The sequence below is a fragment of the Emys orbicularis genome, chromosome 24 (assembly GCF_028017835.1).
Source record: "Emys orbicularis isolate rEmyOrb1 chromosome 24, rEmyOrb1.hap1, whole genome shotgun sequence".
Taxonomy (NCBI): domain Eukaryota; kingdom Metazoa; phylum Chordata; order Testudines; family Emydidae; genus Emys; species Emys orbicularis.
This window is the reverse complement of record NC_088706.1, coordinates 10,637,737-10,706,705: the sequence shown is the minus strand read 5'-3', so window position 1 is coordinate 10,706,705 and position 68,969 is coordinate 10,637,737. Positions and strand designations below refer to the sequence as shown.

The following is a 68,969-nucleotide window of genomic DNA, read 5'->3' as shown; positions in this document are numbered from 1 at the left end:
CCTGCTGTAACTATTAGGGGACAGGATGAGATCCAATGAGGGGGGCAGATTATCCCAGATCTGCTACTGTGGGGTTCTTACACATTCCTCTACAGCAGCGGCTCGCAATCTTTCCAGACGGCTGTGCCCCCTTCAGGAGTCTTTGTCTTGCGTACCCCAAGTTTCACCTCACTTCAAAACGACTTGCTGACAAAATCAGACATCAAAGTACAAAAGTGTCACAGCGCACCAGTACTGAAAACTTGCTGACTTTCTCATTTTTACCATATAATTATACAATAAGTCAATTGGAATATAAATACTGTACTTATATTTCAGCGTATAGTGTACAGAGCTGTATAAACAAGTGATTGTCTGAAAGTTTAGTGTGTACTGACTTGGCTAGTGCTTTTTATGTAGCCTGTTGTAAAACTAGGCAAATATCTAGAGTTGCTGTACCCCCTGGAAGACCTCTGCATATCGCCTGGGGAATGTGTACTCCTGTTGAGAACCATTATCTGTAGCATCTGGGGCTGGCCACTGTCAGAGACGGGATACGGAACCAGATGGACCTTGGGTCTGATCCAGCCTGGAAATGCCTGTGTGCACACTCCCTCTGTCTGTCTGTCTCTCTGTCCCCTTCGGATCTCCAGGATTTGGTCTGCTGGGAATTCCTCAGCCAGTAAACCCATGCCGAGCTTAGCGATTATTTCCAGAGATAATTCACACCTGATCATTTTCATGCACTTGCTAAACGCTGGAGCCGTTTTTCTCAGCCTTCCATATTTTATGCAGCCAGCCACCTGACTGATTAGGCTTTAGCTGTGAAGTACGACTCTCAGCTCCCCTTGTTACCTAGCAGTTCAATGGCACCAGCTGTGCTATTCACCCTGGCTTTATAGGGATGTTCAAAGTCTTCTCTGCATCCCATGCAGCCCCCCTACTGACGTTTGGCTGGCCAAGGTCACTAGCCATGGGTGGTTGGAAATTAGTAGAGCATCAACTTCCGGGCATGGCAGTTTGTGTGGCTGCCTCTGTCCCATGCCAGCCTTTCTTCTGATGTAAGTTCTAGGTAAAACCGGGCAGCAATACACAACAGTTTCCCAAAGCTCACGTTGGGAGAGCAGCTGTCTGGACAGAACCACGGGCCACTGTTAAGGCTCAGGAAACTTGCAGGACTTGACCAAAGTCAAGTCTAGCTGAGCCGTTCCCTTTTGTGGCCCGAGTGCCTACAAAATGCTGGGATCTGTCCATAGATTCTACGTCAGGTGGGAAATGCTTAAGAATCTCTTCTTACCTGTCTGTTTTCTCCGCTCTGCCTTTAGAGCCCATACAGATCTGGTCCCACCCCTCTCGGGATCCAGTCAGAAGAGGTAGATGTGGGACGGGGATTGTTTCTGCAGTGGGTATCTTCATCCCTGCGTAATACAGTGGAGTCCGAGGGAATTAGCTGTTGTTGAGTTGCCGGTGTGATGGAAGGAGGGGACACTGGATCGTGGAGGACAGCCTCTATAAAGAATCCTTTGTCACAGGGCTGGTCCTTTAAGAGGAGATGGGGCTCAACCCCCACCTGTGACACACTACATCTGCCTCTCTGGGTCATGTGACTCAATCAGCCCTCTGGGATAGACAAGGGAGTGGAATAGAGACTTTAGCAGAGAGCAGGCAGGCTCCTGCTGCAAGAGACCCTTTGGGTACGTTTACACTGCAGTAAACCTGGATCTGTGGGAGCTGGGTTTGTAGAGCTGGTATTTCCACGCCTGTGCTTGAGCATTCACACTGCATTGTAAACCTGGGCTTACCGCTGCTGGACCCGTCTCTCGCAGCCACGCTAAGGCATCCACTCTGCACTGCGTGGCCCGTCTGACTCAGGGCTGTGGCTTGAGCTGCGTCCACACTGCAAAATGACAGGGCTTGGAGCTGAGTCGCAGCGAGACCCGGGCTCTGACCCATGCCCCCAAGCAGGGTCCTGGGACCCAGGTCCTGAGTGCTGGCTGACCCAAGTCAGACTGATTCGTGTGTGGATGGAAGAGGGGGGCTTGGGCTCAAATCTGAGTCGAGCCCGGGCTTAGTGTGCCGTGTAGACACACCTTTTGGCAGCAGGGAGAAAAGGCTCCAGCCAGGCAGACGGGACTCGCTGAATAGCAGGGAAGGACGAATGGCTGAATGCCAAGGGCTTTGTTTTGAAGGGCCTGTGATAACCCCAGGGCGTTATTGGCCAAGCGGGTGGCATTTATGGAGGAGCTCTGAGGAGAGGGAACTGCAGGTGGGGTGCCAGCTGGACTGCCCCATGCCAGGAGGGAGGTGCTCTGGAAGTGGCTTGGTTACCCCCTGTATAATCACTACAGCTGAGACCCGGTCACCAGGTGCGCTCTGTGGACAGACGGGGCAAAGGCCATGAGGGTGGAACCAGCTTTGCACACTGCACTGGGACCACTTCCCCCACCTCGGAGGTGGGGGAGCTTCTGTTTAATGCCCTGAACTGAACCCTAGGGGTCGACCGGTCATCCCCCAAACTCTGGGCAAGGTCAGGTCCAAATACAACCTTTGCAGCTGAGCCCTCGTCGTCCCAGAATGGGCTGCCCCAAAGCCTGGGAGAAAGACAGCGCTGATCTGCACAGGGGTGTGCATGTGGAGCCCAATGCCGTGTTCGTCCCGAACGGCTTAGGCCAGGAAGGGAAGGAAACGCCCGTGTCCAGCTCAGCCCACCGGGCTCAGGAGAGGCCAGGGGTAACGAGGCAGTTGGGAATCTGGCCAGGATGCAGCCCTGGCTCCCTGGGGAAGGAGCGGAGGGGTGGGATCAGGGCCTGTAAGAGGGAGCTAACTACCTGCCCTTCTGTGGTGTCCGCAGGACAGATGAGAGGAAAAACCACCTGGCAGCTGCAGAGCACAACTTCGGAGCGTGGGCGGCTCTCCCCACACCTGTGCTGTGCCCGGGTAGCGCAAACCCAGGCAGCCTCTGGAAGCTGCTCAGCAAAAGAAATTGCTCAGCTCTGGTAGTCTCCTCCTCTTGATATTGATTGGTCAGGGCCAAGATTTCCCCCCACCCTCACACCCAGCCCTGCTGCTTTAAACCTATAGGCTGAGAAGCCCCCTCCTCACTCTCCCCTGTGGGCTGCATGCGGGGGTATTTATAGAGGCAGCCCGGCAGCCCCAGCTCAGGGGTTGCAATCTCCTCTGTGGGGGGGGACACCGGCAACTCTTCCCCAGAGAGCAGCAAAGGTAAGTGCTGCCTTTCAACGGTCACTGTCCAGAGAAGAAAGTATTGGCAGATCCAGGGTGTGAGGGATGCAGAGATCAGAGGCAGGAGCTCTGGACTGCACCTGCCAGGAGAGTGAGCAATGTCTCAGTGGCTGCTAGAAAACTGAATGAATGTAGCAAAGTGTGTGCATGGGTGAGGAGGAGAAGCCAGGGAGAGAGAGAGTGTGTGTGTGTGTGTCTGTCTGTCTGTCTGTCTATCTGTCTGAGAGGAGGGTGAGTGTGTATGTGTGTTAGGCACAGACGTCCATTTCTCCTATTAGAAGTGAGGGTCACACTTTAGGTTAAGGCTCCATTCTTAAAAGGGTTGTTAAGTGATTCATCGCTCTTATGCATGTGTAGCAGACACAAGTCGCATGTGTTCTAGCTGCTCATTCCCACGTCAATAGAAAGTGTTATAGACGGTTATAAGCCACGGTTATAAACAACCGGCTGGACTCCAGAACAGTTGAATACCCATTTATTAACCCTTCGTGAACTATTTGTAAATGGCACGTCAATATCAGGTGTGACTGGGGGTGTGTGTGTGTATTTTGGGAGTTGTACCTGTGTATTAGGTGGAGTGTGTCTCTCTAGTAGGAGAGGTAGGGGGGTGTGGGGGGGGTGTTAGAAGAGCAGGAAAGGATCTGAAACTTAGTGGTTTGAAGTTAGAAAAAAAGAAAGAAAGAAAGAAAGAAACCCACCCTTGAATCTGGCCACCTCCCTGCCCCTCCCAAGTGCCCATGGCCCTTCAATCTCTGACGTTTGCTAAAATGTGACTTTTGCTGGTTTGTTTCTCTGTTTTCCCTCTGGCTGCGATCAGGGCTGCAGGGAGGTTTTCCTAGTACCACATCCCATCCAGGCAAAGAGCACCAGAATCCCCCGAGGAATCTGTGCCCATCAGCCCCCCTCTCTTCCCCAAAGAGCTCCGCCTCGCTTAGAGACGCATCCGAATCAACCCCCTCTGAATCTGCCCAATTCACCCACCCCTGTATACGCCCCACTCCAAGCTAGGTCTTCCCTGGATTGCCATGCCCCCAGGACCCCCATCCTCTGGAGCCCCAAAGCTGATGGCCAGGGTCATTCTGCCATTAAGAATTACATTGGGTGCAGTTTATTGAGTATGCACAGTAAGTCCCACTCTCTGGGGTAGTTATCTGACTCCCACTGCCATAGTACCTGGGCATCTCATAATATTTATCCTCCCAACGTCCCTGTGAGGTAGGGCAGTGATCTCCCCATCATGGGACAGATGGGGAAACTGAGGCACGGAAAGGCTAAGTGACTTGCTCAAGGTCACACAGGGGGAGTCTGTGCTGTTGAAGGACAGGGTTGTGGATGGCTGCTACCCATCGACGGCTAGGTTGGGTCTAGCGCAGATTTCTCAGTGGCTGATCGTTGCTGTGAAGCGCGTGATGGTGTATAAGGCTGCACCCCAAGGTTGAACTGCAGCCCCTCCCAGCACAATGGGGTTACCCAGGTATAACTGCGGACAGAATTTGGCCCTGGCAATTCATCGAACTTGGGGTCTTACTCTGGCGCCCATCACTGTGGTATCTGAGCGCCTTTCATGTAAAATCAATAGGGGGGGTCGGCATAGTGCAGCAGTTCCCTGCCACCTCTGAATTCCAGGGGGGTGCCTGAAGCTTCTGTTCATCTCAATGGGAATCCCAGGGGCTCAGCTCCTGTACAGATCAGTCCTCGGCTGACACCAACTTCCACACGAGGAATAGCATTAGGACGGAAACATCTCTCCATCCTCCTGCATAATCTCCCTGTAATGTGCCTTCCCGGGCTCCGTAACCCCAGTCCCCGCCACCAGCACACCACATCTGCTCCCAACCCACAGAAGTTTTAAACAAGGAGCATCATTGCCCGCCACAATTATCCGTTTGTCACAAAGCCTCCAATCCCAGCAGAGTAACCGAGCCGCCTCGTGCTTCTCATCAAGTGGCTGTTTTTGTAGCTTTATGGCTTCCGCTGCAGACTTAATCTTTGATTGGGGACTGGGTAATATCCTCCCCCGATTCTCGGGGGATGTTTAAAATCCGCTCCTAGTGCCGCCTCGTTTTAATTGACGGGGCTTTGTTGTGGCCTGTCGTTCTAATTGTGAGTGATTTGTCTCCCCCCTCCCGCGGGACAGAAATATCAGGGTAGTTATAGTTTCCCGGGGTTTGTATTGTTCTTTGTTGTTTGATTTTCTTTCCCCCTCAAAGAGGGAGGTTTGCTTATAAAAATGTAAGAAGCGAAATAAAGGGCAGAAAAGTAGCTTAAATAGCAGCAGCAGTGGAACGGCTTCCATTGGAAGCTGTGTCACTGGGCCACATTCAGAGGGGATGTGAAGTAGCCCTTGCTGTGCTAAAAGGCTGGTCCTATGCTACTGACTATGTGCCAGACCTTGGCCAAGTCATTTGATCTCCTCTTATCTGCAAAATGGGGACACCAAGCTGTACCTTCTGTTTTGATCATAAACTCTTCAGGGCAGGGGCTATGTGTCTATACGGGTGTCTAGCGCAATGGGGTTTGGCACTTGGCCTGGAACCTTGGGGTGCTAGTATAATTCAAATAATGATCCGCTATGAGTTATCCTTTGCCCTAGGACTAGCTGGGCCATATTGACACCTGTCTGCGCATCCCCTCTGAATTTGTCCCTTTGTGACTCCAATAACACCCGCTTCCATCCAGCGTAAGGCTCATCTGTGCAGCACCTTTCTTTCCGAAGGATCCCAAAGCACTTTACCGAGCTGGTTCTGAGCAGCCTTTGATTGAGGGCTGGTCTGTTTGCACAGGGGCAAGGGCACACCCCGAGCTGGTAACGTCTGGCGGGTGAGGCCACTCATTTGACATTTAACTTGTCTATGTCTAACGCTGGGGCCCGGCCAAGATGATATGTGCGTGGATTAGCCAGTTCTCGTGTTACATGGTGTGTGCATCTCATTTCTTTTAATTTCCAGCAGCAAACCAGAGGGGGAAAGTACATTTGGTGCCTGATGCTGTAGGATAATGATGGGAAAGCACCGGCTTTAGGAAGAACCTCTCCTCTCACTGATCCCGACAGTTCCTAGCAGGTAACCCCATTGGAATGGGCTGTGGGAGAGATCCCACTCTCAAAAATCAACCTTCCCCCAGCGGGAGGTGGTGCAGGGAAAGGTGCAAGAGCATTGGCTGGGTGGAGGGGGGGAGGCAGATATTCTGGTGCCATAAGGAGGGGGCAGTAAGGAATGGCCTGGGAGTGCTAGCTATGGGTGAGCAACCAGCTGCTCCCACCCCAGCATTTCCCACCAGGTGGTGGTGTAGGAGGTGGGGCAGGATGCTGGCTGTGGGAGTGGTTAGAGCTTTTCCAGTCCCAATCCTAGCGAGACTCGCTGGCGGGGAGGGAGCAGGAGCAGCGCTGTGGGGGGGAGGTAACAGCGCTGGCTGCATCAGAAGATGGGAGAGCACAGGAAGATGGTGCGCCTGTCCCACCAGCGGTCGAGGAAAAGAAAGATCAGCTGCGTCGCTGCTCCTCTCGGGAGCGGTGAGTGAGCCTGTGGCGGAGCTGAGCTGCTGATGCAGAGGGGACGACAGAGAAAGGACCTGGTGACCTGCAGCCATCTGGACAAACAGAATGAACCCAGGGCTTTCCCCTCCCTGGGGCTTTGAGCTGGTGGTTGCTCACTTGGGGCCTGATTCCAAACCCACTGAAGCCAGCTGGGGTCTCTCCTGCACTGGAATTTTCCTCATTGAGCCCCAGACAATGGCAGAAACGTTCCGATTTGGGTCCCCCAAGGAAAGCGCCTCGCTCTGCGTTTAAGTCGTCTCCGTTTCCCCTGGGTTCCTAAATCGCATGTAGGAGCCTGACGTGAGGCCGACAAGTCTGAAAAGGCTGGCTAATGTTCTTAAGCATCCTGGAAGGGACACAAGGTGGTCGGGGGCTCTGGAGAAGCTGGGGCTGGGCTCCAGGGGCTCTGGGGTTTTATTCCCAGCTCTGCCACTGACTCAACAAGCATCCTTGGGCAAGTCACTTCCCCTGCTCTGGGCCTCCGCTTCCTTGTCTAAGAATGGAGTAATAATAGTCCCCTAGTTCACAGGGTGTGCGGGGGTGGGCAGTGAGTCTGTAATTAGTGTCTGAAGTGCTCTCCTTGGCAGAAAGGAGCCGTGCGAGTGCAAACTATTGTCATGACTAAAGCTCCAATAGACATCTGGGCTTGGTTGCTCATAAAACTCTCCTCTGTAACCACTATTAAAATCATTAAAGAGCTAGTAACTCGCTTTGCTAACTGGAGTTTGCCATTCAGTCAAATCTCCCGTCTTGACAGAGCTGCTTTCTAATTAGAATTTAATTCCCGCAAGGAGCAGGAGAGCTCTTGTTTTTCGACTTGGATTTTAATTGTCTTTTTTCCCCCCAAAAAAAGCTTTAACACCCAAGGGCCTGTGCATTTCCTCTGCTTCCTGCTGGAGGCTGAAACTGATTTTTATTAGTGGCAGAGGGAAAAGAATAGACACCAAATACATCTCTGGGAAGAGACACGTGAGCAAATCTTGTAGTGCAAAGAGACCAGAAGCCCAACACCAAGGCTTTCATCCCGAGTGTAGATCTGTTTTTCTGATGTCCCAGCTCTTGGTGGGATCTAGTCTCAGTGCAAGCTGCTGGAAGACCAAAGGAACCACCCAGGGGCTTGCTAAGCTAAGGATGGCTTCAGTCCAGCCTTTGGTCTGTCAGTGCCAGAAGGAGAGAAGAAGCAGCAGCATTTCATCTCTTGGCGCAGTGCTTGGAAGAGGCTAATGTGGTTTCCAGCACTCCAGCCACGTTCGGCAGCTGGCTGCTGTTCAGTGAAGGGAGGTTTAAACCCATTGCTGCCTAAGCTGGGGATGTTAGTGACTCATTTAATTACAACAGGGATGCTGAAGGCATGCACATCTCCAAGGGCAGTGTGCAGGGTGTCAGGAGACTGGCCCAGGCTTTGTTAGCCTGAGGGGAGCCATTCTAGCACCATGGAAATGCCTCCTTGGCTGGCATCCAAAACGGGCCCCCAATTCCACGTGGCTGGTGGATCCAGGCAGATGTGAAATCACTGTCCCTGCTTCCCCAACCCCCAAGCCCACCCTGCGAGACAGTGAGCAAGGAGCATCGTATGGGGCTGCGCTCCCCACTGCTGAGGAGTCCTGTATACTCTGTATGTACCACCCGGAGGCCCTAGTCCAGATCAGGGCCCCTTTGTACGAACACACAGCGAGAGACAGTCCCTGCCCCTAAGCACTTACAATCGAAAGAGCCCAGAGAGACACAGGGTGTGAGAGAGGGAGGATTAGCCCCATTTTACAGGGGAAGAACTGAGGCACACAGAAAGTGGCCCTTGGATTTTTTTAGGCTCTTATACCATGCCCATCACCATGGTATCTGGGCACTCCCTACAGGTTTGTGGCATTAAAGCTGCTTCTGTGTGTAACTTTCTAGCCCGGCTTATCCAGAGCTGGGAGGAATTGGGAGGCAATTCTTGCTGAAACCGGTTGTCTTGCTGATGCGCCTGCAGCTTTCTGAGGGCCAAGGTCTCCTCTTACGCTGGTGTGAAAGGGGGATAAGTTAACTGGCTTCAGTGGGGTTACTCCTGATTCACACTGGGGTAAGGAGATCAGGATCAGACCCCCCAGGTCTCCTTTATCCTCTTTCTCTCCCCTACCCCCATTTATTTTTTTAAAGGTTTTCCACCAAAGCTGTAATTGACGAGAATGTGGCTGAATCTGATGTTGTCCTGGATCTTCTCACTTGGCATCTCCAGGTCAGGTAAGAAAAAGAGAAGGGAGGAGGCAATAGTGTGTGTGTGGGGGGGGGGGAGAACATGGGAAGTAGAGTGTAAATTAAAGCAGACCAGAGGTTGCTCTAACTCACACCAGCGGCCAAACAACAAGCCCAAGGATATAGTAAGTGCAAAGGTGGCTTACAGCAGTGGTTCTTGTACCCAGGAGCGGCGCCAGGGTTTTTGCCACCCTAGGCGGCAGCGCTCCTCCGCTGAGCATTCAGGAGGCTTGGGGTCTTCGGCGGCGGGGGTCCTTCTGCTCCGCGTCTTCGGGGCACTTCGGCGGCGGGTCCCGGAGCGAGTGAAGGACCCGCCGCCGAATTTCCACCAAAGATCTGGAGCGGAAGGACCCCCCGCTGCCGAATTTCCGCTGAGGGTGGCAAAATACCGCCCCCCAAATCCTGCCGCCCTAGATTTGCCTGGTTTTACAACAGCCTATATAAAAAGCACTAGCGAAGTCAGCACAAACTAAAATTTCATACAGACAATGACTTGTTTATACAGCTCTTATGTGCTATACACTGAAATGTAAGTACCGTATTTATATTCCAGCTGATTTATTTTACAATTATATGGTAAAAATGAGAAAGGCAGCAATCTTTCAATAGCCGCGTCCTGGAACACTTTTGTATTTCTGTGTCTGATTTTTGTAAGCACGTAGCTTTTAAGTGAGGTGAAACTTGGGGTACGCCAGACAAATCAGACTCCTGAAAGGGGGACAGTCGTCTGGAAAGGTTGAGAGCCACTGGCTTAAGGCTGCCTTATCTTCTGCATCCAGGGCCGGCTCCAGGCACCAGCTTAACAAGCAGGTGCTTGGGGCGGCCAAGGGAGAGGGGCGGCACCTGCGGCAATTCGGGGGCGGCAGGTCCCTCACTCCCTCTAGGAGCGAAGGACCTGCCGCTGAACTGCCACCGCCGATCGCGGCTTTTTTTTTTTTTTTGTTGCTTGGGGCGGCAGAAATGCTGGAGCCGGCCCTGTCTGCACCCCCATCCCTTTCCCAAGCGCAGGAGTGGAGTCACTGAGACTTAAATAAATGGAGATATTCTATCTCCTAGAGTTGGAAGGGACCTTGAAAGGTCATCGAGTCCAGCCCCCTGCCTTCACTAGCAGGACCAAGTACTGATTTTGCCCCAGACCCCCTAAGTGGCCCCCTCAAGGATTGAACTCACAACCCTGGGTTTAAGCAGGCCAATGCTCAAACCACTGAGCTATCCCTTGCACCCAAAGCATGGCTCTGGGAGACTGAGAAATACTCCGAGGAGCACAAATGATCTTGAACAAGAGAGGAGGCTGAACCGGATGGACCAGGTCACCTCCAGCCCCAACACCTACTGACAGCCCCGCGGAGCTTGTTTATCCCAGCTCAAGATACTTTAGTAATGTGCTGGCTATTCTCCCACGAAGCCCTGCTATTTCCAGGCCCTCCCTTTGCTGCCGATGTGTTGTTCCTCTTGGGCAATTCTGCTGTTTTGTTACATATTTGAAGTCCCCCCTGGTCTTTCTGAACCAGAAGGTACATTGTGTACGTTACTGGCCCAGGGCCAGCCCCGCTCTGCGGCTCTGCAGGGATTTGCGTTTGATTAGCGCTGAAAGGTTTCTTCTTTTGTGGAAAAAAATAGCATGCGGACCAGCGGTTGCATCCCAAGTGCACCAGATTGGCCCTGACGGTGGGCAAATAAAGTCCGTCTCCCCACAGAACTCAGTTCTTCCCCATTAGGCCATATTGGTCTGTTTCCCGGGGGAAGGAATGCCATTCCCACCTACCCAGCAATTCATGGGATTTATTTAAGCAATGACAATATTTCAGGAGATTTAAAGACATGGTTCTGTGCTCCATTGGAAGGAGGGGGGCAAATCCTCAGAGGCTGGAAATTGGCCGAGTTTGAATGTACCCGGGCTGAGGATCCATGGGTCACTTGCAGAAGGTGGCCTACACCCTGTGCAGATGGCCATCACCAAGCTTCTACCCCTCGTAAGTCCCACAGGAGGGGTGTAGGTGATGCATGGAGCTTATGCCGGCCCTCTGCATGGGATGAATATCGCCCCATAGTGCTATACCTCTTCCAAGGCCAAGCTCACAATGTCCTTGTGAGTTAGACAAGTGGCCCTTGTCCTCACTTGTATAAAGAAAAATGTGCCTCATTCCAAATCCCAGGAGTGCTGAAGTGTCTGATGCTATCCGTTTTATGTCTTCTTCATAATGTTAGGGCAGGGGATGCTGTTACAGAGTCTTCCGAGTTCTTAGTGTGCGAGCAAGGTTTTAGTCTTGGAAGAAATGTTTGTGCTGTTTGCCAGCAGATCGAGGGACGTGATCATTCCCCTCTATTCGACATTGGTGAGGCCTCATCTGGAGTACTGTGTCCAGTTTTGGGCCCCACACTACAAGAAGGATGTGGAAAAATTGGAAAGAGTCCAGCGGAGGGCAACAAAAATGATTAGGGGGCTGGAGCACATGACTTATGAGGAGAGGCTGAAGGAACTGGGATTGTTTAGTCTGCAGAAGAGAAGAATGAGGGGGGATTTGATAGCTGCTTTCAACTACCTGAAAGGGGGTCCAAAGAGGATGGATCTAGGCTGTTCTCAGTGGTACCAGATGACAGAACAAGGAGTAATGGTCTCAAGTTGCAGTGGGGGAGGTTTAGGTTGGATATTAGGAAAAACTTTTTCATTAGGACGGTGAAGAAGTACTGGAATGGGTTATCGAGGGAGGCGGTGGAATCTCCTTCCTTAGAGGTTTTTAAGGTCAGGCTTGACAAAGCCCTGGCTGGGATGATTTAGTTGGGGATTGGTCCTGCTTTGAGCAGGGGGTGGGACTAGATGACCTCCTGAGGTCCCTTCCAACCCTGAGATTCTATGATTCTATGATTACACACAGTCCTGAGTGGAAGGAGTTGTGTGGGAGTTTGCTTTCAGCCTTGGTCTCTGGTTAACAGTCAATCCTTGAGGCAGAGTTACTCCTCGGGAACCTGGCCCTGCGGTTGGGCTGAGATGCCTGGAAGAATCTAAGCAGGGCTGGAGATCTCCATGGAAAACATCGGTGGTGCTCTTCTTTGGAGTTGGTCCTGAATCCTGGGAGGATGCCATAGGAGGCGCTGTGCAGCTGGAGAGCTCTCTCAGACGAGAGGTAAAAATAAGGCCTGGACCACTTGTGCTCATTACAGATCCTGCAGGTCTTTTTGCAGCAAAGGGAGAATCTTCCCTTGTCTTGTATCTTGTCCCTGCAGCCTCTTGATGTCAAAGGCAAAGCGCATGTCAGAACCTCCTCCTTCCTTGTTCCCGCTCAGTGCTTGGGAAGTTCCCACCTGCACTAGAAGTCACTGGCTTCCTCCACCTCTGCAAGAGGCTGTGGTGTGTCCCTGATCCCGCTCTGGAGTCGTGTGGCGCTGTGGGGAACGGGCTCCTGCCCCCATCGCTACCCATCCCTGGCAGCAGGTTGTCTCCAATCTGCTGCCGTTACCCCTGCTGATGGCTGTTTCCCGTTCCAATCCTGCCCCTGTAGAGCTCACAGGGAACATCCTGCACAGCTGTGAAATTCTCTCATCCAGGTGAGACGATGAGCCTCAAATCCAGCCGGCTGTCTGCTCCCAGGGATGTGCGCGATAGGACCTGGCATCCTCTCTCCATGCTGAGATCAGCCCCCCTCCCATATGGCTTTCTCCTAGCCACTTGAGAGGCCGGGCAATCGCTGGGAGCCCCGGGCAGCTGCAGCGAAGATGGACGGCAGCCTGGCTGTCATGGACACTGATGCCTGCTCTTGTTGGAGACAGGGGAGGGGAGCTGGCTAGCTCTGCCCCTTTGTGCCAGCAAGTGCAGAGCAGTCCCTTTGCTTTCTCTCCACATGACGGCGTCGGAGCGGCTACTTTTCTCGATTCCCTAATGAAGGCTGGAGCGGACAGTGCGGAGAGAGGAAAGAACGCCATTGCTGTATCAGGGCCAGGGAACGCATCCAAACCACTCGGGCACTGGGGATGTGTCTGGCTGAGTGTTACATTGCTCTGGCAGGCTGGAGTAAATGTTTATTCATAGGCTCTGAAGGCCAGAAGGGACCATTATGACCATCTAATCTGAGCTCCTCTTCGAGCTAGATTCTTACACTGTCCCCATCACTGCAGTATCTGAGCGCCTTCCAGTCGTGTATTAAGCGATGTCTATAATGGGGTTTGTTGTCTCTCTCATCCGCTCCCCAGGGGTGAATTGTGTGTGCGGGGCAGGGAAGATGTTACACACGATCGATCTCCCTTTGTATTATGACACACTCAAAAACTACAGTCAAGGAGCATTATGAAGGTTGCAAAGCCAAGCACTCGGAAATTCGGAAACCCCAGAATTCAGGCCACCTTAATCCAGCCCCCCTGTGCGTGTGCTTCATTGGCCACACTTGGAAGGCCCGGCCCCGCAACTGGATGACGTTGCTCTGTCGGTTTGGACGTGACCCAATCGCTTTTCCACGATGCATCTGATCAATTCCAAAGCTTCAGAGAATGGGCAGAATTCTGTTTATTTGGGGGGAAATGAGAAAAACCAAGAGCGGGAAGCAGGGGACACTCGGAGCCACAGCGTCAAACACCTCTGTAATTCTCTGTAGGCCAAAGAACGGGGTGGTGGCGGAAATGAACGCATTCCAGAATAACAATAGCTCTGACCAGGCCACAGTTGAGCCGTTCTCTGGCCTCTCCCTCACTGCTGCCCACCTTCCAACTTCCTCAACAAATTGGGCGGGCTCCTACAGACAACCGCCTCTTTCACTGCACAGCCCTTAGACCTGCCCAGAGCAGGTCCATCCTGTGCACTGCGTGAGGCAGGGAGCTTGGGGGGGAGGGAAATATGATTGTTTAATTAAAGACTGTATCATATTACACGCCAACTAAGGCTGCATAGGGTTAATGCTCTATTCTTGTATGACATGCATGGGATCTTTAATAAGGGCATGTGGTCACCCCCTTGGTTCTCCATCTCATCCAAACACTGTTTGCCTGTGAAATAGATGACTGTGTGGGTGCCTATCGGCTGGGGTGAACAGACCATCTCCATGGACTTCAATGGAGCTGTGCCATCTACAGCAGCTAGGGATCTGGCCTCGCTGACTTGAGCGGAGCCAGCCTATTGACAACCACTTTGCCCCCGGAAACTTTTTTCACGTGGTACGCACGTGTACCACATGAGTCGGGGAGATCCCGGGCTTCGCCGCCAACCCCTGTGATCCCATCCCAGCACCTCGCCCTCCAAGTCCGCACCTCACTCAGCCCTGGCTGGGTTGGAAAATGAGCCCACCCCACGCTCAACACGCTGTGGCACCTCCTGTCCTGTGGGGCTGAGCCTGGCTTCCCGCTCTGGGCACTGCGACTTGGTGCACTGGGTCACAGAGGTCAGGTTCGGCTCCTCTGGACGGGCCAAAGCTGAGTGGCGCTGCGACCCCCATGCGCCAGCTCGCAATGCCACTCGCTTTGGGGGCCCTCTCAAATGGGAAAAAACTGCCCCTCCCCTGCCCCAGGCAGCCCAGCTGCCCAAACTACACAGTGCGCGTATTATACATATGGCTGCAAGTGCCACTGGCTAGGGATCTGGCCCCCCATCTTGTTTCGTTTTCCTCAATTCAGTTCACCCCCCTCCTGCCTGTCCCTCTCCCCCGACAGCCTGTGGAACAATCCAGTGTCTTGGTTGGAAAGATGGCACGCGTTAGCGGTTTGATATTGGACTTTGCTGAGCACCCTTTTGTGACATGTTCCGAGATAGCCGTGGCAGCGCCGTTATTAAAGGTTTGACCGTGTGTCCTTGGTCCAGCCTTCTGCTCTCTGCCTTCCCCAGGCCAGGCACATGCAAAGCGGGATGCAAATTTGCCTGACTCTTTGCTGTTGCAAATGGGTGGCTGATGCTTTGTGCAGGGGGACTGGAATAATGTGTGTAGCGGGGGTGCTGGGAGCCATTGAACCAAACTGTTAGGGTGACCAGATGTCCCGATTTTATAGGGACAGTCCCGATTTTGGGGTCTTTTTCTTATATAGGCTCCTATTATCCCCCACCCCCTGTCCCGATTTTTCACATTTGCTGTCTGGTCACCCTACAAACTGTAAACCCTGCATATGATGGAAACCGCTTCAAGACGGGGGGGGGGGGGGGCTGCAGCACCCCTAGTTCCAGCACCTATGGAATGATCAAAGCAAAACAAGATGTAGCATTTTTGAGCAAGGGTGTGGACGTGATTTCACCAGCTTTTAGGTCAGTGGTTCTCAAGCAGGGGTCCGGGGCCCGCTGGGGGGCCGTGAGCAGGTTTCAGGGGGGCTGCCAAACAGGACCAACGTTAGACTCTCTCGGGCCCAGGGCAGAAAGTCAAAGCCCCACAGCATGGGGTTGAAGCCCGGAGCCCGGAGCCCTGCCACGTGGGGCTAAAGCAGAAGCCTGAGAAACATAGCTTCTCGGTGCCCGCTGTGGTTTGGGGCCCTGGGCAATTACCCTGCTTGCTACCCCCTTAACACCGGGTCTGGCTTTTATATGCAGAAAACAAGCTGTTGTGGCACAGGTGGGCCGTGGAGTTTTTATAGCGTGTCGGGAGGGCCTCAGAAAGAGAAAGGTTGAGAACCCCTGTTATAGGCCATAAGCTGCCTCCACTTGGACAAATGCCATCTTGAAAGTGGTGGGTTCTCAAAGCAGGTCCTTGTACTTTGGTTGGAGTAAGCAGCTGCTCGGATTTAACGAGAGCCTTAATGAAGCACATTCACAAAAACAGCTCATTGAGGGCCTCTCTGGATTCTTTCCCCTGGCTCTACCTAGTGCCCACAAGCGGGTACTGCATCTACTAACTTCTGCTCTGTCCCCACTGTTTAATAAAAACTTTTCAGTGAAGCGGTTTTCACTCGGAAATGCCATTTTATCGAAATGTTTTGCAAAAATGGGATTTCAAGGAAGTTTTCCAAGAGCAAGGTAAAAAAAAACACGGATTGGAAACAAGCTTTTGACACTTGCAGACCGTCCGCTTCTGAGTGGTGAACAGACTGTTTCAGATCAGCGGGGAGGAAGGTTTCAGTGGGCAGTCCTAGAGATGAGTATTTTATAATGTGGACTTTACAGAGGGGGAAAACTGTGGCACAGACTGTTCCCCTATCCTGGAAACCTGTTGCAGGGAGCAGAATATACCCCGTCAGTTTCACCTCCTGTCCCAGTACAGTTGTGGTCCTAGCTTAAATCAACAATGGTAATCGGGAAACCTACCGGCTTATCTGGTTTTAGGTTTAATAAGGGTTGGTGATTGCATTGGTCAGGGCAAGCACTGAGCGTATCCTCACTGTTTTGGGGCTCCAGGCAGCCTGTCACTGCAGGTTCAGCATCCTAGAAACAGGGATGGAGGCTAAACTTAGCCAAGAACAAAGCCCAAGACGGGCACATTCTGTCTCCTCGGGGTCAGAGGACCCACAGACAAAGTGCGTCTGCTTGAGAGAGACCCCAGCTCCCCCCTTTTGAGCTGTCCTGCATCTCTCCCCAGGAGCGAACAGCCCGAGGCCTGGCCCTGGCAGCAGAGTCCCTACTCCGCAGCCCAGCTGTGGCATGCTAAGCCTGCACCCCGCAGTGGCCTGCCTCGGCACCCCATTGACGGCCTCCTGCACCCTCAACCCCAGCTGCCTGCAGATCGGCCATGCCCGCCCGGGCGATATTGTCTGGAGATTGAATGGAGAGACTAGGCAGCTGCCACTGAAGCAGAGCATTGCGGGAAACGGCACAGTCACCGTGGTCACCATTCTCCAGGCAGAGCGGCCCCGTGGGGAGCTGAGCTGTTACCTGCCTCACCGGAGCAGTCTGCACCTGCTGGGTCTGGCCGAGTACCAGGCTGGAGGTGGGTGCAGTTCCCCTAGCTCCCTGGCTAGGGGAGGAGGTGCTCTAGGCTTGACCTTCACGAGGGCTGGATAAGGGCCCATCCTGGAAAGCCCAGAGGGTGCTTGGCTCTCATTGGGGGCAGTGGGGGGGGGGAGGGCACTGAGCCCCTGCCAAGCCCATTGGCTTGTGCTGCAGTCATGGGCGGGGCTGGTTGGAATTTTCCCCCCTGAACGTTTTTTTCCACCGTAAAAAGATGAGTCATCAAAAGCGAACCGTTCTGGGGAAATGGCGATGGAATTTGGGGGGCGGGGGAGATCAGTGCTCTGTTCCAGTGCCTTTTCGGGATGCGACGTTTCAATTTACCATCTCCAAACCATGCTGAGTTTCAAGTTTTCAGTGTTATATTTGTTGTTCTAACACGCGCAAGTTGAAATCAGAGTGAAATGTTTTGATCGACCCCAAACTCGCGTTTTCTGGGATTTCATTAGAGGTGTCAGGTTTTGCTTTGTTTTCGTTCCGTTTTGGAATGGGGGAGGGGGGGGAATGGAAGCCGCGGAGCTTCCCATGAAACGGAAAATCCAGTTCGCGCCCAGCTCTGAGGGTGCTCTGGGATCAGCACCCTGCAGTCAGCGCCGTCCCCTCCAGCACTGGACTCTGAATCTGTTTCTCTTCTCGTTCTGAAGTGCCGCCAGGAGATCTGCAGGTGGAACATTGCGTCAGCTTCTGGGGGGGGAACATCACCTGCTACTGGGACCCTGGGCCGGAGACCTACCTTCCAACCACATACACCCTCCACGTCACTGAGTGAGTTCTCCACCTGGCCGGGGCAGGGGAGGGAGTGGTGGAGGACTGACATCCCAACACCTGACGATTAAAAGGGACTGTCCCTGTAAACCAGTGGTTCTCAAACTGGGGGTCGGGACCCTTCAGGGGGTCGCAAGGTTATTACATGGGGGGTCACGAGCTGTCAGCCTCCACCCCAAACCCCACTTTGCCTCCAGCATTTATAATGGTGTTAAATATATTAAAACGTGTTTTTAATTTATAAGGGGGGGTCGCACTCAGAGGCTTGCTATGTGAAAGGGGTCACCAGTACAGAAGTTTGAGAACCACTGCTGTAAACTGTAGATATAGCTATTGATTTTCTCCCTCCTCCCCCTGACGTCCATTCTTAGAGCTGTCCGATGCTAGCAGGGGCAAGGGTGGGGTTTGGCCTCCGCCACTCGTGTTCCTGGACCCGGCAGGTGCTAACCTGGGCTCTCTCCCTCTAAGAGAAGCAGGGCGCTGCCTCTGGAAGTTCAGAGACGCCGGGACGTGCATCTCCAGCCGAGAGAGCCGTTCCTGCACCATCCCTGTGGAGAACCTCTTTGCCTCTTTCCAAGTGAGGCTAACTGCCGTGAATCTGCTGGGCCGGGCCAGCGCCGCAGACAAGTGCGTGCATGGAATGAGCATTGGTAAGACCCGCTCGCTGGGGGAGGGGAACAATGGCACTGACACAAACCGAGCCAGGGCAGGTGTGTCTGCCGGACTAGAATCACAGGTGGGGGTTCTCGATTTGGTTCCGAACTCGTTGGGCCAGCCAAACTGAGCGAGCAAAGCTTAGCACAGGTGGATTTCTGGGCTGAGCTGGAGGTGTCATGAGACTGACCTTTCCTGTGACGTGGCCGGGTGGATCGCACTGGGCTCTTCTTCAGAAGATCCGGGAGCTGGTCCTTGCTCTGCCACTGACTCTCCATGTGCCCTTGGGCCTGTTGCCTCCCCCTCTGTGCTTCTGAGAGGGGGCTGAGTGTGGCTGCTTGTCTCTGGGCGTTGGGGGGGGGGGCATGCAGAAATGCTGCCCACACTTGTGGCTTTCTTTTCCCAGTGAAGCTGAGCCCGCCCGAGGTCAGCGCCATGGCGGACAGGAGCGACTGCTTCCGCGTGGCGTGGCGGCAGCCCAACGAGGAGCTGCTGCGTGTGACGGACGCGCGGTATGAGATCCGGTACCGCGACGTGGATGGGGCATCCTGGACGAAGGTAGGTGGCTGTTGATGGGAGGAGTTAGTAACAGGACTGACACCTTTTTCATAGATGTATCCCCCCTTCTGGGGATGGGGGCAGTGTTAGGGATGCTGGTTGGCTTCACCATCTCTCTCTCCCTCCTAACCATGCAGTTACCCAGCTATGTGTTCGTCCATCTAATCCATGCCCCTGGCCCAGAGCTCTTGGGCACGCGTGTGACACTTCCGGAGAACAAATCCATACGCTTGAAACAGTTGGCCCAACGGCCAAAATGTGACATCTTTAGTTTCACCCCCGACCCCAAATGAAGGCTTCCCACCCCCCGCACCTTCTGCTCAGCTCTCCCCACCCAGAAGAAACCCGGCACGTCCTCAGCTCTCAATCAGCAGCTCCACCGCTCTTGGCGGAGCGAGGCTAACGTACACCAGCTAAGGGGCTGGCCCAGAAGTCTCACAGGCTCAGTATGTCTGGGCTCGGCGAGATCGAGAGAGGGGAGGCGAGTTCCAAAGGCAAGGAGACCCTCGCTGAAATACCCCTGCATTTAGCCACCTCCTGTTTAAACTGGGGGGTGCTTGTGTAACTCACTGGTGCTTGTTTCACAAATCCACCCCCCAGTGGCTGACCCACAGAGGAATGAGCCTGTTACAGGCCTGCTTAGGGAGGCTTGACTCTTTCGCAGCTCCTCCATTTCGCTCTGGAGGCCCCTGGTTCAGTCCCCGGTGTGTCAGACAAGATGGCGGCTGTCACATTGGCTCAAGTCCCTCTGCTTCTCTCAAGTGTCCTGTGAGGACAGAGCTGGTTTCTGCTGAACCCGGTTCCTGTGTCACGGGGAAGCTGGTCCCCCGTCATGCCCCTGGGCTGGCTGGGGTTACTGGGGAGGAGAGAGCCCAGCATGAAGAGTCGCTAGCTGGTTTGATCTTAGGTGGAGAGCCCCTCAGCTGCCCGCTCTGCACAGCAGATCGGTGCTTTAGGGCACAATTGGGGCGAGCTGCAAAGAGAAATGCTAAAAGGGACCCTGTCCCGCCCCCCGTGAAGGTGGATGTCACAGCCGCAGAGGACGCGCCCGCATCAAAGGACGTCTGTGGCGTCTCGCCGTTCACCAGCTACTCTATCCAGGTGCGAGCGCTGTACCGGAGCGACGCCTTCCCCTGGAGCGACGGGGGTCCCTCCTGGAGCGCCTGGAGCCACGAGCGATTTGTGAGGACTCTGCCCGCGGGTAGGGAGACATGCTCACCTCTCCACCTCCCTCCTGCCTTCACCCCAAGGCTGCTGCCCACCCTGCCATGGCAGGTCCTGTCCTCCTCCTCCCTCCTGTCTCCAGTAAACAGGCCATGAGCTGGGGCAGCATGGACAGGGAGGGGGATAGAAAAGGCTGGCCGGACCATCCACCCCCACCCACCTCAGACCCAAATTTCAGGAGCACCAGCCCCCCTCTGCCCTGAGGCCTCTCCCATGGGTCATCTCCTCGTGCCCTGTGGGTAACCCTGATTGTGCCAGCACTTAGCTAGCATGCCCAAGCCACCTGCCTGCTATCACCCCGATCTCTCTCGGCTTGTATGTTGCACCCCTTCCCGCCACCCTGTGGGTGCCATCTTCGACCATCCACTCCTCAAGGCAGGGAGTGTGTGTCTCTGTGGGGCTGTGCAGATCCTAGCTGAGTGCTCCTATAATACAAATTATATTCACCACGAAGGGTTAAACAAACTCCCCTGTCACTGATGGTTACGAGGGTTGGGGGGGTGGGTCTGGTACGGTCTCCCCCAGGTAGCAGCACAGAGCAATCTATACCCTCTGCTCTCAGCTCCCTCCCTGCAGAACCCTCTCTCAATGACTTCATTTCTCTCCTTTGCATCTCCCGCATTGCCCTCGCCTGCCCACGGCCACCGCCTAGCCCCGTCCAGAGGGCCGGCTCTTTGGAGGAGAATAGCCACGCCCGACTCTGATGGGAGGAGTGAGATCATTCTGATGTGGAAGGTAGGGGGCCAAGCAAGGATGCAGGCCAGACACACCACCTGGGAAGGGGCTGGGATAAAGAATTGGATTAGTCCTGCATTGCACGTGTCATGGGTGACTCCAGGCCTGACTCCATGTGCTTGCCCCTGCAGCAGTTAGGGATCAAAGAAAAGAACATGAAGTACAATTATAAAACAGGAACCATCTGTCCCAGGGCCCCTGACTGAGAATCCCCAGCTTTTAGGGCTGGGTCTAAGGTTTCATTCTGCTGGCAAAGCCATATTGACATCAATGGGCCTGACTTCTCCTCTCGCTCGTTTCACTCTGATTTTAAGCAGAGCTGCTCCTGATTCATGCCGGCATGAGCGGAGAACTATACTCAAAGGGAGATCCCTTCCCAGACATGAGTAGCCATCAGAACCAGGAACAAGCCCCAAGGGATAGAACTCGGAGACCAAGCTCTGCAAATGCAACCAGGCCAGCCCCAAGAGAGAGAGGACCATCCAGATCACATTTAGCCTTTACATTCCCAAACCGTTACTTGTTTGCCCCGGGGAAGGGTTGGGAAAGGATTTAGGAGCTGGGCTGTATGTGGGCTGGTGTCCCAGCTAGGGCTGGGTGGAAAACAAGAATTCCGGGTTTTGTTTAAAAAAAAAAAAAAATGAGGTTTTGAAATTTGGTTTCATTCCACATCAGAACTAAGCCACGACCTTTTGAAACTTTTCATGAGAGACCCCCACCCACGATAGCCCCTGCTCTGCCTGATTTGGGTCACACCTCCCAGGTGAGGGCCCTAACCAATTAGCTATTCTGGAGTGGGCACCCAACAACCCCACAGGTGAGGGGGACCAGGCACTTGTTACTTAGAGATGACTCATAGGGCAACTCTCCTGGCCCTAATCATAGAATATTGGGGTTGGAAGGGACCTCAGGAGGTCATCTAGTCCAACCCCCTGCTCAAAGCAGAACCAATCCCCAGACAGATTTTTGCCCCGAATCCCTAAATGGCCCCCTCAAGGATTGAGCTCATAACCCTGGGTTTAGCAGGCCAATGCTCAAACCACTGAGCTATCCCTCCCCCTGAGGAAAGCAGCCAGTCCATTGGCTAGTCACTTGCATTCTCTCTCTTTCTCTGGTTTTGACTGAAGGGTTCGTTGAACCTTCCTACTGAAAAGTTTCGGTTTCAACAAATTGACATTTTCCGACCGGAGGAAAAACGTTCAGCCGATATTTCTCCACCAGCTGCAGTCCCAGCCTGGACGTGTGGCTATCTCCTGTCTCTTCAAGCATTAGGCAAACAGGCGCATTGGTGACACAGTACTGACGCAGCATGGTATGGCTACACTGCAGACTAAGCCTGCGTCTCTGTGTCACCCAAGCTTGTGGACGTCAGTGTCCGCGCAGCGTTGTAAACCTGGCTTTACGGTTGCTGGACCCAGGTCTCACAGCCGTGCTTAACCTGTCCACACTCCACTATGCAGCCCTTCTGACTCAGGTCGGTGGGTTGAGCTGTGTCCACACTGCAAAATGACAGGGCTTGAACCTGAGTCACAGCAGGACTTGTGCTCTCACCCAACCCGTCCCCAGCAGGGTTCTAGGACCCAGATCCTGAGTTGCTTGCGGACTCGAGTCAGACTGATTTTGTGTGTGGACAAAAGAGGAGCTTGGGCTCAAACCTGAGTCAGACTCTGGGCTTAGTGTGCAGTGTAGACGTACTGTGAGGGGCCATTGCCCTGATGCAGACTGCTCCATAGGAACAAGGCCATCAGCATAGCTGATTCTCTCTCTGAGTCCCTCGGACTTTCCATCTCCTCCTCAATCACACTTTCTATTGGTCTGTCTTGGTCCCTTGTTCTCTCCTGAACTTGCTCACGTTCTCTCACTCACACTCTCTGGTTCTCTCTAACACTCACCTGTTCTTTCTCTCCTATGTTTTCTGTGTATTCGATTCTTAGATTCCAAGGTCAGCAGGGACTGTTGTGATCATCTAGTCTGACCTCCTTCATGGCCCAGGCCAGAGAAATGAAATTAATAGACAGCAGGTTTAAAACAAACAAAAGGAAGTATTTTTTTCACACAACGCACAGTCGACCTGTGGAACTCCTTGCCAGAGGATGTTGTGAACGCCAAGACTATAACAGGGTTCAAAAAAGTATTAGATAAATTCTTGGCGTATAGGTCCATTAATGGCTATTAGCCAGGACGGGCAGGGATGGTGTCCCTAGCCTCTGTTTGCCAGAAGCTGGGAATGGACGACAGGGGATGGATCACTTGATGATTACCTGTTCTGTTCATTCCCTCTGGGGCATTGGCCACTGTCGGAAGACAGGATACTGGGCTAGATGGACCTTTGGTCTGACCCAGTATGGCCGCTCTTATGTTCTTATGAGAACTGCCCCAAAATAATTCCTGTTTGAACTAGACCCCATCTTAAAAAAAAAAAATCCTCCCTTGATTTAAAAATTGTCACTGATGGAGAATGCCCCATGACCCTTGGTAATTGTTCCAGTGGTTAATTAACCTCACCGTTAAACATTTACACCTTATGTTCAGTCTGAATCTGTCTAGCTTCAACTTGGAGCCATTGGATCTGATTATACTTGTGTCTGCTAGATTGATAATGGGCTCGTCAAATATCTGTTCCCTGTGTAGCTATTTATAGCCTGTGATCAAGTCACCCCTTCTTTGTTAAGCTAACTAGATAGACTCAAGGAGCTCAGTTACTATCAGGCAGGTTTTCTAATTCTTTAATCATTCTTGTGGTTCTTCGCTGAACCCGCTCGGATTTATCCTTATCCTTCTTCAATTGTGGAATCCAGAATTGGACACACTGTTCCCGCAGCGGTCGCACCAGTGCCAATACAGAGGTAAAACCGTCTCTCCGCTCCTATTCGAGATTCCCCTGTTTATGCATCCAAGGGTCTCATTAGCTCAGTTCAGCCAGTTATCGTCCATGACCTCAGTCTCTTTCAGAGTCCCTGCTCCCCAGGAGAGAGCCCCCGTGTGGTAAATAGGGCCGACATCCTTTGTTCCTAGGTGTCCACGTTTACATGCAGCCGTATTAAAACACATATTGTTTGCTTGTGCCCTGCTTACCAACCGATCTAGATTGTTCAGTGTCAGTGATCTGCCCTCTTCATTACTGAATACTCCCCCAGTCCTAGAGTCAGCTGCAAACTTCATCAGTGATGATTTTATGTTCTCGTCCAGGTCATCGACAAACATGTTTCGTGGTGGGGGAAAGTCCATTCTCAGTCAGTTCTCCTGTGTCCTTCTTTCAGTCCAGTCCTAGCAGGAGAGCTCAGCCATCCCTGTCTCCCCGTCTAAGTCCTGCACTGCCGTGAGGCTCGGCGTGACGTTGCTTTCTCCCTCACAGCCCCTGCAGCCAAAGGAAGCCAACGGCAGGATCCTGACCTACAGTCTCCGCTGGCAGCGAAGGGGGCAGCCGGCTGTCCTGCTGGCATGCCTCACCCGCTCCCTGCAGTGTGCTCTGGAGCTGCCGGCCTCCGAGGAACACACCTTCTTCCTCACCGCCAGCAATTCCGTGGGCGAGTCCCCCGCTAGCAAGCTGTTGATCCCGGCGGTGCAGGCCCAAGCAGGTTAGGCCCAGCCTGATCTCTGCGCCCCAAGCACAGGTCTCACTCCCAAGGCAGAGCTCAGCAGGGTGGAGTGGTGGCCTGGCCGGCCCTTGGTTGTGCAGTTGAGTTAGACCTGTAGGTGGATGCGGGAGGAGTTCTGTGCCAGGCGGGGTGAGGGGGATCAGGCACGTATCACTATGTGAGGGCGGCTCCCAACCAGACGGGAGCACTGCGGCATTGGGTTCCCACGGGGGGGCGAAGCCCATAATGGGACCCCAGCTGGGGAAGTCTGAGCTGCACCCCCGGCAATGGGGTGATACAATGGGGAGCCCCACTAGTGCACTGCCCTCTTGGAGCATGTGTGCACAGCACGGCCCCACAGAGCAACGGATGCTTGGGAGCCCCCCGGGACCCTGTTGGCTCCATCTCTCCCCGCCCAGGCAGAGGGACCACAAGGGAGGCATTGCGCCACCTGACCCGAGTTCCCCTTCAGCACAGGGTCTGGGGGGAGAGAGGCAAACTGTCCTTCCCCCACGGCAACGTGGGCACCCGAAGCCCAGCCCTGGGCGTGCCTCCCTCTCCACTATCCCCGGGCTCCTTTCAATGCCGCCGCTGCTGCCACTCCTGGTCTCTCCGGCGAGCGACCGCAGCCTCCTCCTGCAGTGGGATCCCCCTGGCTTCGCTGCAGCAGCCTATGTCTTCGAGTGGGGCCGGGCATCTGAGAACCGGGGGCAGAACAGCAGCTGGCGCTACGAGCCGGGGAACATCAGCAGGGCGGTCCTGGCAGGTGAGTGATTACAGAAGTGACAGAGCGGGGGGAGGGGAAGGGGGAAACTGAGGCAGGACCCCCTCCACGTTCCTAGTTAGGACTTCACATCAGACCTAGTGTCGTGAACAAGCCCCTGCAGGGCGCTCTCAGTGCACACGGCACTGAGCCAACGAGAGGTGGGTCTTTGTCCTCCTCTAGTAACTGAGGAGGATAAGAACCTACTACTGCTCCTAGCTTGCAGAGTTACTCCTCTAGCTCCGGGGTTATGGGCTCAGGTTTTTAGTACTGCAGGTCACCACGTTCAAACCCTGTCATCAGCCCACGTCCCCCAGGCTGGGTGTGAGGTTGGATAGCCAGGCAAGGCGGGAGTATAGGAATTACCAGCTGGGAACAGGCAAGTCCAACAATAGGTGATGCTGAGGGCTTCATAGGCATGGAGCGGGGGGTTGATTCCTTCCTGATCCTGTATGGTGATCAGTGGATACCCTGAAGCATGTGGGTTGAGTCGTCTTGTCAGATGTGCTCCCGCTTAGAGAAATGTCCGTTCATTTGTTTGGACCCACCTTGCCCCAACGCTCTCCTGCAGCCTCCCACCCCATAGGGGACTGCAGCGGGAAGCAGGGAGGGTATGCTTTTGGGTGCACGTCCCCTGGGGCTGTGATGCGGAAGAGACGGGAGGTTTCACCATCGCTTGTCCCTGTCATGTCCCCGCAGAGGCAATTGAGCCGGGGTATCTCTACAGCCTGACACTCTTTGCCCTGAGCGACGGAGCCGCCCGGGCTGCAGGCTCTACAAGCGCTTACTCCAAGCAGATCGGTAGGTGCCGAGTGTTTGGGGCAGACGCAGCCAGATCCCTTCCACCCCTAGGAGAAACCCGGCAGCGCTCCAGCCAGCGATGTGGGAAAGGGCGCAGGAGCCACTGAAGAGTGCCAGTGGCTTTGCTGGGGAAGCATTAGTCTGGTATGAAGATTAGCATAGACCGTTGTGTCTCCTGCTGAGCTCATATCTTCCCCTCTCTCCCTGAAACCAGAGGGTGGTTTGGGGAGCTCCTAGGAGACTTGGAGTTGAGGACTTCTGGTTTCTGTCGGTGTGGAAGCCTTCATTCCTGAAAGGAGGAGGGAGTGGGGTCTAGTGGTTAGGGCAGGACTCCTGGGTTCTATTCCCAGCTCTGCTACTGACCTGCTGCATGGCCTTGGACAGGTCACATTGCTGCTCTATGCCTCCATTTCCCCACCTGTAAAATGGGCATTAATGGAGTTGTGGGGAGGGATGGAAAGGGTTAATATTTGTGGCAGGCTTTGAAATCCTTCTGATGAAAAGCCTAAAATACACAGCTGTGAATGAAGGGAGAGGGGACCTCCGCTTTGGGTGCCTGGGATGGGGCTGGTTAACCCTTTCCTCGCCACCCCCTCTGTGGTTGCAGCTCCATTCCGTGCCCCAACTCTGCATCCCACCCGGGTCTGGCCATCCCAGGTGGAGGTGCAGTGGGAGGAGATCCCATTGGAGGAGCAAGGCGGCTTCATCCGGAACTACACCATCTCCTACGAGGAGCAGGGAAAAGCCGCCCAGGGTAAGGCACCAACTGGCTTTGTGCTCCATGCTGGCCGGGCCTGGGCTCCCCCGCTGGGTGTGAGCAGCGGCATCTCCTGTCTTACAGCCGTGGTGGTGAACGGCTCCGTCCGTCGCTATCTCATCGCGGGCCTGGCTCCTGACTCCGTGGTGAGGGTGGGCATCTCCATCAGCAACGATGGGGGAAGCACGCAGGGCTCTGTCCTCTCCATCAGAACCAGAAGCCTTGGTGAGGAAAGTAGAGAACTGGGCGCTATGCCCTGGCCTGGGGGTGCTGGGGGTTCAGCGGGCACTGAAATGAGATGGCAGAGACCCGCTTGGGCACATCTAGCCTGTCTCTTGGCCAAAGTAGGATGGATTCCTACCAGCACCTGCTCCAACCAAGCTATGGGGCTTCCACCACTTCCTTGGGGCAGGCGATTCCTCTGCTGGATCGCTCTCGATTCTGCACGTCAGCTACATTTCCCCCTTTGCCCAGCTCCATCCCATTGCTCCTGTTTACATCCCCATACTGGTCCTCTCCCCCTTGGGGTGAGCATCTCCCCATAAGCCAGAGTTTCCAGGCTTCCTAAGGCTTGAGATCGGTCTCTCTATTTTGCGTCAGATACATTCACAAGACCTGTCTCCGCTGCCTTGCACAGCCCTGTACGCCAGGGCCAAGGGCTCCCCTGCCAGAATGGTCCCATCTTACACCCGCCTTGCATGGGCGCAAAGGATCATGCGGGGCAGCGGCGAATGGGAGACAGTCCCTTTGGGCTGCTGTAGATCTTAGGCTGTCCCTGGGCAAACTCCTAGCGCCAGCTGGGGGGCTGCAGCGCAGGCTCCCAAGGGCTCTTGCTCGTGGGTCCCCAGTGGCTTTGCACCTAAAGCCTTTCCCTGCTTTCTTTCCAGACGATGGGAAGGTCGAACTGTTGCTGTCCTCCCTGTGCGTGGGGCTAGTCGTCCTGCTCATCACGGCCGCTCTGGCCTGCGTCCTCAAGCACCCCCTGTACGTATGTTTGTGAGTCCCATCCCGGCCACCCTTCTGAGTGTCAGTGGGTGAGGGTGATGTTCCCCCCCCCGGTTGGATCCTGTAAGCTAAGGAGGGTCGGGTCTGGTTAGTACTTGGATGGGGGACCACCAAGGAACACCTAGGTTCTATACTGCAAGGAAGTGGCGTTTGAGAAGAGAGTGCCCCCTACCACATTGCTGAGTCAGCGTGGGGCTGGGGAGGGTGGTAGGTAACTCAGCGAAGGATGCTCGTCATGCTGAGACGGCCCTAAGCCCTGTCCCCCAGCATGGCGCTAGGGAGTGCAACGCAGGATCTGTCCTGTTGATGAGAATTTACACTCAACCCCTGGAGGGCTTTCGGCCGCGAATGATCTCCTGGCACTTCCTGCCAAGGAGATTTTAGCCCTGGTGTCCTACGTCCCCTTCCGCCTCCCGATTGTTCCTGCAGCTATAGCTGGACACAACATTCCTCTCCGCTCCTTGTCCCGAGCGGCAGGATAGGGGCGCCAGGTGCTGTTCAAAACCTGCCTCGTTCCCCTAGAGGGGCCTGGCAGCATCCTAGACGTCAGAGCTGGAAGAGACCGACGAGGTCGCACCCCGTCCATCTCCCAGCCAGGGCGGGATTCGTCCCCTCACGGCAGGTTGCCATGCCCAGAGATCTGCATCTCAGTGGTAGGTGCAGGAATTCCTGGGCAGAGTTTGCCGAGCCCTCTGGGATGGGAAGTGCTCCGATAGAAATGTGGACTCCCAGTTCTTTTCCTACCTACAAAGGGCTTTCATCTTTCCCTTTAAAACACGTAGCGTCCCTGTGAGCTTAGCATTCCCTTCAGGACTCCTACGAGAGCTTTGGGGCAACCAAAGAGAGTCCGCTCCCAGAATCCTGAGCCCGGGGCATCCTGGGACAGGACTTTGGGAGGTTAGTCAATGCCGTAGGCATCCCTAGGCAATGCAGACATGATCAGCAAAGCTCAGACTGTCATTGATTTCAGTGAGCGCTGGACCAGCCCCCTAGTCTGGTACCTCCAGATCCAGTGTCAGGGCCTTAGTTAAGGAGCCACCAGTCCCTGGGGAGACCATGCTAGTCGCAAGAACGTAGAGAGAGGCATTTCCCTCCTCGACGTGGTCATCTCAGTACCAATGCTGGGTCTCGTCCTCTACAGAATACAGGGCTGCCTGTGGCCGCAAGTCCCTGACCCTGCTAAAAGCCACCTGGCCAGCTGGCTGCCACAGAAAATGTGGCTGGTGAGTACACGTTTTTCTGCAGAGATATGGTGGGTGCTGTGTGTTAGCTGCTTCTCTGCTCCCAGCAGGAAGTTGCTAATTAACCGAAAGTTACCAATAAGACAGAGGAAGGCCCCTGGCGTGGGGCAGTCCTGGGGAAGTCCACAAGGAGCTGGGTGCTGGGGGCCTGCAGGGCTGCACACTAACAAAAAATAGTGTTAGTAAGTGGCCAGGCAGGTGCTAATATCCAGATCCCTTGAACGTGAAAGCCGGGGGGGGTCAGGCTCTGTCCCCAGCCAAATGTTGCTAATAACTGAAAATTGCCAATATGAGGATTGCTAATAGCAGGCTACACCTGTCCGCTACCCCCGTCCCTGCCCAAGGGTTTCCTGCTCCGTACGCTGGGAATTGGTCGCTGTCTCCAGCAAATATACTGGGAGCAGACTGTAAGCGTCTCCCTCCACCCGCCCCACCCAGTGCCGTAAGAGCTGGAGGTCATGTCTCCAAGGAGCACAGAGAGAAGGTGGGAGTGGAATGGAGAGAGACAACCCAGGCTGGGAGATCTCCGGGCCTCTGCCAGGTCCCCAGTCACACCGAGCCACTCTCCCCACCCTTTGTGTGCCATTGGCTGGCACCATCATGTTACTGGGGGGTGGGAGGGGCACATGTAATTTACCCGCTGGCTGCCGCAGTCATAAGGCACCAGCTGCTGTGCGCATTACTAGCGCTGGGGGGCATGTTTATGGCAGATAGTAAATTCACGGAAAAAATGTATTTGGGAGACAGCGAAATGACGTGTGAATTTCGGTTGAATTCAGCAGATAGTTTCGGCTGGAAAAACAAAATGAAGGGGGAGGAATTAAAACAGTTTGGCCATTTTGCTTTTTGTTTCCAAACGGCATTTTTCTTTTGAAATTTTGCTAACTTTTTTTTTTAAAAGGCGGGTGAAAAATACCCCAAAATGACCTGCCCCAAAAAACTGGGGGGGAACGAAATTGTTCAGAGTCAAACAGAACATTTTAGTTCGACCCAAAATGAATTTGTTTGTTTCAGTGAGAAAACCCCCAAATAATTCAGTTTCGAATCAGACCAAACCATTTCCTTTCTGTGAAGGGGGGGCATCTGCCCCAAACCAAAAAAATCAATGATTCATTCAGCTCTCCATGTAACCTCCTCTCCCTTGCAGGACTTGGGGAACTTCCCAGTGGAGCAGAGCAAGGAGCAGAGAGCGGGGTATCCCGACTTCCTGTTCCGGGGGGTCTCGGGAATCATCTGTGGCCAGCAGGAGGAGATGATGATGTGCAAGTCCTTCCTGGAAAGCACCTGGGCAGCAGAGGCCTTTGGCGCTGGAGATAAATACAGGCAGCCTCTCCAGACCATCTTCCTCCGGGGAGATGTGACCACCCCAGACCATTCCCAGGCAAGACGCCAAAGCAAGGTGGAATATTCCACAGTGATCGTCTGGGCATATCCCGGTGATGCGCCACCAAGCTCTACTGCTCCCTGGCCCCAACCTACCCCTCAGAGCCCAGAGAGCTCTGGTCCCAGCCGGGAGCCTGGCTGGAGGATCTGCTTCCAAAGCCCATCCTGTGAGCCCCTGGATGGGTCATGCTGGCGATGCAGCCAACAGCTGGATGGAGGGCCCGCTTCCTTGGGGGCATTTCCGCTCCTGAGAACCCTGGTTGTGGAGGGATCTGGAGACCTTCAGCCTAACAGAGATCACCCTGCGGGCGCGCTCAGCTCAGTGACGCCCTAACGGCCTCTGGAGAGAGACCTCCTCTCCCGGAGCATACATACAAATGAGGGGGGGCAATAAGGCCGTCTCGGTGGAGTCTCACCCCACCAGGCAGAGGGGTGGGACGTCAAGCAGAGCCCAGTTCCCCTGGGGGTGGGAGTGAGAACCCTGCTGGTAAAAACACGGCCTTAATGATACCGGGGAAGGAGCCATGTCGGCCTGGATCTCCATGCAATAGTCACGGGCGCAGGGAGGCGTTTCTCTTCCCCTGCCTCTGCCGGCTTTTCTCCATGCTTACTGCTTAGCCAGCCCGGGCCCATCCTTTCCCGCTAGTGCAGCCTGCTGATCCGTGTGTGTCGTGTCGCTCTCTGTGCCTGAGCCTCGGACGAGCTGAGCGTCTCCCATAGGGTGACCAGATGTCCCGATTTTATAGGGACAGTCCCGATTTTTGGATCTTTTTCTTATATAGGCTTCTATTACCAGGGCCGGCTCCAGCATTTCTGCCGCCCCAAGCAGAAAAAAAAAAAAAGCCGCGATCGCAATCAGCGGCAGCAATTGGAAAAAAAAAAAAAAAAAAAAAGCCGCGATCGGCAGCGGCAGTTCAGTGGCAGGTCCTTCGCTCCTAGAGGGAGTGAGGGACCTGCCGCCCCCGAATTGCCGCAGGTGCCGCCCCTCTCCCTTGGCCGCCCCAAGCACCTGCTTGTTAAGCTGGTGCCTGGAGCCGGCCCTGCCTATTACCCCCCACTACCTGTCCCAATTTTTCACACTTGCTGTCTGGTCACCCTAGTCTCCCAGGCCCTGGCTACGGAGCCTGGCTCCTGCTCTGGAGATTCACGCTCAGTGACGTCAAGCGAGACAGCGATTGTCCAGCTAGCAAGTCCTGCCAGTGTGTTTAGAGGCCTCCCGTCCTTCTTGCTACATGCTCCTGGGGCTCATTAGCAACGATCGTAGGTGTTGGAGATGGGGGGATTGTTATCCATTCCCTCCGCCTATCTGGGTTTGTTCCCCACAGTACGTTGTTGGGTCCCAAATAACTTTGTTTACTAAATGTATAAAAAGAAAAGCCAGGTCAAGCTCCACATGCTGCTGCCCTGGCAGCTTCTGCAACACAGAACACGGTGAGCGCCCCTGGAGGGCCTATAAACGATTTAAAGGGATACGCCTCTATTTCTATACATTCCGTGTCTTCAGTAACCCACAATCACTTGAACTGCCAGCGCTTTGCTTGGAAGCCCAGCCAACCTCACTGGCGGGGAGCATTTGCTGACTGGCGCAGGATTAAACTGGACTCCTTTATGGAGCTTTTGCTCCGAATTTCTCGTGAGCTTTGCTATTTGTGGGTGCTTACGACTTACTGACTCCCCCCAGCCCCAGGGGTGCAGTCTGCATTTAAAACCGAGTGCGCATCGTGCAGATACGTGCTATGGAACAATTAAGCCATGCGCATTTGCTGCTCTGTGTTATGTCTGGTTTGGATGGGGATTGGATTGTGTCTTATTGTAACTGTTTGCTCAGCACCAAAATCTTCGGCAATGGGGCGGGGGGCACGTGTATAATTTTACCCCCAGTTATTAAACCTCCAGAGGAAGCCGATCTCTTGCATTTTCCCCCTCTCCTGTTTTCTGGGAGGCATTGGGTTTCAAATCCCACTTCAGACCTCCCCTCGGCCAGGCCGGTACTGCTACTTATCCCACTATCCTCTCAGTGCGACCTTGTGCTGTTTATAGACACCTGTTGTGTCTCATCCTCTCCTGCCCTTGTGAGCACTGCAGGGCAGGGAGCGTCTCTTGGTTATGTAAGTACAGCGCCTAGCGCAAAGGGGCTGGGGCCTCTTGGTCTATGCCAATACAAGGAATTACAGTGGGCGGCTGGTCCCAGGTGCGGAGACATCCTCTCCGATTAAGCCTCTCTCTGCGGCATCTTTTGAAACCCAGTGGAGCCTGGAGTTACCCCCTTCCCTTGCAGCTTGTGTCACCAGTCACACCCGTGCAAAGACGCTGTAAATTGTGAGTGTGGGGGAGAACGCTGAGCGTGGGGTGTTCTGCACCCGCCTTGCCCGGGTGGTGGTGACAATACGAGCTGCAGGAGACCGGGAGGTTTGGACTAGTTTGTTCTCATGTGGTGGGTCGGGAAGCTGCTCCCGGGGAGATGAGCCGTCAGCTTCGACCCTCTGAAGACTGAATTCATTCAGTTCTGCTTAAGTGACTTGCTCCAGGTCACACAGCAAATCGGGTACGTCTACACTGCAAAGAACACCCCCCACCCCGGCGCTCCAGGTCAACTGACTCTGGCTCAGGCTACAAAGAGAGGTGTAGACATTCCCGCTTGGGCTGGAGCCTGGGCTCTGAAACCTCAGGAGTCAGGGTGGAGTTTCAGCACCCAGGCTGCGGCCCGAGCGGGAACGTCTACACTACTTTTAGCCCCACTGCACGAGTCAATCAAGCTGGGCTCTGAGCCTTGGTGCCGGGGGCGGAGGGGTCTTCTTTGCAGTGTAAACGTCCCCCAGCTGGGACTAAAATTGGAGCATCCCGTCTCCCAGGCCTGCGCGTCAGTGAGGAAGCAGAACTGCCCCGATTGAGAAGAATGAAAATGTGCGTCAGTCATTGTAAAGGGGAGGTGGGGCTAAGCCAACCTTATCCCAGGAGGATCCCGCCTTTGGGGAATCGGGCAATGCCCTTCTACAGAGCCGAGGTGGCTGCGGTTAAAGGGGTCTGCAGCTACTGCAGGGAGCAAGAAGGGTCCTGCGGGGGCATGTGAGGAACTAGCTCTCCAGGCAGGGGGGCCTGGCAGAGACCCTGCCCAAGCAGGGAAGAAACGGTAAAGGCCAGCTGGGCCGAGGACTGACTTTTTGGGTTGATCAAGTGAAACACTGAACTGCGTGGGGGCTAGAGCGCCCATGTGGCTCAGTGGCCTCAATGAGGGGACCCCTTGTGGCAGAGGTGAAAGTAAGCCGGTACGGTCCAGTACGTGCTGGCAAGAGCCGGTACGGTGTGCCGGACCGGACCGGCTTCCCCGGGGGTGATTTAAAGGGCCAAGGGCTCCAGCCACTGCAGGGAGCTCCGGGCCCTTTAAATCCGCACCAGAGCCCTGCGGCCTGGGGGTAGCAGCAGCAGGGCTCCCGCAGTCATTTAAAGGGCCCGGAGCTCTGCGGCGGCCGGAGCCCTTTAATTTGCCCCTGAGCCCCGGGGCTCCCAGCCGCCTCTGCAGCTGGTCGCTCCGGGGTGATTTAAAGGCCCTGGGGCTCCGGCTGTGGAGGGGAGCCCCAGGGCCTTTAAATCTTGAAAGGCCCCGCCTCTTCCGGTTGAGGCCACGCCTCTTCTGGTTGAGGCCACGCCCCCGCTCAGGACTCCGGCATACCAGTAAATCCTTTAAGTTACTTTCACCCCTGCCTTGTGGGGAATGTTTGAACCACCCTGGTGCTGTGGATTCTTAAAGGGCCCTAAAGAGGGGGGGAAACAGGAGCAGGGTGCCATAGAGCGACCCCCGCCCGCAAGGGGGTACGTGGGAGGCAGCTGCCCCTGTTACAGTCCCGCCAGTAGCAGAGCAGGGCCTTCCTTAGAGGGAAAGGCTGGTCTTGGGATTACGATAACGGCCCGGACTGCAGGAGCTCTGGCTTCAGTCCCTGGCTCTGATGCTGACTCTGTGACCTTGGGCAAGTCACTTCAACAGGAGTGAATGAATTCAGTAGCCAGAGGGTCGGACGTGCTGGCCCCTTTAGCCATTAAACATGGGTCAGAAGCAGTCTAAACATACTTAATCCTGCCTCAGGCTGGGAGGATGGACTGCCTGAGCTCCCTTTCAGCCCTACTCTGTTTGTGTGATTCTGTGTGCCAACGCACTAGGCCAACGCTCTCTGCCTCAGTTTCCCCATCTGTAAAACGGGGCCAACAAGCCTTCCTTTCCCTTTGTCGGTCTTGTCTATTTTGATTGTCAGCTCTTTGGGGCAGGGACTGTCTCTCGCTCTGTGGCTGTGCAGCCCCGATCTCGGATGGGGCCTCGTAATGCTGCCGAAACACAACTCACGAACCGCAAAGAATTCCATTAGCTAAACGGAGGAAGGTCAGAGCGGAGTTGATACCAAACAAGAGTCACTTGTTTAAACACAAATCCCCGCCCCCCCACCCTGCAAATGAATTATTTAGAAAAGACCTAACTATAAACCCCAAAGAAAAGAAAGTGGGGGGGGGGGGGGGGGGGATGCAAACAAAGGAGTGACTCACTTCCTCCGGGGCCGGGCGTGAGACACTTCCAAGTGCGGGTCGTGCTGCCGTGGAGGGAAAAGGACAGACGGTTGCCTCCAGTTACAACAATCCTTGTGGCTCTGCATTGTGTGACAGCAAAGAATCCAGGCTTTCGAGCCAGGAACCTCAGCTGTGAAGGCCTTTGGCAGGGACAAGGCCGAGCGAACAGGGAAACAATTAAACAGGGGAACAAAACAGCTCTGAAGAGGAGAGAGAAAATTAATTAAAAGGCATTGTGGGGGGAGAGAGAACATATAGACTGACGGTTCGATTCAATGGGCTTTATAAGAAGGGTGAAAATCGGTCCCCAACAGCTGTGCTGCAGAAACTCTACGGGACCCACCAGCCGTGGCTCGGGCGCCCGTCCCCTGAGGAGCACTAGCATGTAGGATTTGTTCTAGTAGCACTGAAGGGCTCAGGGCCCAGCTGTGCTAGGTGCGGTACGTCTGTATTAAGGGTCTGTCTACGCTTGGAGTGGAGCATGTGACTCCCGGCGCAAGGAGGCAGATTCCCGCTCACTCTCAGCCAGCTAGCTTGCGAAAAGCAGAGCCTAGTCACATGGGCAGCAGGTGGGGCTCGCCCTCCCACCCCGGTTCAGCTAGCCCATCATGTAGCCGTGCTGCCGCGGCTTTCTGCTGTTTTTAGCCAGCATGGCTCCTCGAGCTGGGACTCGCGGGTAGACACCCAGTGAGACCGTTCCAGCACCCAGGCGCTTACACGCTAAATAGACCAGACACAGGCCGGGAGAAGGGGGTACGGATCTTCCCTGTTTTGCAGATGGGGGACCGAGGCGGCCACGTAGGGAGAACGTGGCTGATTGTAGGTGTGGCTGCATCCCCTCTGCTCATGCCAATGGGTACACGAAGTAGCGTGGGTGAAGCTGGTGGATGTGACACGGAACGGCGCAGGTAACAGAGCTGCTCAGCAAGGAGGCGTCTAGCTAGGAACTTGACAGCTGTTAGGATGCAGCATACCACAGCAGCAGTGGGAACAGAACTGACCCTTCTGGTCCAAAGAGCCCAGGCACTAGTCATTTGAGCTAACGGAGAATCGCCATGAGCTGCTTGCAGTATAGGGTGTATGACACACTTCATTCAGATTACATACAGCAGAGGGCAGTGGTGCAAATGCACACATATTATAATATTTGCACGAAGGTCATTTTTCAGTGGAGCGATGCAATATAAACCAGTTGGTCTGGGACTCAAACCTTTGCCGTTTCCCTGGTAAAGCAGAGCTGCAAACCGGCTAACGCCAGGAAATGCAAGAAGCGCGCACTGGGATTTTCCATCCTCGCTTCGCTCCAGCTTTCGTTTTCACCCACCTGCCCTTTATTGAGTGACGTTCGAACCGCGGCGGCGTTACAAAGCCCTTTCTGTTCAGCTTTCCCCGTGGGACAGACTCCTGTTTATTTTGTCAAGGGCGAGCGTATTAGCGCAGCTATAAAAGGAGGTGGGTGTTTTTCAGGAGCTCAGCACAGTCTGGAAGCTGCTTTTCCATTCTCTCTCCACGCCGGCCGTTGGAACGAACGCTGGCTCAGTCCAGGGTGTTTACCGAAGAGCTGGGACTGGCTTTCACTGTCACTGTCTGGTTAGAATGGGCAAATGCACATGCCCACCAGCCTACGTTTTCAAAAGACACCAATGCCTTGAGACATTTTAATGGGCTTGATTTTTCAGAGGAGTGGGTGCTTGGCACTTTCTGAAAATCAGGCCCCTTGCAGGTGACTCACTTTGGGAACTCAAAATCACTAGTCTTGTTTGAAAATCATGGCCCTGCTTTAAGGCCTATCTCATAGAACTGGAAGGGACCCCGAAAAGTCATCAAGTCCAGCCCCCTGCCTTCACTAGCAGGACCAGGTACTGATTTTGCACCCCAGATTCCTAAGTGGCCCCCTCAAGGATTGAACTCACAACCCTGGGTTTGTGCTCAAAGCACTGAGCTATCCAGCATGATCCTGTTAAATGCCATCATGTGCTTAAGCCCCTTGTTGAGTCAGGTCCATAGGCACGTTATGGGAGGAGCTGATTTGCATGCCAACTGGATATCTGCTTTGTGCACACAGTTCTCCAATGGGTCCATTTTGCATGTCTTTCAAAAACCCCAGCAGTACTTAGCAACAGTACACTGCCTTTCCTGACCGGATGTTCTCGGATATCAGCTTTGTTGTATTATTTTTAATCCGGCAACCAAAGGGTTCATCGCGTCTGCGCCTGGAGCACGAGGGACCGTTTGCTCAACGGGCGCCTGCTGCCTTTCTCGGCGCGGTCCCTAGGAAACAGACAAAACGCCACACGTTGTTCCAGCGAAACAAAGTACGACACATTGTTCCAGCGAATGTTCTAGCCTGCACTTGTGGCTAATTATTCTAGAGAACAGCTTGCGAGCCGCTGCTAGCGGGAAGGGTAGGGATGCGTCAGTACGCAGCAGCTGTCATGGTGGCTGCGAGGAGAATGTGTTGGAGAAATTCGCAGCCTAGGAAAACAGAGACATTTTTCTGTAGAAAGCAATTGCCTGCAGTTTTTGGTTCTTAACCTTCCCCCAAGTCTGCGGGCCCTGTCTGGGCCTGGCTTACAGCTCTGGATCTAAGGGCCTTTGGCATGACAGCCTGCAGGAAAAGGTTCTAACGTTCCTTGTGTATTTTGACAGTAAGCTCTCTGGGGGCAGGGGCTAGCCCTGTGGGGCCTGAGATTGGTTTGGTCCCATAGAGCAGTGGTTCTCAACCAGGGGTAAGTGTACTCCTGGGGGTATGCAGAGGTCTCCCAGGGGGTAGATCAACTCATCTAGATCAGTGTTTCTCCACCTGGGGGTTGTGATCCCCCAGGGGGTGGTGCAACAGGTTTAGGGGGGTCGCAAGTGCAGGGCCGGCTTTAGGGGGTGGCAAGCAGGGCCGTTGCTCAGGGCCCCACACCCCACAGAGGCCCCCCGAAGCGAAGTTACATGCTTCAGCCCCGGGCGGCGCAGGCTTCAGAGAAGGCTCACAGGCGGAAGTCTCACGCTGAAATGCAAGCACAATATTTGTATTCCAGTCGATTGATTTTCTACTGATATGGTGCAAACGAGAAAGTCAACCGTTGTTCAGTGCTCGAGTGGCTGTGACCCTGTTTATTCTTAAGCCTGATTTTGTCAGCAAGTCGTTCGGAAGTGAGGTGGAACTGGAGCGACGCCAGACAAATCAGACTCCTGAAAGGGGCCCGTCGTCTGGAAAGGTGGAGAGCCGCTGCTCTAGAAGCTACTCCGCTACACATAATAAGGATGAAACTGACCTAGACTACTTTACACACACACGTTTGCAGCATCGGCCATATGTCAGCCTGGCCTAGATTTCATGCCCGGCCGGAGAGGTTTGTAGGGGAAATGCATAGTGAGCAGTATTAGCTCACTATGCGCTAGTCACCAGGTCAGTTTTTTTATCCTGTTCCATTCAGTGCCCCAATGAAACCCAGCTTTACACAGCCATGGTAGCCGTTCCGACGTTCCTGAGTCTCATTGAAATGGGATTTAGAGTTCAGAGAGCCACAGGGTCCATCGAACGCTGCAAAATCACCATCCGTGGCAGCAAGTCAGAGCTCGGGTCAACTGCTTTGGGCTCGGGGGGAATGAAAATAGCAGTGTAGACGTTCGGGCTGGGGCTGGATTCTGGGCGAGGAGACCCTCCGCCCTCGCTGGGTTCCAGAAGCCAGGCTCCAGCCAGAGCCCAAACAGCTACACCGTTATTTTTACCCTCCATGGTGTGAGCCCGAGTCAGCTGACCTGGGCTCTGAGACTCTTTTTTGTGGGTGTGCTGTGTTGAGGTCCCCGAATGGGACTTAGCCTCCCAAGTCACTAAAGGGCTTTTGCAAATGTTCCCCATAATGCCTTTCATTTGTAGATGCCAAACTGCTCGGCTAACTCGCAACTGGCCAACTGTTTCTGCAATGCAAGGATCCCCTGTGCCTGTCAAATCCGGCCACCGCTGGGGCAGAACAGGGCACATAGCCGCAACGCAAGACAGAAAGTGAAGAACGCAAAGGCTATCACGTCCATTTGAAACTGCCGGCCCACCGTACAGCCCGGTTAGCCTTGGCTACAGCCATCACACACCCGCTAGCCAAAACACACGCCCTCTCCTACTACGATCCTAAGTCAGCAATCCAGCAGAGCGCGTCCTGTAATGCTGTTAGCCGGGAGACCGGTGAGCAGAGGTGACTGGGGGGTAAGGTGACCAGACAGCAAGTGTGAAAAATCTGGATGGGATGGGGGGCTAATAGGCACCTATATAAGACAAAGCCCCAAATATCGGGACTGTCCCTATAAAACCGGGACAGCTGGTCACCCTACTGGGGGGTGGGCCTCATGCTTTCATTCATAGGGTCTTGCCTTGCCAGTCATGAAAATGGGAAGGCCAATGGTTTGATGCCAATCCTGGACTGGTTTCTCCCGCTGCAGTTCTGCTGTTCTGACACCGGAGGGCAACAGAGCTTCAGCTTCTCGTTGTTCTCAACTCAAAACCCCAAAGTGACCCTACCTAGTCCTGCTAGTCCTGCTCCTTTCCGGGGCCTTTGTGCCAAGCCCTGTCCTGTTCCCCTCTAGACATTAAAGCGCTGACTGGGTTCCGCAGCGCCATCCCCTTTTGGCCAGTCTTGTTCTAGGACTTGTCTCAAAAAAGCCCGAGTTTCCCCCTGTTAATGGGATTTCACATCATTAAATCATAGGGATTATTTAACAGTCTCGCTCCTCGGAAACCTGCCCCTCCGCCCCCGCTTCTGCCAACACTCCCTCCCCAGCCATTAACTGGCACTACCCCTTTTAGATTGAATTATTAGATGCACCTGACCTTTTTTACCTACTGTTACAAGAACCATGGAAGACGACGCTATTGGGAAGAAATTAGATTCAAACATAAATAATGATTTCTCACCCTTTGCTTTGTGCGTCTGAGAGCCCTTTGCGTAGCGTCAGTTTCGCTGAATCTCCAGGATAGATGCTTAGTTCCTCGGGTTCCCCTCTCTCCTGGGAGGGGCGGCAGGGGGGGGAGGTTCACGGAGCAACAGAAGGAGCAAAATCTTGATTGAAAATAGGCGAATGTGGCTGTAGAATCGCCAGCAATGGCAGGCGGCCTCTGGGACAGAAAGGGAGCGTTCCACGCACGTGGAAGTGTAAACCACTGGACAGCGTCCCCCACCCACAGCGGGTGTAAGCCTATTCCAGCTGCAGCCAGAGGCTGGATCTTTAGCTTAGCCAAGAGAGACTCACGTTTTCGACAGCCCCAGCTTTGTCATGGACTCCCCCGGGGCAGACCCCTGGGCCACACAGCCCTGTCCGCTTAATTATGAATTGAAATGGACAAGGCGGGAAAGAAAACATCTTGGGGCAAAGCCCTCCCAGAGGCGTAAATCAGAGGCGTAACTGGCTCGACAGCAGGGATGAATTTGGCTTATTAAGTGCTGCATTTCTGAGCAGCTGCTGCCGCCTTCGACTGGCTGGTGTAGCCAGCTGCCGGGTAATAAGATGTGGCCACTCGGAATGACTAGGATGATGGGGTCTGTTTCAGGATCTGTTACGGATCCCAGCTCACGGCCCCTCTGTTTGCATCAACAAATAATGGTGAGTACCTGTGGGGCTCCCTTGGATTTTAAATGCCCTGATAGGGCAAATATTTAAGACCCCGCTCCTGCAATGAGCTCTCTGCAAAGTCCCACTGCTTGCAATGGGCTCCAGGTGGGGGCAGTGGGCTGCCAGTGCAGAGCTCATAGCAGGCCTGGGGCTAGGGTTGCTCCGAATGCCGGCTCCGCAGCTCCCATTGGCCGGGAACCGCAACCAATGGGAGCTGCGGGGGCAGTGCCTGCAGGCGCGAGGGCAGTGCAGAGAGCCTCCCTGGCCACCCATGTGTCTAGGGGCTGCAGGGATCTGGCGTCCGCGTCCCCCGCGGGAGCCACAGTAAGTGCCGCTGGGACCCCGCACCCCAACCCACTGCCCCAGGCCAGAGCCCTTTCGTGTGCCCAAACTCCCTCCCAAAGCCCTCACCCCCCTTCCACACCCCAACCCACTGTCCCAGCCTGGAGTCCTCTCCTGGAGCCTGCACCCTCCCCTGCACTCCAACCTCCTACCCCAGCCCAGAGCCCCCTCCTTCACCCCAAACCCCTCATCCCCGGCCCCACCCCAGAACCCACACTGCCAGCTGGAGCCCTCACCCCCCCCCATACCCCAACCCCCTGCCCCAGCCCAGTGAAGGTGGGGGAGAGCGAGCGATGGAGGGAGGGGGGGATGGAGCAAGCAGGGGCGGGGCCTTGGAGAAGGGGCGGGGCAGAGCCTCAGGGAAGGGGCGGGGCAGGGGCGTTTGGTTTTGTGTGATTAGAAAGTTGGCAACCCCTGCTAGGTCCTGAGTCACTAGAATGGAAACACTCCTTGGAAATAAGGCTGGGGTTCTCCAAGGACCCATGGGACTCACCCGGCAGCATCCTGATTGGAGGAACAGATTTACAGGCAGGGCCTTGCCTGGCTCCTCCGCTCTTTGCAGCTCTCCACCCATCCCTCCACCGGCCTTGGTTGCAAGCTGTGAGCACCACGTTCACTGCGGGTTCTCGGCTGCACCACCTCCCTCTAGGCAAATCAGCTGGGTACTGGGAAGAAAAGCTGCACTATTTTGTTTGTTTAACTGCACCCAGGCTAAGCAAACAAGCCAGGGACATGGCAGGATCCACTTCATTTCCGGTAGAAAACAGGGCTGGCTAGAGAATTTAGCAGGAGCACGTCAGGTTTCTTGCAGTAGATCTTGGTATGTTACAGCCGCGTTTCTGCTCGGCGCAAGGGCCTGTTAGCAATTCTGATGGCTGCTAGGTGGCTTAGTAATATTTGATGTCTATACGGAGCCTTTTCTGCCAAAGGACCCTGCCCCGCAAGCCCCTTTGCGGGCAGAGCTCCCGCTGGAGGCCTGCTCATCATGCCCTGCAAAGAGACAGCGCCGCTCAGCTGTAGCCGCTCCGGCCAGAGGCCACCAACTTGCACATTGCACCACACATGGGTGCGGGGAAAGGTTTGGGCCGAGGAGAGCAGGGGAACCCCCTGTCCTCATGGAAAGTGATCTTGGATCTTCAATATCTGCACAGAGCAGGCCGAGGGCTCAGCGGCCTAGAAGGCCACCTAGAATAAGGGGCGTGACGCTCACTTTACCAGCCTTGGAGGGATCAGCTGGGTGAGTCTGGTGGGGTTTGATCCTGTCTTTCCAGGGAGTCTATAGAGATTTCAGGGCTGCTCAGATCACAGAGCCACTGTCCAGTCATTTCAAATGTCTCAGGGCACTGGAGGAGCTGGGGGAACCAGTATTAGGGAAGGGGATTCCAGGGTTAATACTACAGCCCGATGGGGACCTAAGGGCTAGCAGAGCCGCAAGAGAGATCTCGGGGAGCTTAGTGCCAGATGAGTGGGAGAGAAAGGGTTAGTTTAAATACCCAGGAAACATTCCCCTGCCCCCCCCCCCAAATGCCTCCCTATTGAAACCATGTCTCCTTTTCACCCTCCCTTCCCCTAGGCCATGCATGGCATCCTGCTAGCTGCAGATGCTGCCCCAGCCGGAGCTGGATCAGGGGCTGGACAAAGCACTGACCACAGGTCACCAGGCCAGTTGAGAAACGGCCCTTTAAAGAAGCGGCGAGGAGAGCGGACTCACTGCCCTTCTCTGGGGGTGACTTGTCTGCCCACTGCCAGCACCCAGGGATGTCTACACCGCAGCTGGGAGCGAGCCTCAGCTCCAGCCATCCCGCCACCCGCTCCTAGATGCAGTGTAGACATCCCCACAGGCATCTGGGTAACCACCCCGCCCTGTTCCGTGTGCTGACTTACGCGGCATTCTGAGGGCGGCACGGCTGTCACACGCATGGCAGCACACATTACACCCCACCAAGGAAAGAAAGACGGCGTGGTTACCTAACGAACGCCCAGGGCTGGATGCCAGCTAAGTGGCCCTGCCTCTCCCAGGGGCTCTATGGACCAGCTCCTCCCACAGAAAGACCTCAAGCGAGGAAAGCAAATGGGCAAGAATCTAAGCTCTTAGCAGCTGGCAAGGGGGTAGTTACACACCTAGAGAGATGGAAAGGCTTTGTAGATGGGGGTCCATGCCCTGGGAGGGGCAGCAGGAAGTCTCCAAGGAAAGGGAGGCTCTGTTCTCGACTTGGTACTAGCGAGGGTTGTGGCACTAGAGAACAAACGTCTGGAAGTGCAAAGTCCTCTGTGACACTCCTGCCTTGTGCCACCCCCGGCAGCGGGGACGCAGAGCACGCAGCCGAATACTTTGCTGACCTGCTGGCAGGGGAAGCCATCGGAGGCTGAATCCCAGCCCCTGATCCTGCAGTGGCCTCCAGACGAGCCGGACTCTGCCCTCGCACAGCGCCCCAGGGAAGTCAGGGGGGCCCCCACGCCTGCTTGGCGCTCATTGCAGGATGGGGGCTTAAAAGAGGGGCAGAGGGAGGACATGCTATAGGACTTCACGGGCCTGGCTTTGCACCTTGCGCGGCCATTCCCACTAGTGCAACATGAGTGCAAAACACAATGGGCACGGCTTACACCTGCTGCGCACCCACTTTGCCCGGTGGGAATGACTGCGCAGGGTGCAGGGCACTGCAGAATCACGCCCACTCTCTTTAGGCCTCAAGCCTGTAACCTGAGTCAATGGATCCTGCAACCAGCCCCTTGCGCCCCCATGGGTTTGCACTATCATCAACGGGGCTCCTTCCGCCCAGGTCGATCACATTGTAAAAGCCGGGCCTCGGAGTGTGTGTCGAGTGAATGGGACCTTCCAGGATGGCAGGGAGCAGTTATATTTCTCTCCTTAAACCCCGGGGCATCCTGCAAGAGGTTCCAGGCCTGCTGGCTTCCCACAATGACCGTGAGCATCCTTTACAAGCCAGCCATGAAGTATGTAAACAAACTGGATTGGTAGCTATCATCTGGGTGGTTTCTACATTATTATTACATTTCCTTCAGTTTCTAACCAGGAATCAGTCCTGGGGTCTGGGCCTTTCCTACAAAGCTGAAGCAAACAAAATGCAACCGACATGATAAATGCAATATAGACAACCAGCACCATAAGAATGGTTTGATGGGATAACCTGATTTTAGTCAATTAGGCAATAACGTGCCATCGCTGGTAAAATGAGGGTCCGGCTGGAGATTCTTGCCTGTATGTCGGGGTTCTACTGATCGCCATATTTGGGGTCGGGAAGGAATTTTCCTCCAGGGTAGATTGGCAGAGGCCCTGGAGGTTTTTCGCCTTCCTCCGCAGCATAGGGCAGGGGTCGCAAGCTGGAGGATTCTCTGCGACTTGAAGTCTTTAAATCACGATCTGGAGACTTCAACAGCTGAGTTAAGGGAAAGTGGGTGGGTCAGCTTTTGTGGCCTGCATCATGCAGGAGGTCAGACTAGATGACCACAATGGTCCCTTCTGACCTTAAAGTCTATGAGTCTATGAGTCTAATCGAATGTTTTATGTAGCCCTGGCATGCTAGACTTTTGCCTTCACTGTTTTAATGTTTGCATTGTTTGAGTTTTCCACTGCAGGCTTTGTCCCCATCTCTAGGCTAACGTCTGTGCCCTGCTACCTAGATTCAAAGAATTTAGATTCATAGATTTTAAGGCCAGAAGAGACGTTAGATCATCTAATCTTGTACAACACAGGCGGGCCATAGATTTTCTCCCAGTTATCCCCGCACTGACCCCTAACATCTCTTCCTGGCATCCAGTCTTGATTTGAAGACATCAAGAGGCAGCGAATCCATCACTTCCCTTGGAAGTTTGTTCCAGTGGTAGGGTGACCAGACAGCAAGTGTGAAAAATCGGGACGGGGGTGGAGGGTAATAGGAGCCTATATAAGAAAAAGACCCAAAAATCGGGACTGTCCCTGCAAAATCGGGACATCTGGTCACCCTATCCAGTGGTTAGTCGTCCACACTGTTCAAAATCCATGCCTCAGTTCTGATTTGAATTTGTCTGGCTTTAACTGCCAGCCCTTGCTTCTTGTTATGCCTTTCTCTGCTAGGTGAAAGATCCCTTTAGTACCCAGTATTTTTCTCCCCGGGCAGTACTTATACACGGTAATCAAGTCACTTCTCAATCATCTTTGTGGTAAGCTAAACAGACTGAGCTCCTTAAATCTCTCCACATCAGGCGTTTGCTCCAGCCCTGTTTCGAACTGAGGAGACCAGAACTGGATATGGCATTTCTGCCTCGGTCTCACCAGCGCTGCGTACAAAGGGCAGATCCCCTCCCACCTCACGACTCCTGTCTTTATCCCTCCAAGGATGGTAGAAGCTCTTTTAGCCACAGCAATTTAGAGCTGGGAAAGACCCATTATAAGAACATAAGAGCGGCCATATTGGGTCCATCTAGCCCAGTGTCCTGTCTTCCGACAGTGGACAGTGCCCCAGAGGGAATGAACAGAACAGATAATCACCAAGCGATCCATCCCCTGTCGCCCATTCCCAGCTTCTGGCAAACAGGCTAGGGACACCAGTCAAGTGGGTGTCACCAGAAGTCATGGGATGAAATTGAGCACAGGGGAAACTGAGGATAAGCCACAGGAAAAAAATGTCCTAATGCTGAAATCAACCAGGCAGCAGAATCATCTCCCAAGGGAAGCGTCAAGAGCCCCATCGCTGGAGTCATTTAACAATTCTCTGGACAGAGCGCTCTGGAATACAGTACTCCAGAGGGAACGGTCCTGCACAGGCCCAGGGGTCGGGCATGATGGGATTTGTCCTCCCAGATCAAGCCCATGGCCCATCAAGTCCAGGATCTTGCGTATTTGCGATGCTTCTTTTCCATCTGCAGTTTCTATGAGGTCATCTCGTCCTCCCTTTCGCAGGCCCTGGCAGGGACACGGGAAAGTTTAAACAAACAGTTCCCTTTCTTTGGCCCGGATTTACAGCTGGCGCAACGGAGGTTGTGTCTCTCCCAGCCTCGGGTTGAAGGCCCCACTACCTGCCTGGCTGGTTTGGTTTCTCCCCGCAGGGGTCAAGCCTTGCACAATTGGCCAGGGGGCAGGAGAGTTTGCTTTGCTGCAGGTACAGGGCACTCTAGGAGGCAGGATAGCAGAGTGAGGGGCCAGGGGGGTGTCCCGCACAGCACAGCAGGGGAGGTGGGAATGGGAGCCAGCCTAGATCAGGAGAGGAGGGATTTAGAACCACTGTGATGGGCAGCCAGGGAAGGAGTGGGTGCTAAGCAGGGCCCCAACACTCAGAAAGCAGAGCTGGGATTACGACTCAGGAGCACTAGGTAACTGGTCTTCTGAAGCTTTCCCCTTCCCCGTGTGACCAGAAACATTCTCTTCTCCTCCTGCCCCCATCTTCTGCCTCATAACCCCCCCGCCACCTATCTCCGGTCCTAAAAGCCCCTACCCCTCACCTCCTGCCCCCCATCTCCAGCCTCATAACACGCCTGTGCCCTGTCTTTGGTCCCATCAACAGTCCGTCAGCCCCTGCCCCCAACCTCCACCCCATAATCCCCCAGTCTCATCTCCTGCCCTATCTTCTACATCAGAACCCCCACCTCTTATCCCTGCCTCATACCCCCTCCCCCTCCTGCCCCATCGCTCCCTGCTCCCATCTCCTACCCTATAACCCCCACCTCTTATCCCTGCCCCATAACCCCCCTCCCCTCTCCTGCGCCATTGTTCCCTGCCCCATCTCCAATGCTCTAACCCCTACCTCTCATTCCTGTCCCATAACCCCCTCCCCATCGCCTCCTGACCCCATCTCCTACCCTATAACCCCCACCTCTTATCCCTACCCCATAACCCCCCTCCCCGCTCCTGTGCCATTGTTCCCTGCCCCATCTCCAACACTCTAACCCCTACCACTCATTCCTGTCCCATAACCCCCTCCCCATCGCCTCCCAACCTCATCTCCTATCCTATAACTCCCCTCTCATCCCTGCCCCATAACCCCCCTCCCCATTGCCTCCCAACCCCATCTCCTACCCTATAACCCCACCTCTTATCCCTGCCCCATAACCCCCTCCCCTCTCCTGCCCCATCGCTCCCTGCCCCCATCACTCCCGTGCTCCCCAGGCGGCGGCGCTGCCCCCTGGCGGCAGCAGGCGGCTGGGGAGGGCGGTCCGCTCCCAGCCCGGCCCCGCCCCCCAAGCCCCGGACTTTAACTCCTCGCCAGGCGCTCGGTCGTTCGCCCTTCTCCTGCTGCCGGGGGCCATGTGAGCCGGCTGGGGCCGAGCGGAGGGCGCACGGGGGGCAGCGCTCGGCAGACGGAGCGGAGCCGCAGCCAGCATGGAGCGCAGGAAAGTCTTCGTGGTGCTCGATGTGCTCTGCGTGGTGGTCGGTAAGGACCCCCCGCCCCCTTGTCCGGTCCTGGCGCCAGCTGCCCGGTTCGGAGCCAGTTGGAAAATGACCCCCGTCCGGTCCTGGTACCAGCTGGGCAGCCCCGCCGCGTTCACCAGCGCCAGCTGGGCAGCGTGTCCCCAACCCCCCCGGCTCCAGCTGTGCATTGCTCGCAGCTTTCCGAGCCAGGGCCCGGCCCGGCTCCTCTCCGTCCCCAGCGGAGAGAGGAACGAACTTCCCCTCTCCCGGCCCAGCTCCGGCGGGCTTCGTTCCTGCCTGGGCAGGGCTGGGGGGTGGGTAGGGGATGGGGAGCGGCGGGGCTGCCATGGGAGGTTACGTGGGGGGCTGGTGTGGAGGGGGGCTGGTTAAGAGAGACTCCCTTAGTCCCTACTTGGCTTGCGTCTCTTCTCCTTTCCGACCTCCTGTGACTGGAGTTGTCCCTAGTTCCCAGAGCAGACCTTATTCCCTATGATCCCCTTTGACTCCCTGGGGCTTCAGGGGGCGCCGGGGCTAGTGGGTGAACCCGCATCGCAGGAGGGAGCCCTGCTACCCTCCGAACCGGACCCTAATGGAAGCCGCTCACCTGCAGGGGGGCAGGTGTGCTGGGGGTGGAAGCCAGCTGCGAGCCGTGTTGGAGGATGTGAGTTGGCTCTTTGCTGGGTGAGTGAGCCACCCAGTTACCCTTTGTTCCCAAAGGCCATTAGCCACCTCATAAGGGCACAGTCCTGAGTTAATGGCTCAATAAGGAAGTGGTGTCCCTCTGATCTGCCAGCCTGGAGCCACTGTGCAGGGAAGGGGCGATAAGAATTAACGGCTTTGGCCTTTGCATCCGTAAGGAACATTTGCACAGGTGGGCAGTGCTGGCAGCCTGCCACCCAGAGAGCGTTTTCGGTGCTGGGAAAAGCAGGCGGCGTATGTTTATGGATCACCCTCTGTGCACTGGCAGGGGGGTGGGGAGAGATGGCTGTGGATCCTGCTCCAAAGAATTGGACAGCTGGGCTGTTTAAGAAATCCCATCTGGAGGGGAAAGTCCAAAGGTAGACCAAAGGCGGGGGCCTTGATTTAGGCAGATGCCAGCCACGAATTCTGTTTTTAAACGGGCATTCTTTGGGGTTTTTAGCCAGGGAAGTGGTTTTCTACTGCAAGTTGCTGACTTGCCAGCAAATCTAGGGTTAAATTAGAGCAAAGCTGGGAGCCGTTTTGTCTGTAAACAACGAAGTCAGGCCCATCCAAACTTCTGCTCTGGACACAGCGGCACCCAGGGGCAGCTCGGCCAATGCAGAGAGCCCAAATGGCACTGGCGTTGGGGTCCTGTCTAATCTCCCCAGCCCTGCCAGGGTCGCGAGAATGTGTCTAGAGGTGCGGGGCATGCAACTGGTGGGCAGCAGAGTCATTGACTTTCCCCTTTGCCCTCACCCTTTCCCAGCATAAAGCTGGCACCGTCAGCCAGTGCATTGGTGAGGGATACTCTCGCCTTTGAGTGTAGGCTGCTGGCAGGAGCCGGATTGCCCTGGCTGAACCAACCGCCTTGCTGTTTGTCCCTATCCCATTGTGGCTCAGAATGGTGGGCCACTGGCTAGTATCCTTCTCGCTGTGACTTGCACGCTGACGGATGCAAGAAAGAGCCAGGTCTGGAATAGGGTGGCATCGCTCTGGATTTTGAGGCGTGTATGCGTTTCCCCCAGTGCACGCGTCTCCCACAGGTCTCTCATGAGAATCCAGTGCTGGTGAAAGGTGCTGGAGCATAGACCCCTTATCCTCAGACCAGCTACAACACTGGCACACTGCCCTGCCAATGCACCTCAATCGGGCCCTGGAGGGAAAGGGATCCGCTACCTTCCCTGGCAGCTCCTCTGGTGACCCGGACCCTGTGAAGAACTGAACAGAGACCCGCCAATCTCATGTCACCCAACGGCCATTGGATGGGGGTAACTTCCCTTTGCTACCAGCCTGGTCTTTGAACCAGTGTCTTGACGCTGACTTCCCCATTGGGCAATGGGTTAAAAACATTGAATGTGTACAAGCCGGTTTTAGCTACCTCCCATGCCCTCTTCACTCCCTGAGCAGACAAATGCTGCCCCTAAAATAGCCACCTACGAGTCCATAATTAAAATACCCTTAAAATAAAGGCACAGGTCTTAATTTCAGCTTGGACTGCCTCTGGGATCCGTGTAAACCACAGGTGGAAGGGACTGAGGTTCCGGGTTTTGTTTAGGTCTGTCTCTTGCGTGGCTCTTTTATTTTTAGTGGCTGTGGATTAAATTATCCTGCGAGAAAATTGGTGTCTAATTTGAGCTGCAAATGAACGTCTTGGGTATATTTTTAGGACGCCTGCTGTGTTTGCATTTCACCTGGAAGCCTTGTGCATCTGGGGCGTGTGAAAGGAGCAACAGGCCTGTTGCTATTTCCTCCCCCCCCCCCCCCGCCCCCCGCCATTGTTTCCGCCAGAGAAAGTTGCAAGGGAGAATTTTGCATGTTGCTGGAACCAGCAGGGTGAGTTTTTCACCTGGGCAGGAGGCTGCACCATGCATGCAAGGGGCTGGCCAAAGAAAGGTGGAGGTGACTCTTCCCCACCTCCTTGGTTTTGCCTTTGTGCAGCAGGGAGAAGACAAAGGTGGCCTGTTTACCCACAGAGGCCTATTAAACAATGGACTGGATGGAAATTTTTTTAAAGGTGGAACTTGGGAGATAGGTCCCTTTTAAGGCAGCCCAGAGCCTCCGGCCTTGGTTTCTCCCGCAGGCACCTTGGCTTGCTGGCACTCCAGCGTTGGTGTAGGGCTGGGATCTTTGGTTCAGACACGGCACAGGCAGATCACTGCCGGCCGCCTTGGGCTGGGCTGGAGGCGGGAGCGGTGCACTGGGATTCTCTGCGGGGATTGCTAACCAGGAGGCCAATGAATGTCTGGTGGTGGTTTCAGTGATGGGATTGTCTGCCCTGCTGGGGGCTGGGTAGAGCCCCTCTCCACCAAACCCACACAGCCATGGGATGAGTTGAACTATGCACCTGGTGCTGGGTCTCGTGGCCTGGAAGGTTCCTGCAGCTGAAGAGGAGTGTGGATGATCCTGCAGCCTGTCTACGCTAGGGTAATTTGCACTGGTGTAACTTCACCAGTGCAAGCCCCTAATGTAGACACTGCCCTGGTGCAAAATGGGGCTTGCACAAGTGCAATGTATGCTGGTAATTTACAGGGTAAATCTCACTAGTGCAAGCCCCATCTTGCACCAGGGCAGCACATCCACTCTGGGGGGTTGCACTGGTGAAAGCACAAACGAGCCACCCACCCCAGTATAGACAGATCCCTAGTGTTAAACCAGATGGATACTGCTGCCTTGTCTACACTGGGATCTCAGCCACCAGCATAGGTGCATCAGCGCAAACCTCTAGTGAAGATGCTACTTACACCGGAGCCACGTATCCTTGTCTTACACCAATGTAAGCTCTACTGGTGCAAATTGTGTTTCCACGAGGGGTTTGCACCGGTGCAGCTGCACCATTGACCGAAATCCTAGTGCTGACAAGGCCTAGCTTGCCGCCTCCAGGTGGCCGATGGTTGCTCTGCCATCAGTGCTTGGACAGAGAAATCTCTCTGCTTTCCAAGTGCTTATAAACCACCCTGCAAAGCCCTGGCTGATTCCAGGGACCAGGCACAAGGGGTCGTTAAGAATGCAGCCGACTGGAAAGTTTCAGTTAATTCCATTTTCACATTTTGTTTTTGTTTTTTTCCCCTCCCCCCCCATCCCCCCCCATTATTTGACCAGCTCTATTAACTGGGCTCTGTGCATGGCAGTGCCCACTCCAGGCCTAGACAGTCCTTGTGGCCCTATATGGATAGAACCAACCCATTAGCCGCAGCCCCTGTATGACAGTGGACACTGAGCTCCTGGCTGGCTTCATGTAGGAGAGCTGCCAGTTCCCAGAGCGCCTCTTCGATCGGTTACAGAAGGGGGGGGTGCATTCTCAAGGGGTTACGTTGCCTGTGTGGCTATAGGAGCATGACACCAGGGGGCGCCACTCCCACAAGTGGGACTGCACCGGGGTGCCTGGCTCCCAGAACAGCACTTGGGTCCGCGAAGGTGGCTGTGGGACCCTGTCGTGATGGAGGGTGGGGCTGGGTGGGCTCCAGCACGTGCAGGGCCTAGTCGAACGGAAAGCGGCCCTTGGTCCAGTCCTGTCGCTGAATCCTTCCTTTCACGGTTATCTCCCAGCGCTGCCGGCTTCCTCCTCCCCCATGTCGCCATGGGGTCACCATTGGGAAAGCGCCGTCCCTCGCTGGGGCAAAGCACGACGTCCGCAGTGTGCAGGGGGGCGTGGGAGAGCCCCATCTCCCAGGCATCCCTGCAGGGCTGGAGCTGTTCGGAGAATGAGGTTCGAGCCCCTTGTGGAGTCATGGGCGGGGATCCCCCAGCGTACCGGGCAGGGGGATGTGTGTACCCACGACTGCCTGGCTAGGGCTAGTACTCCTGCGGCCCAGCCAGCCCTGGAGCACGTCTGCTGGGCTCATGTCCTGCCCCACGGGAGTGCCCCTGCTGGGAGCCCCTGCCCTGGCTCTCGGGCTCCATCGCACCAGGGCCCTTGTATCTGGGTCCGCGTGCCCTGCTGCAGCCTGGGGAGTTGTTGCGCTGCACTCCAGTGGCAGCAGGCAGGGTTCGGACCAATTGGGTGGGGTGACCGTCTCTTCCTGCCCCACCCCGGCACTGACTGCCAGGCCTCCACTCTGCCCGAGCTGGCACAGAATGGGAGCTGCCCCGCTGCCGATTCCACCCGGGAGCTGGCACGGGCGGCATGTGCGGGAAGGTGGGGGAGCTGCGGCCTTGCACCTGTGACGCGGACTGTGTAAATGTCGGCCCGGCGGAGCACGATCTCCGTGGGGAACGGCTCTGCTGCGGGGAGGGGATTTGGGGCGATGCAGGGAGCAGCAGGTCGGATCTGCGGGGCTCCAGGGGAGTGGGTCGGATCTTGCGGCACGGTCTGAGCTGGGGGATGGCGTGCAGGGGATAGACCGCATGGGACAGGATTGGGCTGAGTGATGTTACTGGCGCTGCCCCCTGGCCCTCAGGGGCACGCACCGTGGCCCCATCTATAACGCAGAGCACGGCTGAGGCTAGTGAAAACAGCTCCTCCTTAGCACGCATTCCTTCTCCCCCTCCAGATTCCGGCAGCCACAGGTAATTGCTGAGATGTCACGCTAACGACCGCTCGCTCATCCGGCGAACGCAGGCGCCGGGCTGCTATTTTGGGTAAAACCTCTGGGGCTGAAAATTGCCGTCTTAATTGACGTGAACGAGCCAGCTGGCGGAGGGGACGGCATGCGGGGGGTGGAGCCTCAGCTTGGGGACAGAGACGCGGGGGGGGGCTCGTTACCTTCATCCTGGCCCAGGGGCTGGTCACCAGTGGCGTGGCCCCGTTGCAGGCAGAGGGAGCGGTCTGCCTTTGGCTTGGAAGAGCGCAAAGTTAGGCTGGGAGCCTTCTCTCCCCGTTGGTAGTGAAGGGCTATCGGCTCCTGGGAAGAGCGGCTCTGTAGGAGGGCGACAGGGTCTTCGGGGGCGGCCCCAGGGATGTGCTGTCTGCCCAGGGACTGGGGGGGTCTGGGACCCCATTTCTAAGAGCACTGCGCTGAAGGGAAGCAGGTCGACTGGCCAGGAGAGAGGGTCACCGCCCTGCTTGGCTGGCGGTGGCCAGGAGATGGAGGGACTGGGGCAGCTGGAAGATTGAAGATACGGGCAACCTGCTATGTTGATTGAGAGGGGTTGGGGCGGGGGGGGGGTCCCCCAGAGATTTGGCCCTGCTTGGGGGAGCCGGAGTCCGGCTGCCTGCATGTCAGAGGCCCTAGTACGATTGTCCTCCCTTTTCCTCGCCTCTCGTCAGCCCGGCCTGGGTGGGTCTATACGGTGTAGGAGGAAGGTGCAGATGAAGTCAGCCCCCAGGGGGAGCTGGCTGGGCCAGGATTCTCCGAGGCCTCCTGGGCGCAAGGGGAGCTGGCAGCATGTTGGCCCTGGGGATGGCTGAGTTTTGAAATCACCAGCCCCACCTCCTCGGGCTCTGTGCCCGGCCCGCTGGCATCGGCCTGTCCTTAGTCATCGCCTCGACTCCCCGGCGAGGAGGATGGAGACCCGTGGGTGCCTCATCCCACTGGATGCTGTAGTGGTGGGATGAGGAAGAGCTGCCACCCCCTGTAGTATTGTAGGTGGTGGGGCAGTATAGTCTGGTGGTTAGAGCAAGGGGCAGTGACTCCAGAAACGTGCGTTTAATTCCTGGCTCTGCATGACTGTGGGAAGTTACATTCGAAGCTTTCCAGGGCAGAAGCCACGTTTTGCTGTGTGCAGCACCGGGCACATGGAGGCCTCATTCCTGACTGGAGGCGCTAGGCACTGCTGTAAAGCTCCCCCTTTTCCCTCCCCCTTGCCCCGGCATATCACCCCCTCTCTGCAGATAGGCTGCACTGGGCCTGCGCAGCACAGCTAGGACGTGGTGGGGGCTGGCATATAAACACAGGGCTGGCCATCAAAAACTCTTAACCCCACCTCCTGCCACTGACCTGCTGGGTGACCAGGGGCAAGCCACGTCCCTGTTCCGTGCCTCAGTTTCCCCATCTGTAAAGGGGAGAAATTCACAGGGGGAGCTGTCTGTGGAGCATTTGGAGAATGGCAAGTGTTCGATGTCTTTCTGTCTACTCCAGTAGCACCTAAGCACAGCACCTAGCCCCAGCGCAGATCAGGGCCGCGTTGTGCGAGGTGGTGTACGTACACCGAGTAGAAGAAAAGCTCCTGCCCCAAAGACCTTGCAGTCTAAGTAGGCAAGACAGGTAAAGACTGGGAGAGAAGTATGACCCTGATTTTTACAGGCAGGGAAACTGAGGCAGAACCAAAGTGACTTGCCCAGGGCCACGCAGGGCATCTGTGGCAGGGCTGGGGCCTGAACCCAGATCTCCTGAGTGCCAGTGCGGGGGCCTTAGACACAAGCCCACCCTTCCTACGTCAATATGGCTGCTTGAATTTCGCTCTGACCCAGGGTTGTGGCTCTCTCCGGTTTAGACCATTCTGCTGCGGTGGCTGAATGCGGAGCCGCAGGTGAGGGACACGCGGGCCCGTGCGAGGGGGGATAGTGCCTAGCGGCAGATGGGAGAGACGCTCCTTGCAGCTGAGTTGCAGTTTCCGCTCTGCAGGTGATTGTGTTTACAGCAGCCTCACAGCTGCCAGGGCCTGATAACGGGGCTCTGCTAATCGGCAGCAGCCAGGGAGCGGACGGGAGGGCCCAGGGGGTGCCAGCTCCTCCGCCAGTTGCCTTGGGCAGAATCAGGGCAGCTGTGACTGACGTCGAGACCTCCCCCGGGGGAAGGTGGGTTCCTGGGAGTGATTGGGCCCATCCATGCGGTCCTGCTGGTGACCCCGACCCAGGGCTAGAGAGACCCTTTAGAACAGCCGTGCTGGGTCGGACCGACGGTCCATCTGGCCTGGGACCCTGTCTCCGAACTTGGCCAGGTGCTGGAGAGTTTGGGATCCTTCCCTGGGATCTGCCCCAGCCTAGGGGCACATCGGCATTGAATTAGACCCCAGCTACCCCCCTCCGTGAGTGCCGCGCGGGCATGTGGGGGAGGGGGCGTGGGTCAGGGTCGTAAGTGACTCTAGTGCCAGCCGGAGGGGCTGCCTTGTCCCCTCTGGATTCGGGAGCCCCCTCTAGCCGGAGAGTAGGTGCCGTGTGGGCAGTGGCGGAGCAGCCTTCCCCTGTGTGCTGCCCTCTGCCGGTGCCCCTTGGCCCTAGGCTCAGGACACAGGTAAGGACTGAACCGGGGGGCGTTCATGCCAGTGGCGGTGTTGTGGGCACCTGCCCACTGGACAGGGAACCGCCAGCTCCTTTCACAGAGATTGTGATGGGCCTCGTGTCTGGTTCCTTCCAACCAGGACCCGGCCACCTAAGGGTGAGGACACTCCGAATCCCACCGGAGATCCAGGCAGGGGCGGCCAGTGGCTGGTTCCGGGGCTATCTGGGTTTGGTCTGCGGCTCCCCGAGCCCAGTTAGGCCTGGGTGAACGGGGGCGGCTGGGCCTGGAGCCGGCACATCTCTGAACCAGCGAAAGGGACATTGGTTCCACCTGTGCCAGCCAGGATGGGACATGGAGCCCATTGCTGGGTATCTCCCTGCTCTCCAGAGGAAAGGGGGGAGCGAGGGAGATATACCCCTGGGGGGGGGACTGTGCCCCCTCCTGCAGAGAGAACCTCCTGACTCCCCTCCCCGCTCTGCCTTCAGCTTCCCTGCCCTTCGTCATCCTCACTCTGGTGAACTCTCCGTACGAGCGTGGATTCTACTGCAACGATGACTCCATCCGCTACCCCTACAGGCCAGACACCATCACCCATGGGCTCATGGCGGGGGTCACCATCACCTGCACCGTCCTCATTGTAAGGAAACCTGGGGGGCTCCCCCTTTCATTTCCCCCCCCCTTACTGAGCACCCTCTTAGACGGCCTTGCTCCACCCCATCCCGGAACACCACAACCTGGACAGCAGATCCCTTAGCTGACTCCCGCACCGACCAGCCGGCCCTGCCGGGGCTCAAAGGGCATCTCTGGTCCCATTGATCTGACTGTGCGGCCGGCTCCCTGCGGGGAGAGGCTAGGGCAGGGATAACTCTCAGAGCCTCTCTGTCCCCTGCTGGGAGCTTCCCCCAGAGCCAGGAGCTCCCTTCACCACCACCCCGCAGCAATACGCTGCTGGGAGCAGCCTCTCTGCAGCCGTGCTCCTGGCCGCTCCAGCTGGGTTTGGCTCTGCCGTCCTTGCCGCCCAGGTCTTGGAGAGCAGAGCCGGCCCTGGCTCCTCTCGGGCGGCCGCTCACTGCCTCTCCCTTGGCTTCCGCAGATCTCCGCAGGCGAGGCCTACCTGGTGTACGCTGAGCAACTCCACTCCAAGTCCGAGTACAACAACTACCTCGCCGCCCTCTACAAGGTACTGGGGACGTTCCTCTTCGGCGGGGCCGTCAGCCAGTCCCTGACCGACCTGGCCAAGTACATGATCGGCCGGCTCCGGCCCAACTTCTTGGACGTCTGCGACCCGGACTGGTCCAAGGTGAACTGCTCCGTCTACAAGCAGCTGGAGAACGTGTGCCGGGGGGACGCCAGGAACATCACCGAGTCCAGGTGACACAAGGGGCTTCACGGGGGGGGGAACCTTCTCACGGGTGCTGGGGGTGGGGGAGGGCGGCTTGAGACCAGTCCAGAACCTGAGAAACGCCCCACCAGACTGATATCCACCGTGTGCTGCCACCTCCCGGTGGGGAGCGCTGGAGGGGAGAGAGGCTGGGCAAGGAGCCATGGACCCTCCTGGCCGCTGGATGACAGACCTGAGGCTGGGAGAGAAGGTCCAATGGCAGGTGTGGAGCTGGGAAGGGATCCCCCATCAGGCTGGGGAAGCAGCTCGCTGAGGCTATATGGGGTGGGAGGGCGGAGTTGGAAGGAGCGTGTGGAGGTGGAGGGAAAGCGTGGCTGGGCCTCATGCTCCAGGGACTTACCCACGGGATTGGAGAGCGTGAGAGATGCCTGAGGGGAGCGAGAGGGGTCCCGTGGGCTTATTTGAGGGCAGGGTGGAGGGAGTGGGGGTCTCTCATCCTGATCCTGGTCTTTGTTCTTCCAGGTTATCCTTCTATTCCGGACACTCCTCCTTCGGGATGTACTGTATGGTGTTCCTGGCAGTGAGTAGCGCTCTCTGGGTGTGCGTGCGCTGTGTCGCAGCAGAGAAAGGGGGGAGTGGGGTCTAGTGGGTAGAGCCGGGGGGAAGGTGGGGGTCGGGACTCCTGGGTTCTATTCCTAGTTCTGGGGGGAGGTGTGGTCCAGTGGGTAGAGCCGGGGGGGGTCAGGACTCCTGGGTTCTATTCCCAGTTGTGCCCCTGATTGTGTGAACTTGGCTTAATCCCTTTGCCTGTCTGAGCTGCAGCGCCCCCACCCACCTGCGGGGGACAGAATCGAGCGGTATGGCCACCACCACCCTTGCCCCTGCTAGCGGGGTCATGCTGCCCCACTTGTTTTTGGGCCCCTGCGCATGGTCCATGTGGCAATCCCGGGGCGGGAACGTCTGGGTGAAGCGACCCTGCCGGCACTGGGCTGGGGGCCGGGGCGACTAACTGACCGTCCCTTCTCTCCCCAGCTGTATGTCCAGGCCCGGCTGATCGGGAAGTGGGCCCGGCTGCTGCGCCCCACGATCCAGTTCTTCCTGATCGCCTTCGCCATCTTCGTGGGCTATACCCGGGTCTCCGACTACAAGCACCACTGGAGTGATGTGCTGGTGGGGCTCCTCCAGGGGGCGCTCATTGCCATCCTCATCGTAAGCGCACGGGGGGGCATCCCCACCCCTCCCTCCATGCTCACTGTGGGCTCTCTGGCTCTGCCTTGTGCACCGCCTGCTGGCGGATGGAGCCTAGCGCCCCCCCCTTCTCCCCAACCTTGCAGCCCTGTGCCCACCCCCCCGTCCTCACAATCTTGCACGCCCGGCAGCTTTGCTCTGGGGGGTGGTTTCGACCTCATCCAGCCCAGAAACGGGGCGTCTCGATTCAGCCTCCTCCCTCTGTATCGGCCTTGCCCAAATCCAGGTAACTGCCGGTGCCTGATGCTTGAGGAAGGCGACCCACCCGCTCTGCCATTGCATTAGCACCTGGTCTGTTGTGTCCCGCTCCACCGATCGCCCCAGGGGTCAGCGGGAACGGCCTAAAGATCCGGGTTGGCTTATCCCCGGTCTCGGCAGCAGCACAAGCTCTGAATTCCTACCCAGGGCTCTGACTCCTGCTCGCCCCAGTTCAGAGTCTTAGGTGCTGCTTCGCTCCCAGCAGAGGCCGCTGAGGAGGAACTAACGGGCTAAGCCAGCAGCAGCTGTTTGGGATGCTCTACGACATTGCTTCACACCCTCCTCCTCCTCCTCCCTCACCCCGTGCAGCAGAGCAGTGCGTCACGGTCCCCAAGCACAAGGAGTCAGGACTCCTGGGCTCTGTTCCCAGTTCTGCCACTGACTCACTGCGTGACCTTGGGCAACTCACTCAGACCAAAACTTTATCGAGGCTGCTGAATGCAGCCAGGCCCCGTGGCCCAGATCTCCCTGAGCCCTGGCCTGGCAGCTGGATCCACTGAGAGATGTTCCCTCGATGGAATTATCCCCTAAAGCCTCGTTCTTTTCTCTTCTTTCTTCCTCCCCCCCCAGGTCCGCTACGTCTCTGACTTCTTCAAGCAGCGTCCGCCTCTCCAGTGTGAGAAGGACCCGGAGCACAAGCCCAGCTTACCACTGACCAGGAGCGAGCCCGATCACAACCACTACAGCTATCCGGGAGCACCCTGAGCTGTGGGAGCTGGGGGGGCAGCGCTGCTGGACAGCTGATGGCAGATCCCAGGCCCCACCAGGCTGCTTGCCAGGGCTTTGGGGGGGGGGGGGGACTGGGAAGAGCAGCTTATCTTGTTAATTGGTTCCACGGCTAATGAGTTCCTTATTACTGCATGGCGCCATGGCACCCAAGGGACCCCCCCCAGGGGGAACCAAGCAAAGACTTTTAACGCTCATATAGAGCGCTGTGCGGTGGCCGATGCCAGATAAACCAGCCCTCCTGCCTCTCAGGTCCAGGGGCTTGGATCCCTCCATGAGTGGGTGGGTGGGTGCGTCTCGTGCTTCTGAGGGTGGCTTTCCAGCCCTCTGTGTGGAAGAGGCACAGGGGTGGGACTGCTTGTGAAGCGAAGAGTAAACTCCATGCGAAGCCTGAGGTGATGTGGTGCTGAGAGCATCAAATTATATTTGCGTTGATGTCTCCGGATCCTCGCTGGGACAAAACCTGGAGGCCGATGCCACCGGAACATTGCCGGGCTAACGCTTTGAGCCCGAGTTCTTCTCTGCAGCTTGATCACCTTAAAATATTCCCAGTAACCAGCAGACGATGCAAATGATCGATGCCTGGGGAGGGTCTGCGCCCGTCACCCCTGACCCCGTCGTGCTGGAGTGAACTGCCCACCTGAGTTTGTGACGTGCCCTGGATGCTCCGTAGGAAACTCTGCAGCCGTCTCAGCTGATTTTCCCCCCCATCCCCATCCCCCCCAATTAAAGAATCTTCTGTGGTAAAGGAACTAAATTGCAGTCTGGAGACGGACACGGATTCTGGCCCTTTGAGAGAGCCCGTTCCCTGGTCCAGCTCCTGCTAACAACCTCGCCTCCACCACACAGGTGCCTCTGACACCGAGGATACTTGGGCCTCCTTTTAAACAACATACATTTTCATGACGATGCGTTTTTGTATTCAGTGTGTTTTTTATTTTTAAATTAGATCATCCTGAAAGAATGGCAGTGTCAGGTCTATTCTTTTAATCCACAGATGTTTGTGGCCTCGAAATACATAGGTTTAAATGTTTTGTTTTTTTGTTTTTAAAAACGGGGGATTTTTATGAAACCCCAAATTAATAGAAACGTTTGCCTCAAATTATAGATTTTTAACATTTCAGTGGGAATGGGTTTTGGGTTCTTAACATCGATACCCTCCCCCCATCCCTTTCTTTGCTGGCTTTGCGAGGCAAGCCCCAGGAAATTGGGCTAGGCTATATGAAAATGACTAGAAACAAGAGTGAATGAAACCGACCAGTTCTGACTTTCAGCAGATCCTAGAGGAGTGACATGTGAAAGGAAAACAAACGGGAGGAGTGATGGAAAGCGAACACGGGCACGGGTCCTGCGGTTGGCTCTGTGTTATGTGCTAGCGGCTCGGATTGCACAATTCATGCCTCAGATCCTGTAAACTTCATTCGCTCTCTGTATATCCATTTTCTTTTTTTAATTAGGATTTTTAACCTGGCTGCCCTTTTAAACAGGAGGTGGACCAATGGGGAAACTGCCACCGTCGCTGAGAGGAAGCATGGTCCAGGGGCTAGTGCCCTAGTCTGAGATTTAGACCTGAATTAAATTCCCTGCTCTGCAACTGACTTCCTGTGTAGCCTTGTCAAGTTACTTGGCCTCTCTGGACTTCCATCTATACAATGGCAATAATAGTACTAGCCTCCCTCACAGGGGGTGTTGTGGGGACCAATACATTAAAAATGGTGAGGTGCTCAGATACTGCAGTGATGGGGGATCATATACCTAAGAGAGATCAGGAAAGTTTACCAGGTTTCTAGATGGCTGTTAACTTCTTGTGCCTTAAAAGTTGCTAGAGCAAAGAAGTGCCGTAGGCCCTTTGCTAGGCAGAGGTGGTAACCATTCAAGTTTCTTGGCTCTGTGTAACGGGACCAGGGTAGGATTATTATTTTATATCGACATTAAAAACAGCCTAAAAGCTCGCTGAATGAGAACTGTTTTTCTTGCATTCCCCTGTAAGTCAGAGCTGAGTGTGACTCTTTCCCTTTGGCATTCAGGCCTGCCACGGAAAAAAAATCTCAGTCCAAAAGCTGTGGTCGGGGACGGAAAGTAGGGCTTGCTGTCGGGTTTCCTAGTGTGTTGTAATTGGCAAGGCAATTGGTGGTTTAGAAACAGAAGGGGGTGATAGGATGGACACTTGGAAGAGGTTTGAAATGGCATACAACATAGGGCAACAAGCATAAAAATGCTCCTCAGATGATAAACTTGGAGTGGAGGAAAGCAGCGCTGAGTAATGGTTAGTGCACTGGGGAGTCGAGAAACCAGTTCAATTCCCAGCCCTGCCACTGATTTGCCGTGTTACCATGGTCACGTCAGTTTAAGCCCAAGCGTCCAGTATGGAGCAGCTCTTGTCAATGAGGGGAGAGGCACTTTTTTTAGCTGTCTTGGAAAAACCGGGCCTGAATATCCATGTGTTGAGTTTTGCCTGTCTATAAACCAGAGATAATGCTACTCACCTACATCATAAAGGTGCAGCTGCTTAATTAGCGCTTGCAAAGAGAGTGGAGATCCCGGTGGCGCCTTCCAGCAGCAAACGGTTGGCCCTTGAATGCTAGGTGCCTGGGCCAGGTGAGATCATAGGAGGGATAGATGGCGATGGCTTGGCTGGCACCGGGAATGCTGACGAGACCCTCGGGTGGGTAAGCGCCTGCTCCTGCATTACTCGTGCACACCCAGGAGTTCAAAGGGTGCAAGGAATGGAATGGTGTGTATGCCTGTCCTTAGCTGGACATGATCCTCTGGGCCTGATCCTTGCACGTCCACCCCTGTGGAGCTGGGCTTCAGGAAAGGGAACAAACCCCCTTCACAGCTGGGATGCCACAGACGACAGCTTGGGGCAGGTGTGACATTCACCCTTGGAGGGGCAGGCTGAGACGGGACTTGGCGTATGGGGCACGAGAGCCTGCTTCTGAGCTCTGTTACGCCAGAACAAATCAGGAGTTCAGGCCGTCTCCGGGTGTGAGATCAGAACAGGGCATGTGGGAGGGGCTGAGCTGTGCAAACCACTCCCCCTGGAGCCCTCTGCCGCCAGCTGCAAAGCGTAGCTGTTCGTGTTTCGCTTCTGACCTGCCCAACTCTGTAAAACTGAGCGCAAAACAAAAAGAGGCACAGAGGCGTCTGCCTGATATTTCCAGATGTTTCTGCTGCCCAGCCAGCTGCAAAAAAAACCCCAAACCCCTGTAAAAACAGGATCTCGCATGGTGATTTTTTTCCACATGGAGATATCCTATCTCCTAGAGCTGGAAGGGACCTTGAAAGGTCATCGAGTCCAGCCCCCTGCCTTCACTAGCAGGACCAAGTACTGAGTTTGCTCCAGATCCCTAAGTGACCCCCTCAAGGATTGAACTCACAACCCTGGGTTTAGCAGGTCAATGCTCAAACCACTGAGCTATCCCTCCCCCCAGATTTATTATCTTCCAGATTTCCAGTTAGTCTTTCTTAATAATAGAGAGAGGGACTGAGCACTAGTCATGGCCTCTTGTGAATCTTTATTGCCCATCTCTGGGAAGAGCCATTTGCTCAGGTCTGTTCCCCTTTTTGAAGGATGGAGTCTGAATCGACCTGGGATGCTCCTCGCTCTACCCAGCAGCGGTTGTCTGTATTAACAGATCCTAGCCCTCCTGAGAGCCAGGTGCTGCACGTAACCAAGGGAGGGGACTCTGCCCAGTGGAAAGTGGTGAGCGGCGGTGCAGAGAGGGCCCTGGCTGGGGCACAGCTGGGAATCGAATCCTGGCATCCTAGGCCTGCTGCTGTCCGGCCTCACCTACAGGTTGGGGATGATGGTTTTTAGGGTCTCGTGCCGCTCGAGCTGAACGTGGGCTGGCGTGTTGAGAAACCAGGGGGGTTTTCAGGTCTGAGTCAGAGACACGGGTGGAGCAGCCCAGGTCTGGCTAGGGGCGGGAGAGCAAAGGGGCTGTGGGGAGCTGGGATAACAGTGGCTTGCTGGGGGGAGGTGGCCCAGGTTATCAGTAATTGGGGGTGGGGGATTGCCTGTCACTGTTGGCTGCTCGTATTTTTCGCTGCCGTTGGCTCCAGCTCCGCTGGACAAGCTGCTCCCGTCATCAACTGTGTTGGTCAAGGTGGGGCTCCCTGCCCCAAAACCTCAGCAGCAGGAGGGCAGGGCGGACGTGGTGCCAATGCTGAGAGGAGCAGGGAGCTGGGGCTTGTCCATGTGCTGGCGAGTCCGGCCGGACCCCTCGTGCCCGCATCGCCCATTTACAGCATGGCCGGCGTTTCTGTGGCCTTTGACCTGGAACGAGCTCAAAGCACGGTGACATCGGCAGGTTGGTATCAGCCCCGTTTTCAGGTGGGGAAACTGAGGCATAGAGAGGGGACGCAACTTACCTGAGTTCACCCAATTGGTGGCCAAGTGGCCACTTTGCGCCTGCGGTTGCTCCTGACCGCAGTAGCTGTGGGCGCCCAGCGCCTCTCATGAGGAGGGGCCAGAATGGGAATTCCTGCCTCCTGCTGGAACAAAACTAGCTTTACCTTGACAAAGTGCTGTGGCCAGTTGGATCTAAACTCTGTCTCCGAGACTCTTGATTCTGAAGCAGAGGCGAGATGCTGGCTGTGAACGAATGATGCCATGGTTGCAGCAGCTCTGAAGTTGTATGCCATTTGTTTTACGTGGTTTTCCATACGCTTCGGCTCGGTGCATTACCAATGGACAACCCCATCCGGCAGAGGGAGTGGCAGCTGGGCAGGGCCCAGTCAGCCGTTCAGGATTTGGGGGTAAGCCCCTTCGCTGGTTGTGAGCGTCAGTGAAACCTAAGCGGGCATGTAACAATTGTCATCATGCCTGAGAGTCAACACGCCATTGAGATGAATGGGGCCGTTTGCATCTCTCGAGTGCTCGTTCCAGGCCTGCCGCAGACTCAGGCTTCTGCAGCGGGGGGCAGATTCTGTAGCCTAGAGGAGGCCCGGCTTCCAGAGCAACCCCCCCCCCCCCTTGGGCTGAAATGGCAGTTCCCAGCCCCGGCCTCTGGCTCCAGCGGCAGAGCTGGGCTCCATCCTTGCTCGGCGGTAGCCCCTAGTTGAAGCAGAGAGTCTTGGAAGGGGAACGGCACCAGATTCCGTGCCGAAGGCCCTGTCTCCACTGGGGTTTGTTTTCATTGATGTGGTCACGGAGTGCACGCGTCTAGTCTAGACAAGCCCTGACCAGCCACTACCTACCCGGGAGAACGCTCCCCTGCGGATTGCGTTTGCTTACGGGGCCCTGACGCTGCTTTGGTTCTTTACATCCAGTTTCCCTCTCCCCAGGGCCAGCACAGTCCCTGCTGTGACTTCCCTCTCCCCGCCCGTGCCCCCACTCGCTAGGAGTGTTGGGCCAGGTATGGAAGCGTACTGGGGCGTGGGGGGGGGGGTGTCTCTCTGGCCTTGTTCCCCTCTCAATGAGGCCAGGTCTGCACTACAGCCTGCCCGCGTAGCTATGTCCATCAGATGTGTGATCAGAGCTGCGCTGGCTAGTCTGGCTGTGGGGAGAGCCCCTTTGCTCTCCCGCCCCTAGCCAGACTTTGAATGCAGGAACTCAACCTGCAAATAAACAGAACCCCTTGTGGCTTAGCTCAAAACTCACATGCTTTTTCAAGCTAATCTTGTGGGGGGTTTTCAGCAGGCTGGACTCATGTTTTGGTGGGTTTTTTCAGTGATCACAGCAAGACCATGACTCCAGCTCCCCACCCCCCCGCACTCCAGGCCTCGGCTCCTGCATACTGTTAGTATCCCCATCCCAGTCCCACTGTTAGCAGAGCCAGGTATTCTTAGCTGGCCCCCTCCATGACTGGGAAGATCTCAGCAGTGGAAGAGGATGCAGTGGTTGAAATGTCAGCAGCTGCCCTGCTCCAGCGCAGATACAGCCTCAAACTGCCCCTTTGCAGCCTCCTGCCTGGAATCTGCCTTCTGCAGCTGCAGGCACAAGGGGCTTCTCTCTCTCTCTCTCTCTCTCTCTCTCTGCGCAATGAGGCTGCTCCCTTCCCCCAGGAAAGGATCTCGCTCTTTGGATGGATCTCTGGAAAAACCAGCTGGGCCACAATCTGGCTCTTAAAGGGCCAGGGCCGCTCTGGCTAGGCTCCTGTGCACTGCTGTGTGAATGCAGGGGAAACAGGGCAAAATACTGGGGGGGGGGGGGGGGGGGAAATCACAGCTGCACGGGAGCCACTGCCAAAGGCTGGGGGGGGCGGGGGGGCCTGTCCCCGCCAGGGGGGCCATGAGCTGCGTTCTCCCCTATTCCAGTACGGAGGGGGTGGCGTGTTGCACCTTCCATCTATTTCTCTCCCCACAGACCAGCTGTGGGATTCTGACCCACCAGCTTTCCAGCAGGGAGGGAAGGAGCCTGCTGAGTTTTGTGCCTGGCCCAGTCAAAATGTTCCTGGTTGCATAAAAAACCCTCACAAAATTGCTGAGTTGGGGGGCAGCCTGGCACAAGACCCAGCCTGGACAAGTGGGAGCTCTGCTCCTCTTCCCCCACCCCCGTGCCCCCAGGGGTGAGGTTGAAGCTGAGGATTGGGGGTGGGGAGGAAGAGAAGAGAAAAGAAGACCCTAGTCCTGTCCTTGCATCTTCCCCCCGCCCCCCCCCCAGCCATGCTCTGAGTTCTCAGGCTTTGGAAAGGCAGCCTAGTCGAGTGTAGAGGGAGGAGAGGCAGGAGCCTGTGTGTGACCTTGGGCACGTCCCTGTTCTGTGCCTCAGTTTACCCAGCTGTAGAACTGAGGTGGTGGGGTGGAGCCACCTCTGTTGAGCACTAGATGTTGGTGGTGATGTTGCCCGGAGCCCAGCCAACGCTGCCGGGTGCTCCAAGAGCATTCTGGGAAAGATGACGCACCAAGAGCCCAGAGTGTGGCAGTCCCGACCACCCCAGCTGCGAGCTCCTCCTTAGCACAAACTCGCCTCCCAACATGGCCCCATTTAACTTGTTTCCACTCAGAGCGCTGGAGGTGACAACGGGACCCGGGGCAACCCTTGCAGGATGCCTGGCGAGCTAGAGCGAATGGGGCAGTAAATACCCGAGCCAGGAGTGTGACCATCACGGGGCCGGATGCTGCTCCGAGTCCCAGCGCTGTAAATCCGTCGCTCCCCCTCGCTGAGATCAGAATCTGGCTGGCCGGGACCAAGGGCTGCTGCCAGGGGTCGCAGCGCACCAGGGGAGCTGGGAGCTTTTCTCTCCCACGTTCCCAGACTCAGCAGGGCTGGGGTCAATTACCCTTGCTCCTGCCATGACACAAGCAGGGCAGAACAGCGGGATCTGCGATGGCCAAGTCTCCGGGGAGTCAGAGGGAGGATTTGGTTTGTCTTTGGTGCTGCAGCTAGAGCGCTGCCCGTGCAAACCTTCCCGACGCACCTTGTTCACCACCTCGCACGCTGGAGGAACCCAGGGTCGGGGTGAATGGATCCTTCTGCGTCCAAGGCCCGGTCAGTCCTTTCTCATGATGTGTTCGTAGTGTGGTAGCACCTCCAGTCTCCCCCTTGGGCAGACAGTGAGAGACAGCCCCGGCCCCGCAGGCTAAATAGCGAAGACAGGCACAGAGAGGGAAGGGATGTGCCCAAGATCACAGAACAGTGGCAGAGCTGGGTCCTCTGCGCCGATGGGGGGGTTTGTCAGGTGGGCATTTGAGAAGGTGGCTGAGACCCACCCAACTCGTGTCAGGCCGAACGGCCAGCGGATGGAAGTGGCTTCAGCCCAGCGGCCTGGCCCTTCAAGGCGCTCTGTCCCATCACCAGTCCCTTGTCAGCGGAAGCAGTTAAAAGCCCTGAGCCAGACTTCTGGGGTAGGTCCAGCGAAGGTGGCGGGGAGGGAAATAGGGCTTGACGTCAATGGGGACAGGCTGGAGCACTGAACCTGAAGTCAGCTCTGGGATTCCCCTTGGCTTTTGATCTCCTCCCAGGGCCGCCCAGAGGGGGAGGGTGGGGGGCAAGTGGGGCAATTTGCCCCAGGCCCCGCAGGGGCCCTCACGAGAATATAGTATTCTGTAGTATTGCAACTTTTTTTTAGGGAAGGGGCCCCCAAAATTGCTTTGCCCCAGGCCCCCTGAATTCTCTGGGCAGCCCTGTCTCCTCCCTCTGTTATCACATTGGAGACAGGCTGGGGCTTAGAAGCACATGGGGCTAAGCATGGATCCTGCCCAGAATCCTGGCTCCAGATATAGGGGAAAGTCCAGATCCCAGCTCTGTGTCTGAAGTTCTCTCTCTATCAAGGGTTAACCCTGGATCCCCCCGGCGCCCCCACCATGGAGGGAGTTTGGGTCTGGACTCTGAACTTTGCGGTTCAGGCCGTCTAACTGCATGTGGGTTTGTAAAGCATGTCAGGATCCTTAGGCCTGAAGGGAGCCATAGAAAAATGGGAGCAGTGTCTAGGGGTTAGAGAGGGGTGGTACTGGGAAGTCAGGACTTTGGGCAGGTGCCTTCCTCTAGATCTGTGCCTCAGTTTCCCTGGATGTGAAGTTGGATTGATCCTGGCCATATGGGGCGTGCAAGGCTTAGTGCTTGCAGAGAACTAGGAGCCTGTTGAATGGAAGGGGCAGGGGCAGCTCATGTCAGATTTAGGGCCTGATGCTTCGTTGTTATGTTGGAGTGAATCCAGATTACCTGAATCAAGCTCATTAGAGTTACAATGTGGGGAATCGGGAGTGACTCGATGGAGTTACACTGGAGTGAATCCAGAGTACCTGGATCGGGCTCATTGGAGTTACTGGGGGGAATCGGGAGTGACTCGATGGAGTTATACTGGAATGAATCCGGAGTACCTGGATCGGGCTCATTGGAGTTACTGGGGGGAATCGGGAGTGACTCGATGGAGTTATACTGGAATGAATCCGGAGTACCTGCATCGGGCTCGTTGGAATTACACCGGGGGAAGCAGGAGTGTTGGATCAGGCTCCCTGGGGTTTTGCGCCACCGGCAGCCAGGGCAGACTCGGGCCCTGGTGTCCTGCCTTCGCTCTGGTTTGCCAGGCCAAGGGAAAGAGCTCAGCGCTGGGAGCCCTGCATGGAAATTCCCTTCCCCCCGAGCGAGCGAACACTGTCGGAAACTCTGGGCTCCAAGGCGCCCGGCCAGCTCTCCCTCTTTCCAAAACAAGCCGCTTTCAGCAGCGTCTGGCAGGGATCCTGCCTCCAGCCCTATGCAGCAACCAGGGCTCCAGGCCAGTGGAGAGTCCCCCCCGCCTTTTATGTGTCGCTGTCCCACCTCCCTGCTGCTCCCTGCCCCTCCCCTGCCCCCACTCAGTTGCCCCCCCAACACCCTGCTCCAGGGGAGGGGGTCCCCAGCCTCGTGCAATTCAAGGGGGGATCTGGAGTCCCCACACTGGGGCACCCCCTGTTGAGTCTCAGGCCCGGCCCTGCTTGCAGCTGCTCCATTGCTTCCAAAATCTTTTGGCAGGGCGCCCCTGCAGGCTGAAGGCGGCGGTGCAATTCCAGCTGGTCAGGGGAGTCAGGGCCCACCCTGCAAAGGGGCAGGGTGAACGAGGTAGCGCCTCCAGTGGTGGGCAAGGGAAGCGGGGTGTCCCCTGGTGGTGGAGGGAGGCAGTGCACCCCGCTAGGTAAGTAGGCAAGAATCCGGTTTACTGGGCTGTTCAGGAGGATGCCACGGAAGGGGGGAGCATGCTCAGCTCCCCACATATCCAGGGACAGAGTCCCTAGCACTGTTTCCCCAGCCTTACCCTTCCCGGGGGCTCTGCTCAGGCCCCCCTGCCCTGGCAGGGAGTGTCCGGGGCTGCCCCCCAGACTCCTGGGAGCAAGAGGCAGGAGAAAGTCTGACCTTTCTGCCAGCATCGCCCCCCTCACCCTTCCCTCCCCGTGCTTGCGCGCACACACACACACTGCTGCTTCCCCTCCACGTCCAGGATCTGCCAGCGGAGGATATTACTCAGCTACCAAGCATCCTCCTCCAACCTGGCCGGCAGCCCAAAGGGTGGAGCCTGCGGGGAGAGGAGCTTGTGGGCTGGAGTCCTGGGGTGGGAGGAGAGATGGGGGGGCACAAGGTAGGACGGGCTGGGGAGGGGGAGAGGAGAAAGTTTAATAGCTTGTCTGCGGACTTGCTGGGGGGTGGATCCTGGCTGGGGAGGAGATGACAGTGCACTGGTGGCGTCTCCCGTCTTCCAGCTGGGATTGTTCTGTTTCCTCCTCGTCTCTCTCTCCTCCCGCCTCGCCCGCTCTCGTCTCTGGGAGAGAACATGCTCCGACCTGCTCCCTCGCCAGCTTCCAGCCCTGCCTGCCTGCGATTCCCCCAGGCCAGGCCCAGCCGCCCTGCCAGCACGGCTCCCCCCGCTCGCTCCGGCGGGCCCAGTTTGCAGCCTCCAGGAGCAGAGGGACTACTGGGGTCACTGGGAAGTGTAGCCGAAAGGGCAGGGCCCACATGGTCCCTCGCGTGGGCTTTGATCAGTGCCACGGGCTTGAGGCGGACTGGGATTGCTCCATGGGCATGTTAGACTGAGTGGCACCATCCCTGCCCCTTCCCC

General features: G+C 55.9%; 2 protein-coding genes across 3 annotated transcripts; both read left to right on the top strand.

Annotated features, from left to right (window-relative positions):
* Positions 1-8,925: 8,925 nt before the first annotated feature.
* On the top strand, positions 8,926-30,636 carry LOC135894015 (granulocyte colony-stimulating factor receptor-like). The gene is made up of 15 exons (XM_065421991.1): positions 8,926-8,980; positions 16,471-16,818; positions 17,483-17,603; positions 18,072-18,253; positions 18,664-18,815; positions 19,836-20,016; positions 20,692-20,774; positions 24,130-24,352; positions 24,825-25,118; positions 25,815-25,916; positions 26,524-26,670; positions 26,758-26,898; positions 27,561-27,657; positions 28,820-28,901; positions 30,067-30,636. The coding sequence occupies exons 1-15, from the start codon at positions 8,926-8,928 to the stop codon at positions 30,634-30,636; spliced, it is 2,778 nt and encodes a 925-aa protein (XP_065278063.1).
* A 16,439-nt stretch (positions 30,637-47,075) lies between these two features.
* On the top strand, positions 47,076-60,446 carry PLPP2 (phospholipid phosphatase 2). Of its 2 annotated transcripts, none has more exons than XM_065422070.1 (6): positions 47,076-47,161; positions 55,406-55,557; positions 56,014-56,291; positions 56,785-56,842; positions 57,295-57,471; positions 58,339-60,446. In XM_065422070.1, exons 1-6 carry the CDS (start codon positions 47,110-47,112, stop codon positions 58,471-58,473), a joined length of 852 nt encoding a protein of 283 aa, XP_065278142.1. In that variant the 5' UTR covers positions 47,076-47,109; the 3' UTR covers positions 58,474-60,446. The 2 variants fall into 2 exon arrangements, with proteins under 2 accessions (XP_065278142.1, XP_065278143.1); XM_065422071.1 differs by lacking the exon at positions 47,076-47,161 and adding an exon at positions 54,257-54,323.
* Positions 60,447-68,969: the final 8,523 nt, after the last annotated feature.

Excerpts from the sequence above, each read along its gene's own strand:
- LOC135894015 (XM_065421991.1), top strand. The coding sequence starts at position 8,926 with ATGTGGCTGAATCTGATGTTGTCCTGGATCTTCTCACTTGGCATCTCC. Across the intron at positions 16,819-17,482 it reads GGCCGAGTACCAGGCTGGAG|TGCCGCCAGGAGATCTGCAG; the intron begins GTGGGTGCAGTT and ends CTCGTTCTGAAG. Across the intron at positions 24,353-24,824 it reads GGCGGTGCAGGCCCAAGCAG|CACAGGGTCTGGGGGGAGAG; the intron begins GTTAGGCCCAGC and ends GTTCCCCTTCAG.
- PLPP2 (XM_065422070.1), top strand. The coding sequence starts at position 47,110 with ATGGAGCGCAGGAAAGTCTTCGTGGTGCTCGATGTGCTCTGCGTGGTG. Across the intron at positions 47,162-55,405 it reads TGTGCTCTGCGTGGTGGTCG|CTTCCCTGCCCTTCGTCATC; the intron begins GTAAGGACCCCC and ends CTCTGCCTTCAG. Across the intron at positions 57,472-58,338 it reads CGCTCATTGCCATCCTCATC|GTCCGCTACGTCTCTGACTT; the intron begins GTAAGCGCACGG and ends CTCCCCCCCCAG.